General features: G+C 34.2%; 1 long non-coding RNA gene across 1 annotated transcript; it reads left to right on the top strand.

Annotated features, from left to right (window-relative positions):
• Nucleotides 1-28,325: 28,325 nt before the first annotated feature.
• On the top strand, nucleotides 28,326-58,692 carry LOC118352604 (uncharacterized). The gene is made up of 4 exons (XR_004809973.2): nucleotides 28,326-28,445; nucleotides 44,620-44,708; nucleotides 46,727-46,753; nucleotides 58,351-58,692. It is a non-coding gene; the product is annotated as an uncharacterized LOC118352604 (long non-coding RNA).
• Nucleotides 58,693-72,089: the final 13,397 nt, after the last annotated feature.

Raw genomic sequence — 72,089 nt, 5'->3', positions numbered from 1 at the left:
GTTATTGATAATTGGGAAACTGGTTGTTAAAGTCTAAAATCTTAGACTTTACTAAGACCCAAAGAAACAAGTAAAGTGTCCCTAGTGACTTAAAGAAACAAACGAAACAAAAAAGATTAAAAAAAAAAAAAAAAGAAAGAAACAAAAAAGATTTTGTATTCAATTACCTGCTTTGAATAATCCAAGGTCATAAAATGTTTCAAATGTCCTGTGGTCCCAATGGGCTTATAGAAATTAAAATGTTTGTTTCAAAAATAAATACATAAAATAAAATAAAATAAAATAAAATGTTTGTTTCAAACATTGTAACATTTTCAGTGAAAACAAAATGTATTTTTTCCTGTAATTTGGTATTGAATTTTATAAACAGGAGGCAAATCTTTCCAATATTCTGTAATTTATGATGTAGAATTCATGTGGCATGATCAAGAGCTAGAACTTAACTGAACATATATTATTTCTAAGTTAATATGACTGAAAATCAGTATGTCTGGATTCTGTTACACAGAAGAACCAGGAAAAAATAATTGCTTCCATTAGAACAGTCCAAAATCTTTTTATAGACTATAATCAGGGATATGATTTACTTTTGAAGTGCCACTGTGGGACAAGGAACATTGATAAAAATTCTACTCATCGGGATCCCTGGGTGGCGCAGCGGTTTGGCGCCTGCCTTTGGCCCAGGGCGCGATCCTGGAGACCCGGGATCGAATCCCACGTCGGGCTCCCGGTGCATGGAGCCTGCTTCTCCCTCTGCCTGTTGTGTCTCTGCCTCTCTCTCTCTCTCTGTATGACTATCATAAATAAATTTAAAAAAAAAAAAAAAAAATTCTACTCATCACAATGGATGATGTTACTGACCCATCATCAATATATGCTACTGTCATTTTATTCATTGAATTATCCACACTCTTTCTACAGCTTTTCTTCATAACAAAAGCACTAGCTTTTGCAGATAAGGAAAGTGGGAGCACATACCTATGCCTGTCCCTGACACAGCTGCGTGCACACTTCAAATATCTTGTGTAATTAGTAAGTTCAAGTTTTCAATATCAAGACAAGCAAGAGAATATACAGACCCTCAATGAAATAAGAATAGAAATGTAAAAATATTATAGTAGATAGGTAGAAATTCTATTTGTAGCTAAATCAATTTCCGAAGTTTGATTAGAGCCATTAAGAAATAATAGTATTGGGACACCTGAGTGGCTCAGCAGTTGAGCATCTGCCTTTGGCTCAGGGTGTGATCTCGGAGTCTTGAGGATAGAGTCCCACATCAGGTTTCTTCATGGAGCCTGCTTCTCCCTCTATGTCTCTGCCTCTCTCTCTCTCTTTCTCTCTCTCTGTCGCTCATGAACAAATAAATAAATAAAATATTTTTAAAAAAGAAATTTTAGTACTGTTACTAACTGATAAAAAGCAGGGGAATTTTTTTTTTTTTTTTTGGAAAGCAGGCATAGATAGTGAGTAACTAATAAGAAATAAGATTATTTGTTTAAGATGTAAGTGACTTCATGTGTGCAACTTTCAAAGGTTTGGGGAATTTTTTGTAATTTGAAAAAAATCTTTTTTTTTTTTTTTTTTTTTTTTTTTTTTATTTTTTTTTTTTGAAAAAATCTTAATATCATTTGGGGCTTTTTGTGCATTTAGGTAGGGGAAATTGAAATCATTTTCACTTGAAATACCAACTTTGCAAAGGTGCTAATTTCTATGGCAAGGTCTTGAAAACTCATGCAATGTCAACAAGAATTTACCAAGTACATATCATTTGTCATGCACAATGTTAAGTATTGGACTCCAAAATTAAAACATATTTTTCCTTGTCTGTTAGGAACTTATAATATGATTAGGAAGTGGATGAGTTGTCACATCATTACAATATAATGTGAAAAGAATTATAAAATCATAGGTTTCAGTGGAAGCATATGGGTAGGGTTTAGAGTTATGGGAAGTTTGGGGTAGGATATGACAGAGTTCATAGTGTTCAAAGATGCCAGCATCAGCAATGACACCACTTGTGTGTATCTGATGAGACCAAAAAGAATATGTGCTTGACTCTCTTTGCATTACAGCCTACCTCAAGCTTGTACTTCAAGAAAGCCAACCTATACCTGATTGTAAAATTTCCTACTGGCTTGTAATTCCCTGGAAATCCATATAAAACAACATTGTCTGAAGGTAGACCTAACTGTATCTTTATAACATTTATTCTTCCCACCTTATCCCGTTGTTCTTATTCATCTTACATATTGATGTCACAGATTATCGTACTCTTATTTCTTGTCCAAACATGTCCAATCTAATATATTTATACAGGAATTAATGCAGTGTGGTTTATCCAAGTCATTGTAGTCTCTGAGTAAGCAAATACAGTTATAGGATACAGTTGCATTCGTGATAGGAAAAGTAGCTTTTTACAATGGAAAAATCATGCAAATAGTGATTCCATATTAGTGTTATCCTTTGGAGAAATAACATCTCCAATTTTTACTTTACAGTTATTTCCTTATTTTTTTAGATTTTTATTTATTTATGATAGTCACAGAGAGAGAGAGAGAGAGAGAGAGAGAGAGAGGCAGAGACATAGGCAGAGGGAGAAGCAGGCTCCATGCACCGGGAGCCCGATGTGGGATTCGATCCCGGGTCTCCAGGATCGCGCCCTGGGCCAAAGGCAGGCGCTAAACCGCTGCGCCACCCAGGGACCCCACTTATTTCCTTATTTTTAAATGCATTGACTACAGGAAAAAGTTATTAGAATACTGTTAATATTATTTAAATAAAGTGAAGTAAACCATGAAGAAACTGTAATTCACCTCTCCTTATTAGTATATAAGCATAAAGCATAGCATTGTTTTCTTAAGCAACTTTATTAAAATATACTTCACTTGGCAGAAAAAACTCACTTGTTTTAATGGCACAATTCAATGACTTTTAGTAAAATTATGAAATTGTGGAAGTAACACCATAATCTAATTTTACATCATTTAAATCACCCCCAAAAGATCTCATACCCATTTTAAGTCACATCCTGTTCCTACTTGTTACTTTTTACCCTTAAAAAATTATAACAAAATGTTATAGGTGATTTTCCACTTACAGACTTTGTTCTAAAATTCTATTTGTATTCACATATTTGAAACTGGAAATAAAAATACTCATGTTTATTGGGAACTGTAGTCTTTAGAGTATAGTCTAAGCAACAGTAATAATAGATTTCAAAGTAAAACATCTTAATGAGTGACAAAGTTTTTATTTCTCTTAGGGTAAAGGGTAAGGGGTCTAACCTGCTAGAGGAGATCTGTTATCTTCCATCTCTGAGTTCACGGGGAGGGAGGTGTGGGAGGGGCCCCGTGAGGAGCTGGGCTAAGGCTGTGGGGCGAGAGCCTCCAGGACAGGAAAGCCCAGCCCCGGAGAAGCAGGAACTTTTAAAAACCCAACCGGATTCCTCCCGGACGGAAAGGCGCTCAGCAGGGAATCGGGCAGAACCGCAGGAGGGCAGTGGAGCCTCCAGTCTCCCGGGGTCACTAATAGGGAAGGGCGCCCCGGGGAGAGCGCGGTAAAGGGCTGGAGCGCACCCGTGGGGCCTGGGGAGAAGCCGGTGGGTCGGCGGGGGCTCTGGGGGGCAGGGGGGGCTGCGCCCTGCCTCCTTCGGGAGCTGCGGCCCCGGGAACGCGATTCCAGCAGCGCAAGCCCCGGAGCCCAGGGCGCCGGGGGACACAGCTCAGGATCCTACACTCACCCGGGGACAGGCGGAGGCAAGGAGGCACAAGACAGTGAGGACGCTCCTGCCGCCGCCGGCCCCTGCCCTGGGAGCATCCAGGCCAGTGTGGACTGGGAGCTGCGGTAGTTACTGGGGAGCTGACTCCAGGGCTGGAGAGCTGGCCGCCGCCAGTGGTCGTGTTCCTCCTTGTGTCACCCTGTGCCTTGGACGGACTGGGGCTGCCAGGGAACAGGGGCCTCACAGGATAAACAGCTCCCACTGAGCCCTGCACCTGGCGGGGGGGGGGGGGGAGGGGGCGGGGCAGTGCCCCCAGGTGCACACACCTGAGAATCAGCACAGCAGCCCCTCCTCCAAAAGACCAGCTGGAAGGACAGGGGAAGAGCAAGTTCTTGACGGAGCAGTGCTGGAAAGCTCCAAGGGAGGTCGAGGATTTACAGTATATAGAAACAGAGGATACCCCGCCTTTTTTTTTTTTCTTCCTGTTTCCAGTACAACTCGTTTTTATATCAGACCGTAAATTTCCTTTTTTTTTCTCTTTTCCCACCTTAACTACAATATTTTACCACCTCTTCATTTTTAAGTTTTTTTCTTTTCGACTTTCATACTTCTACAATTATAGGTCTTAGATATATTCTCCACTTGTAGATTCCCTTCAACATACTTAATTTTGGGAGATATACCACATATGTTTTTTGGATTTTGTGTTTTTTTTGTTTTCTCTGCCTCATTTTGTTCTACAATGGCAGAAGTTAACACCTTCTAAAACATGACCAGCATGCACCCAGAACCAAGTGGCATACCATGCTGGTTCATTCTGTGAGATTCCTCATTCCCATTCTGAACCCCTCTTATATTGCATTTATGTTTTGGTGGTCAATGCTGGGGCTCTCTACAAGTATTTCTAGTTTATATTAATTTGGCACTGAGCTATCTTCTAACATACAGAACTTAATATACTCAGAAACAAGAGGATCACCCTCTAGAACCCCTCAGGTAGACTACATTCTCACTCCACTACAACTTCGTCACCACCACCATCTCCCAGTCCCCCCCCTTTTTTATTATCCTTTTTTTTTTCTTTTTTTCTGTTTCTTTTCTTCCTTTTCTCTTCTTTTTTAGGATTCCAGGCCTTTTATTTTTTACTATTTTGTTTTAAATTTATTTTTCACTTTAGTGGTCCTTTTATTTCGTTCTGATCTTTGTTTTCAATTTCTGGTCTCTGACCTCAGCAGAATCATCTAGGGTGAAATTTATATAGATCCTGTTTGATAATCTTGATGCAGGCTGCTCATACAGCCACTCTGCACTGAGGAAAATGACTAAAAAGAAGAACTCACCACAAAAGAAAGAATTAGTAACAGTACTCTCTGCCACAGAGTTACAAAATTTGGATTACAATTCAATGTCAGAAATCCAATTCAGAAGCACAATTATAAAGCTACTGGTGGCTCTGGAAAAGAAGCATAAAGGATTTAAGAGACTTCATGACTGTAGAAATTAGGTCTAATCAGGCCGAAATTATAAATCAATTAAATGAATTGCAATCCTAACTGGAGGTCCTAACGATGAGGATCAATGAGGTAGAAGAAAGAATGAGTGACATAGAAGATAAGTTGATGGCAAGGAAGGAAGTTGAGGAAAAAAGAGAAAAACAGTAAAGACCATGAGGAAAGGTTAAGGAAAATTAATGACAGCCTCAGAAGGAAAAATCTACATATCATTGGGGTTCCAGAGGGCGCCAAGAGAGACAGAGGACCAGAAAGCATATTTGAACAAATCATAGCTGAGAACTTCCTTAATTTGGGGAGGAAAACAGACATTCAGATCCAGGAGATAGAGAGGCCTTCCCCTAAAATCAATAAAAACCATTCAACACCTTGACATGTAATAGTGAGACTGGCAAACTCTACAGATAAAGAGAAAATCCTTAAAGCAGCAAGAGACAAGTTAGATCCTAACTTATATAGGGAGAAATATTAGATTAACAGCAGACCTCTCAAAAGAGACCTGGCAGGTCAGAAAGGGCTGGCAAGATGTATTCAGGGTCCTAAATGAGAAGAACATGCAGCCAAGAATACTTTATCCAGCAAGGCTCTTATTCAGAATAGGAGATATAAAGAGCTTCCAAGATAGGCAGAAACTGAAAGAATATGTGACCATCAAACCAGCTCTGCAAGAAATATTAAGGGAGACTCTGTAAAAGAAAGAGGAAGCCCAAAGTAATAATCCACAAAAATAGGGACTGAATAGGTAACTGAACGTGAATGGGCTTAACGATCCCATCAAAAGACACAGTTTCAGAGTAGATATAAAAGAAGACCCATCTATTTGCTGTCTACGAGAGACTCATTTTAGACCTAAGACACCTACAGCCTGAAAATGAAGGGGTGTAGAACCATTTACCATTCAAGTGGTCCTCAAAAGAAAGGAGGGTTAGCAATTCTCAGTATCAGATAAATTATCCCAAAGACTGAAGTAAGAGATGAAGAGGAACACTATACCATACTTTAAGTGTCTATCCAACAAGAGGACCTAACAATCATTAATATTTATGCCCCTAATATTGGAGCTGCTAAGTATATCAATCAATTAATAACCAAAGTAAAGACATACTTAGATAATAATACGCTAATACTGGGAGACTTCAACACGGCACTTTCTGCAAATGACAGATTTTCTAAACACAACATCTTCAAAGGAACAAGAGCTTTAAATGATACACTGGACCAGATGGATTTCACAGATATTTACAGAACTTTACATCCAAACGCAACTGAATACACATTCTTCTCAAGTGCACATGGAACTTTCTCCAGAATAGACCACATACTGGGTCACAAATCAGGTCTCATCCGATACCAAAAGATTATGATTGTCCCCTGCATATTTTAAGACCATAATGCTTTGAAACTTGAACTCAATCAAAAGAAGAAATTTGGAAGAAACTCAAATATGTGGAGGTTAAAGAGCATCCTGCTAAAAGATGAAAGGGTCAACTGGGAAATTAGAGAATAATTAAAAAGATTCAAGAAAACTAATGAGAATGAATATACAACCATTCAAAATCTTTGGGATACAGCAGAAGCAGTCCTAAGAGGAAAATACATCACAATACAAGCATCCCTCAAATATTGTAAAAAACTCAAATACACAAGCTAACCTTGCACCTAAAGGAACTAAAGAAAGATCAGCAAATAAAACCTACACCCAGCAGAAGGAGAGAGTTAGTAAAGATTTGAGCAGAACTCAATGAAATAGAGGCCAGAAGAACTGTAGAAGAAATCAACAAAACCACGAGTTGGTTCTTTGAAAGAATTAATAAGATAGATAAACAATTAATCAGCCTTATTAAAAACAAAAGAGAAAATACTCTAATTAATAAAATCACGAATGAAAAAGGAGAGATCACACCAATACCAAGGAAATAAAAATGATTTTAAAAACTTATTATGAGCAGCTATATGCCAATAAATTAGACAATCTAGAAGAAATGTATGCATTTCTGGAAAACCACAAACTACCAAAACTGGAACAGGAAGAAATAGAATACTTGAACAGGCCAATAACCAGGGGGAAATTGAAGCAGTCATCAAAAACCTCCCAAGACACAAAAGTCCAGGGCCAGATGGCTTTCTGGGGGAATTCTATCAAACGTTTAAAGAAGAAACAATACCTATTCTACTAAAGCTGTTCAGAAAGGTAGAAAGGGATAGGACTATGTCCAAACTCGTTTTATGAGGCCAGCATCACCTTAATTCCAAAACCAGACAAAGACCCCACCAAAAGGAGAATTATAGACCAATATCCCTGATGAATACAGATGCAAAAATCCTCAACGTAAGACTAGCCAATAGGATCCAACAGTACATTAAGAAGATTGTTCACAATGACCAAGTGGGATTTATCCCCAGGATGCTAGGCTGGTTCAACACTCATAAAACAATCAACATGATAGATCATATCAACAAGAGAAAAAACAAAAACCATATGATCCTCTCAATAGATGCAGAGAAAACATTTGACATAATACAGCATTCATTCCTGATCAAAACTCTTGAGAGTGTAGGGATAGAGGGAACATTCCTCAGCATCTTAAAAGCCATCTACGAAAAGCCCACAGCAAATATCATTCTCAATGGGGAAACACTGGGAGCCTTTCCCCTAATATCAGGGGGACGACAGGGATGTCCACTCTCACCACTGCTATTTAACATAGTACTAGAAGTCCTAGACTCAGCAATCAGGCAAGAAAAAGAAATAAAAGGCATTAAAATTGGCAAAGAAGAAGTCAAACTACCCTCTTTGCAGATGACATGATACTGTACATAGAAAACCCAAAAGACTCCACCCCAAGATTGCTAGAACTCATACAGCAATTCAGCAGTGTGGCAGGATACAAAATCAATGCCCAGAAATCAGTGGCATTTCTATACACTAACAATGAGACTGAAGAAAGAGAAATTAAGGAGTCAATCTCATTTACAATTGCACCCAAAAGCATAAGATATCTAGGAATAAACCTAACCAAAGAGGTAAAGGATCTATACCCTAAAAACTACAGAACACTTCTGAAAGAAATTGAGGAAGACACAAAGAGATGGAAAAATATTCCATGCTCATGGATTGGAAGAATTAATATTGTGAAAATGTCAATGCTACCCAGGGCAATTTGCACATTTAATGCAATCCCTATCAAAATACCATGGACTTCCTTCAGAGAGTTGGAACAAATAATCTTTAGATTTGTGTGGAATCAGAAAACACCCTGAATAGCCAGGGGAATATTGAAAAATAAAACCAGAGCAAGGTGGCATCACAATGCCTGATTTCAATTTGTACTACAAAGCTGTGATCACCAAGACAGTAGTGGTACTGGCACAAAAACAGACACATGATCAATGGAACAGAACAGAGAACCCAGAAATGGGCCCTCAACTCTATGATCAAACTAATATTTGACAAAGGATGAAGGACTATCCACTGGAAAAAAGACAGTCTCTTCAATAAATGGTGCTGGGAAAATTGGACAGCCACGTGCAGAAGAATGAAACTAGACCATTCATTCCCTTACTCCATACACAAAGATAAACTCAAAATGGATGAAAGATCTAAATGTGAGACAAGAATCCATCAAAATCCTAGAGGAGAACACAGGCAACACCCTTTTTGACCCTGGCCACAGCAACATCTTGCAAAATACATCTATGAAAGCAAGGGAAACAAAAGCAAAAATGAATTATTGGGACTTAATCAAGGTAAAAAGCTTCTGCACAGCAAAAGTAACAGTCAACAAAACTAAAAGACAACCTACAGAATGAGAGAAGATATAGGCAAATGATGTATCAGATAAAGGGCTAGTATCCAAGATCTATAAAGAACTTATTAAACTCAACAGCAAAGAAACAAACAATCCAATCATGAAATGGGCAAAAGACATGAACAGATATTTCACAGAAGAAGACATAGACATGGCCAACGAGCACATGAGAAAATGCTCCACATCACTTGCATCAGGGAAATACAAGTCAAAACCACAAGTGAGAGAACACCTCACACCAGTAAGAATGGGGAAAATTAACAAGACAGGAAACAACAAATGTTGGAGAGATGTGGAGAAAGGGGAGCCCTCCTGCACTCTTGGTGGGAATGTGAACTGATGCAGCCACTCTGGAAAACTGTGTGGAGGTTCCTCAAAGAGTTAAAAAAGACCTACGACCCAGCAATTGCACTGTTGGGAATTTACCCCAAGGATACAGATTCAATGAAACGCAGGGACACCTGCACCCTGATGTTTCTGGCAGCAATGTCCACAATAGCCAAACTGTGGAAGGAGCCTCGGTGTCCATCGGAAGATGAATGGATAAAGAAGATGTGGTCTATGTATACAATGGAATATTTCTCAGCCATTAGAAACAACAAATCCCCACCATTTGCTTCAACATGGATGGAACTGGAGGGTATTATGCTGAGTGATTAAGTCAATTGGAGAAGGACAAACATTATATGGTGTCATTCATTTGGGGAATATAAATAATAGTGAAAGGAAATAAAGGGAAGGGAGAGAAAATGAGTGGGAAATATCAGAGAAGGAGACAGAACATGAGAGACTCCTAACTCTGGGAAACGAACAAGAGGTAATGTAAAGGGAGGTGGGGCAGGGGGTTGGGGTGACTAGGTGTTGGGCACTGAGGGGGGCACTTGGCGGGATGAGCACTGGGTGATATGCTATATGTTGGCAAATCGAACTCCAGTAAAAAATATTCAAAAAAAAAAAGGAATGCAGAAGTGGTCAAGGTGTCCACCTAAAAGCAGAAGTCTCTGTTCTTAGAGATGGGAAGGTATAATATAATGCATAACTAGTCATTTCTTCCACAGCATCTTGCATCTTTAATCACAGATTTTAAAATACAAAGACTAGCTTTTAAAAGTGTATCTTTGTCTCCTCCATAGTAGTCCCTCTCAAGTGCTTAATAAAAATTATTTTAGTTAAATTTAAAAACTAATGGAAGATGTTTATGCACATGTTCTTCATTCAAGATATGAATGGAAGCATGCCTAAATTCTGTTTAATTTACCTGTGAATAGCAAAAACTTAGAAGCTTGACAAAGTAAATCCATGAGAATAAAAAAAAAAAAAAATAAAGTAGAAGAGAAATTGGCTCCAAAATAAATAAATAAATAAATAAAATCTCCATACCGATTATCAGATAGGAATATCTGCTCAGGAAGTTGGACATTTTAGAGATGATGAGAATTAAAAGTAAATCCTCACAATTTGCATCAGCAGCAATTGTTCTAAATCAGTTATATAATTTGTTATAATCATTGCCTATGCTAGTAAAGATTGTTAGTTCCAAGCACTTTGGAAAAGAAAATAATTTTATTCTAATTTTCAGAAGTAAGATGAAAATGGAAATAATGCTATAAATCCTATAACTCAAACTCTTCACTTTAAAAATCAATCTTTACTAAAAGATACAGTATGACATGCCTAAAGATATATTTACAGTTCTTTCACTCAACTAGTATTCACTAAACATTTATTAAGGGACAGATAGTATTCTCAATTCTAGGACTGCCGGTGTGAATACAATAGACCAAGTCTCTATTCTTGAGGTATATGTATTTAAAACGGAGGCAGGGGATCCCTGGGTGGCGCAGCGGTTTGGCGCCTGCCTTTGGCCCAGGGCGCGATCCTGGAGACGCGGGATCGAATCCCACGTCGGGCTCCCAGTGCATGGAGCCTGCTTCCCTCTCTGCCTCTCTCTCTCCCTCTGTGACTATCATATATAAATAAAAACTAAAAAAAAAAAAAAAAATTTTTTTAAATAAATAAAACAGAGGCAGAAAATAACCAAATAATAATTCAAAGGAGAGTAATAAAAATAAATCAACTTGATTATATATTATTTAGAGGTCATAATTAAGGTACAGTGGTATGATGGTTGCCTTCTTCAGGTGATCCAAAAATTTTGAGGAGATGGTATTTATTTTATTTATTTTATTTTATTTTATTTTATTTTATTTTATTTTATTTTTATTTTTAAAGATTCTATTTATTTATTCATGAGAGACCCACAAGGAGAGGCAGAGACACAGGCAGAGGGAGAAGCAGGTTCCCTGCTGAGCTCCCTGATGCAGGACTGGATCCCAGGACCCCAGGATCACGACCTGAGCCAAAGGCAGGTGCTCAACCACTGAGCCACCCAGGTACCCCAAGGAAATGGTATTTTAATCTAAGACTTAGTTATGGGAAATTCAGGCAGAAGAGCTAATGCAGAGGTTCTGAGGCCAAAAAAGTCTAATATACTCAAGGAAGAGATAGGTCAGTGTGGACGAAGTAGAAATTCAGGAGAAAGAACAAAATTAGATGATATAAAAAGTCTAGGGCTTTGTAAGGCAAGGAATTGTTTCTTTCATTCTACATGCAGAAGGTAGTCTTTATGGTTTTAGCAAGACAGTGAAATGATCTAATTTTTATAAGATCATTTTGCTTTCTATGGTGAATAACTCAAGGTGGGGGTAGTGAAAGAAATCAGAGATAATGGTGCAGTGTTCAGGATGAGAAATAATATTGACTTGGGAATATGTAGTAGTTTTCCCAACAACTACATTGGAGGAAAAAATATGGTCAGGTATGAAATATATTTTGGAGAGTAAAGTGAACAAAGTTTGAAAATTGGTTTGAGCTACTGGGACAAGACTTAAGGAGAAAAATCATCAAGAATAAGTTTTTAGTATGATCATTAAAAAACTGAAGATTTGTTTTTGTTTGTTTTTATAGAGTCCTTAGCATGGGAAGAGTAAATTTTCAAATTGAGGATTAAAAGTTATTATGAGCCAAGTAAAATTTGAAATGTATTTTAGATATCTACATAATGGTATCAGAACAGGGCTTGGTGTTCAAGTTTGGGGATAGAAGGAGCAATCAAGTCTGAAAGTAGAGATTTAGAAAAAATTGATATGTAGATGTCATCAAAGCCCCAGAGACTGATGAAGTCCTTGGGAGCAAACATACAGTGAAGATTCTTTTTCCTTTTTTAAAAAGATTTTATTTATTTATTCATGAGAGACATAGAGAGAGAGAGGGAGAGACAGGCAGAAGGAGAAGCAGGCTCCATGCAAGGAGCCCGATGTGCGACTGGATCCCGGGACTCCAAGATCATGCCCTGGGCCAAAGGCAGGAGCCAAACCGCTGAGCCACCAGGGGTCACGAAGATTCTTTTTCAAATACCACTAGTCCATATCATGTTTTATAGCCACAATTATTATAGCTATAAATGGTGCCTTAATAATATTATTAATAAATACGCATAATTATAATGTGTGTACTATTTCAATAAATGTGTACATCAAGTAATTTAAATTGCACATTATTTACAAGATTATGTAATCTTAAAAAGAAAATTGCCTGTCTTCTATCTTCACTTTGTATTAGTCTTAGGCCCATTCACAAATATTTTGATTTTTCTTTATCTTGCTGGGACACATGATAAAAACATCCTCCACCTTTGAAGTTAGGAGTGACAAATTATTTGCTTTGACCAATGAAATCTGAGTGTAACTTGAATCACTTCAAGCAGAATCTATAAACAGCAGAGTGTGATTTGTCAAATACCCTTCTCTGCAACACTGAAAAAGGATGAATATAACACTCAAAAGTGAAAAACTAAAAGCTTTTCCTCTATGATCAATATCCTACTTGACTGTCCACCCTACTTCTTTTAAACAGAGTACTACAAGTTTTAGCCAGAGCAATTCAGCAAGAAAAAGAAATGCAAAGCAGGTAAATGAGAGAGAAAAAAATAAGATTGTCCCTCCCTATTTACAGATGTCATCATTTTATATATAGAAAGTGCTAGTGTTCTATAAGAACAAACACAAACTATTAAACCAAATAAGTGAATTCAGTAAAATTGCAGGATAGAATATCAACATGTAAATATCAGTTGTGTTTCTCTGTTTTTCTATTAGCAATAAAAATAAAGAAAAATTAGGAAAACAATCCCATTTATAAGAATGCCAAAAAAATTACTTAGAAATAAATTTCATGAAACAGGTGAAAGACATAAAGCCTACAAAACATTAATGGAAGACATTTAAAAATAAATAATTGGAAAGTTATCCCGTATTCATAGACTGCAAAACTTAATATTTCTAAAATGCTCATAATACCCAAAGCAATCAATAGATTCAATGCAATCTCTATCTAAAAGATGTGATATATATATGTATATATGAGTATATATATGAATTCATATATATATATATATGAATATTCAGTCACGAAAAAGAATGAAATCTTGCCATTTTCAACAACATGTATAGAGCCAGAGAGTATAATGCTAAGCGAAATAAGTCAGAGAAAGACAAATACCATGTGATTTCACTCTTATGAGGAATTTAAGAAACAAAATGGATGAACAAATAAGAAAAAAAGAGATACAAACCAAGAAACAGACTCTTAACCATAAAGAATAAACTGGTGGTTACCAGAAAGTAGGTGAGTGGAGGGATGGGTGAAATAGATGATGGGAGTAAAGAGTATACTTAACATGATGAGCACTGAAAATTGTTGAATCACTATATTGTACAGCTAAAACCAATATAACACTATATGTTAGCTATACTGGAATTAAAATTAAAGACTTAAATGCAACGAATGATTAAACATAATGCGAATGTTAGAGTATGAAGTCTTAGAAATATTTTTCGACTTGCAAAGAAAAAACATAAGAAATGTGAACTTTTTTTTCATTTTTGGCTGAGAAAAAATATGAAACATGCTATTCCCATACATTGGGAAAAGAATAAAAGATACATTTTTAAAAAGAAAAAATCTCAATGGCATTTTTCTACTTCTGATACAGATGTAGAGAGAACAATTTTACAATTCATTGGAACCACAGAAGACTGCAAAGAGCCAAGTTAATCCAAAGAAAGAAGAATAAAGCTGAAGACACCACAATTCTTGATTTAAAAAATTTATTGCAAGCTATAGTAATCAAAACAGTATGTTAGTAACATAATGACAGTCATATAGACCAAAGGAATACCAAAGATAGCCCAGAAATAAACCTACACAAATATGATCAATTCACCTTTATCAAAGGTGTGAAAATACACAACAGAGAAAGACTAGTCTCTTCAACAACTAGTGTTGAGTAAAATGGAATCTACATGCAAAAGAATGAAATTGGAGCTTTATTTTAGACCTTACACAAACATGATGCCAAAATGAATTAAAGATTTGAACACCTAAAACTTAACACCTAAATGCATGAAAATTAAAGGACTGAAATTATAAAACTCCTAAAAGAAAATGTAGAAGAAAAGTTTCATGACATTGGTTTTGGCAATGATTTGCAGGTTTGACATCAAAAACACAGGCAATAAAAATAAAAATAATTAAGTGGGACTACATCAAACTAAAAAGCTTCTGCAAAGCAAACAGAACTTCCAATGGCATGAAAAAAGCAACCTACAGAATGGGACAAAATATTTACAAATCATATATCTCATAAAGGGTTAATCAACAAAATATATAACGAACTCCTACAACTCGATAGCAAAACAAAATAATAATTTGATTTAAAAATGAACTGTGAATTTAGATTTTTTTTCTCAAAAGAAAACAAAAAGCCAACAGATATATGAAAAAAATGCTTAATGTAACTAATCACCAGGGAAATTTAAATCAAAACAGTAAGATATTACTTCATACCTATCAGGATAATTATTATCAAGAACACAAAATACAAATGTTGATGAGAATGAGAAGCTGGAACCCTTGTTCACTGTTGGTGAAAATGCAAAATGGTACAGCCTCTCTGGAAAATGGTATGGAGGTGCCTTAAAAAAAAGTAAAAATAGAATTTACCATATAATCCAACAATCCCACTTCTGGATATTTATCTAAGAGAATTGAAAATCAGGATCTCAAAGAGATATTAGCACTGAGATACCTGCCATTCACTGCGAGTTCCCTTTATGAGGTTAAATATTCTAGTTTATGGTTTAAAAACCTCTTTCTTAAACCCTAAGAAGTATAGTATTTTACTCCACACACTTGTACCCCCTCTTGCCTCTGAGGACATCTAGTTCCTATGGATAATCCCCTTAGACAGAGTCAAAGACAAGTATTTCAGACCAAATATTTTTCTCTTGCCTGACCACATCTGGTCCTAGTGAAACATTCAGACAGCTTCTGCCTTAATGTTTTGGGAAAGCACAGGTTAATCCTTCTGCTGTCAGAGTAGCTAAACAACCAGTTTCTCATGCTTCAGATTTTCTTGAGTATGAGTCAGACGCTATCCACTGTGTCTACCAAACTGCAGGGGTTGCATTAAGATAAGTAGTCTCCTTAAAGTTTCAATTCAACTGTAGAGTGAGAAGCACCACTGTCCCTCTTGTACAGAAAGCATCCTCCAAAGAAAGCTCTATCTAATCAAAATGCTGCCAGTTTTATTCCCTCGTTGTGAGTGAGGAAGCTGAGTTAGACATCCACTTCTCTAAACCTCCTTTTGCACAATTGTCTTTCACCTCTCTTTGGAATGTTGACATCAATCATTCTGTGGCCCCAGTAGAATATCAGGCTAAAATAAACTGGTTTTAACATATGATAACATGTACTTCATTCTTCACTTTTTGTTATCCATTTTTTTCTTTGTTCAGATGACTACTTTGATCAGATTCTGTTTGAATCCCTAAAAAAAAAAAAAAAAAAAAAAAAATTCATGAACTTTACATTAAGAAAAATTATTGGTGTTTTTAAATTGATTTGTGCATCATTACAAGATAAATTAAAAACAATTTTAAATTTCACTTTATTCTTTTGGCTTGCAGGCCTCAAAACAATGTGGAATTAACCAGGGTTTTATTATGCCTAATTTTGCGGATAAATGGCATAATCAGCTTTCCTTTTAAATGCAAATCAAATAATCACAGATTAAGAATTTTATAGTCAGAAAAGATCTTAGAGAGACTCTACACTAACCAATTCATTTTATCTTTGATTTAAGGAAAAAGACCTACAGTTTTTAAATTACTTGCCTAACATTATAAAACTGATTAATATTAGAATCTAAATTTACTTAACAAAACTTTTCCCATTATATCATAGTGTTTGGTATTCGTACAGAGTTACAAGTGATTCTCGGTAATGAAAAAGTGTTAAATATTTTAATATCAGCTTTCTTAAGAGGACCATTTAAAAGTAAATAATATTCAATTACATTGAAAATATCAGCAATTAGACTCACTGCAAAACAACTCTTATCTCAATTTAGGGATGTTCTGTAGGGTGGATTTCCCTTTCCTTAATTAATGCCCTTCACATTTATTTGGCAGGATAAAATTCCTCTCACTTCCCCAAGTTATGTTTCTTTTCCCCCAGTTTAGTAAATATATTAGTGTTATTAGAGTTGGTGAATTTTGAAAGGTGTCTAGATGGGAATTTCCATCATGATTCTCCTGGCCTCTCTGATGCTTAGACCTATACATTCACTCTGGGGCAAGAGAGGAGAAATGAGAAAACGCAGGATCAGGTCTGCCACTGTGTTTCCATTAACCTGAGTGGTCCCTTCACAACCTCGGAAGTGCAGAGAGTGAATGATGGCCCAAGTGGGGCAGGACAGATCGATTCCGTAATTTTTACTCACTGTTTCTCCGCAGCCCTAACTGGCTATTGATTGGATGAGCTGGAGATGGGTAGTGCCTCTGGGACCTGAGAACGACTGAGAGAGAATTCCCTCCCTCCACGCAGCAAAACCTCCAGGCTCTCAGAGTCATTCACTTTCCAGAGGAGAGTAAAACAAAACTTAACAATGAAGTCATCTGAAGAGAAATAAATTTCATTCTCCAAAAGGAAAAGTGAACTTACCTTAGCGCTTATTCAGCTTTCAGATTCCAATTACATATTTATGCCAAAGAGAATAAACACTTGATAGAGGTTCATAAAGTTGCAAAGTGGGTAAGTGTTTTTAAGATAATTTCATCTAAAAGCTGAAGGTGACAGTTAATAATACATCTGCCCCGATGCTTGGAGTAATTTGGAATAAACTTGGTTTTCTAATTCCCCAGTCCAGCAATCTCTATTGTTAGAAAAGTTTTCTCTCTCCTAGCTGAGCCACAGAGAGACAATCTCAGTTCTTGCTTTGGATCTTGTTTAACTACCTTATGTTACCTATAACTAATGTAGCCACCTATTCCCAGTGTGAAGATGTATCCAACTTCATGGATGCCAGAGAAGAGAAATGAAGAGAACCTAGGATTATTAACATTGCTAGACCAATGTACCAAGTCTTAAGCTTACCCTACCTGTGGAATTTCTGCTTTCCAAGATTAGAAATGTGCATGAGGTTTAAGACATTTTAAGTCAAGATTACTTCTCTTTTCAGTTTACATAGTACTAATTTTAAAAATTCTTCTTCTCAACTTTATTCTTTCCTCTTTTCCTCCAGTAGAATAGCCATTGTAGACCACTGTAAGCTACACCTGTTTGAGAAATTTAAACTAGTTATGAACCTAGCATATCAGTTAATGTCTACTGGTGGAATAAAGGGTATCTCTGATGATGCAGACACATACGAAACTCTTCAGGGATGAGACTCTTTAGAGATGGAAAGCCTAGAGAGATTTGTTTAATGGCATTACAAGTTTGCAACAGAGAAAGATATGAAGGTCACTAGGTTTTAATAAGTTTTTCTAGGTCAGTGGCTCTCAACCACAGGTGATTTTGCCCCCTGGGAACTTGTCCAATCAGGGAGCATCTGTCCATATTTGGATACATTTTTGATTTGCAGAACTTGAGAGAGGTGCTGTTGGTATCTAGTGAGTAGAGAACAAGGGTCCTGCTAAATATCCTACAATGCACAAGACTGCCCCATGCAGCACATTATACTGTCAAATGTTAATAATTCTTAGATTAAGAATCTGCTGCTCATATGGATTTCAAAATCCTATCATTTTCAAAGAGTATCTTGTATTCTACCCAACAAATTATTAATTCAGACAGAAAGAATGGCTTGGCCAAAGGGACTTTTTGTTTTGGTTTGGTTTGGTTTGGTGGGATCTTTTAATGTTTGATTTTACTATAGTATAATGTAGCTCATAACACTATTAGAAGCCTATAACAGAGGTCACTGAAATATTGAAGGTCATGATCACAACTCAGGGATGGTGGTTTGCCTATTGGAAATTTAATTTATTAACAATGCATCTGTTCTTTGTTTTTTATATGGTAAATGGGAATATTACCTTCCTTGCTTCTCTTGCAAATTTATGCATCATGCTACTCTTTCTGCCCAAATGTCTGTGAGCACATAGGGTGTAGCAATTAATTTTTGGCTGATGACTTCCCACTTCTATTTTTACCCAGATGCCCTGACAAGTGACATTCTAACTAGTGGAGTTTCTAGTCCACTAGACTAGACGGCGATGGGCATCTTTATTTCAATGTACTGAGACTATGAAGTGTGTGTTATTTCAGCCTAGTCTAGGTTTATCATGAGAAATGCAGTTAGTTAAATTTTAAAATGGGCATTTTGAGTTGAAAATGCAACCCAGTGAAATTAACTATGAAGTTGGAAAGTTAATTTAAATTGATACCTCAACAATTTCATTAATAGGAATAAGAAAACTGTCTATTTTATCCCATTATACACCAAGTAATTTGTCTGCTTTCATTTCCCAGATAGTTATTGATCACCAACCATACAATTGATAAAATGCTAGATACTAGCAATTGAGATTTTGTCTGCTTGATCAGACTAAGCATCTACTCCATTGGTTAGTATATAGTATGCTTCAATGAATATTTGCTGAATAAATAAGTGAATACAAGATTTAACAATCTAAATTCAGGGAATTATGAACTTTGGGGGCTGAAGGATCCTTTCATCCCAATCAGAATTATCTCCATCATCTTGATGGCAGAAGAGAGTGTGTACTTTGGAGTAGAGCAGTGTTAATAAATAGAGACTATTTCTTCAACATCTCTATTTGAGAGAAGCCCCAAGACAGTCACTCCTCAAAATGGGTGTGCCTCTCCATTAATTTGGGGATATTTGCCCTCTCACATCTGAAAGTTTCTGAACTGATGGATGAATGAGTACCTAATCCTGCTGGGGCTGGATTGAAATGTAGGAGGTGTAGGAGTGAAATGATAGATTTGAGAGAGGGTAAGTCAATGCTGCAGCTCTCCTTTGGAGCTACAATGGTAAGCAAGTGCTTCAATAGGTAGCTGTCCTTTGCATGCTAACCACCCCTAAAACATCATTTGCTAAATTTGGAAAAAACTCATCTCAATAGCAGTGCGTGTTTGTGTGTGTGTGTTTGTGTATGCGCATGCACATAGGGGTGTTGATTAAAACCCATCTGCTATCTCTTGACAGGAAATTAGATGGATGCATCCTATTTCCCTTAAGCCTCTGTTAAGTATATCAGATGTGCACCATGAGGATACTCACCCACAAAGTGTAGTTATATTTAGTCAATGCTACAAAGAGTAACAATGACATGGTAGGGAGAGAAGAGGAAGTTTTTTTTAATCATTTAATTAAATATTAAAGTACATTTAAAACAGATATATCTGGGTCTTAAGAACTGGAAGTTTGTTCTTCTAACAGTTGAAACTATTGGCAAGTTACAGAAGTGAACAGAGTTTTCATCAGAAGGTGCTCATGACCAAAGGAGAAGGGGGGAGGTGTTGAGTTGGTGTCAGTTACTGGAAAACGAAAACCGTATTATGTCTCACTCCAGTAAGATGAGAATCCTAAATAAATCCCTCTCAAAGGAAAAGATAGTCCTTGCCGATGAGATGCTTACATCTAGCAGAGTGAAAAAGACAAGAGTGTCAGCATGATATGAAAGCAAGGCTACGGGGATGCATAAGCCACAGGGGAGCTCAGAGTACTTACATGTAGACTGTGGGACGGGTACAGTAAGATTTTCTGAGAAGACAGCATGGTGAGAACTAAAGTTTTAAGGATGAGTAAGAGTTAGCCAGGCAAAAAATGTGGGGAGGTTCATTCAGGGCAGTTAAACAGCATGACTTAAAGCGCAGAGCTGTGAAACAGCATGTTGTATGAGGAAAACAGCAAGTCATTTGATTCCAAGTGTATAAAGTGAGAGGCAGGACATGGCAGGAGAGAAGGTAAGAGAGTTAGATAGGTCATGAGAGATATACAGTGCAGAATAGTAAAATGTGAGGATTTTATAGGCAATAAGATTCTACCGAAAGGTTCTAAAGCGGGCAGGTCACATGATCAGATCATTTTTGAGATAGAATATTAATGGTAATTTCTTGGAGAATGGCTTGGAAGTAAGAGATAGTGCAGGCAAAGGCAGAAGCAGGCACTCATTGTTTGTTGTGGAGTTTTTAAAAAGATTTTATTTATTTATTCATGAGAGACACAGAAGAGAGGCAGAGACACAGGAGGAGGGAGAGACAGGCTCCTCATGGAGAGCTCGATGCTGGACTTGAACACTGGACTCCAGGATCACACCCTGAGCTAAAGGCAGATATTCAACCACTGAGCCACCCAGGCGTTCCCCAGGCACTCACTTAATAGATAAATTTATTAGGAAATTTCCTGGAAATTGAGGTAAGGAAAAGAAAGAATTTGAAATTGTATCCCACATACTGTATTGTTGTTTGTTTGTTTTTTTATTGTATTTGGACAACTGTTCTATCAGAGATAGAGTATACAGAGACAAGGACTTTATAATAGGGAAAGAGATATTCCAGGTTTGAGATATCCAGCAGACAGTCGGATCTATAACTCTGAACTATAAATATTGGCACTAGAAATACACAAATGGGAGCCATAAATATTGGTTGGTAATTAAAACTATGAAAGTGGAAAAAAAGTCTTCTGGGATGTATATGGAGCGAGAATGACCATAGGTCAATGTTGAGAGATGCTTAAGAGAAGACCCATAGAAGATAGAGAAAGGCAAGTCAAAAAGAGAGAAAAAGGTTTTCTTTATACAAATAAAAGAATGGTGATACTACCACCCTTCTTGTAGATCAAGAAAGATTTTTTTTTTTTTTAAAGAAGCCTTATGATTAGAAAGTCATTGGTTACTTTGACAAATAGCTTCAGTGGTCTGATAGAGACAGTGTATTTGAAGAAACATGCTGGTAAAGGGAGAAAAAGAATGATTCTCTAGCAAAGTTGAGCACCTGCATTATAGTAAAGAAGATGAGAAGAAGATTAATTCAGGATTGCAATTTTGTCAGCTAGGTGTCTGTAAAGGTTAAAGTGCAAAAGACTGAAGTTCAAGTAGTGCTTGCCTCTCAGAAGTGAACAAATTTTAGTTTCACTTCAATGTATGGCATCAGCTGTGATAAGTTACATATTTTCATGCCCATTTTATAACAACAATAAAAAACACATTTGGAGAGGTTGAACTATTTGTCTAAGTTGAAACAACTAGTAGGCATTAGAGCTGTGATTTGATTCTCAGTCTGACTCCAGAGCCTCTGTATTTTTACCACATTATTCTCCACAATCTGGCTTTGCAAATACTGAAATCAAGGAATGCACCTTTCTTATACAGGTTTGTACTGTTTTAATTTGCAAAAGAATCAATACAGTTCTCACAACTGGTTGTTCAAATTACTTTATTTTATTTTGTATATAATTGTTTATATTCATGCTTGGTTCCTTTGAATCTGTGTCTTTGATTTGGGAACAGCCTTAGAGATGTTAGTGTCAATTTTATTCTGGGGAGACGCAGCTTAAAAACATTTTGTTCATGACACTGCGCTAAACACACCAATGAGGTTTATATTGCTTTCAGAATTACATGTGATTATAAGATAGTAAGATGTTAAAAGCAAGTCATTTTAATTCAAATTATGCAATATAGAGATATTTTATTTATATTTTGCCAAAAATCCTGTTTAACTGAGTTCCCAAATGGTTTTCTTGTAGAATACATACTGGATCTTTAAAAATTACAGACATCCATTAATGAGTCAATCCAACTTTCTAGATAATTAGAATGCCCCTCAGCTTAATAATGTAGGGATGGATCAGAATTCCTTTACTCATGAAGGTGTGGAAACTAGCTTTCCTCAATGTCAATATTAATATCAATACTCAAGTTCACATTCAGTTTAACTAATTTTTAAAAAGACAATCCTTTTGCCTGACATATAATTACTTGGATCATAGTTTCCCAAATTTGTTAGCGCATTTACATTTTTGTAATTGAATTTCAAAATTTCTTTAAAACCTAGGAGCTAAATATATTTTTCTTTTATTACAAGGTTAAATTTGGTTTTCTTCCTGACATTCTACTATGTCCTGGGTGATTTTTATAACATTTACTTCATATTGAAATGTCTGTTTTTAGTTAATTTTGGTGTTGAGATCCCAGTAAAAGTAGCCTATCAGAAAAAATGTTCTGAAACCAAACTGTTAATATTATTTGTTTGCAGAGGATTTTCAGCCAAAACACACTCTCTAATTTAAATAAACTCCTTTATTTTATAAATTAAATTGTTTATAAAAAGAAAATGCAAAAACATGGTTAAACCTTTAAGTATTAGGTCATTAAAAATCCATTCTTGCCTTCCTGCCCATAACTACATCTTTTTTCAGACCTGTCACCCATTTCATTTAAGCACTTAGCTCTCTTCTAATGAATGAATTGGCATTTCATATTACCTTATTATCCTATAAAACAAAATGCATACTCAATAACATTAACGGTAATTTCTCATAAAGACACATTATCGATCCGGGTGCTACCTGTAAGCATTGAAAATTGCAGCCTGCTCACAGAGCCTTTCACATCTGGGCCTGAAGAATTAAAGAAAAATTAAATTTGACAGCAGTAAATTCACAGGCACAATCTAGGCCCCAATTTATATGCAAAATGAAATGCTTTATGAAAATTTCTTCTATTTTCTCACGGAGATTTGGGGAAAAGATTTCACTAGATGCTTCTTTCTTTAATATCCCTCTACTTAAATATTATACTGCAGTCACTGCAGACTCTCTTTGATGTATAAATAATCAAGTTAAATTATGTGCAGCAAGGAGACTAGTGCTCTGCCATTCTTATTTTACAAAGTAATTTCTACCCTAGAGGGTCAAATTTCCCTGACAAATTCTTAATTACTATGTTGCAACAGAAGCAGAATCTATTTGTGCATAAATCCTGGGCATTCCCATGTGGCAAGTAACTAATATTACCAACCATTTCACTTGGCCTGTTCACTGAACTCCATAATTAGATAATACTTTTGATGATGGTACATTTGAAGTCTTAATCCATTTAATTTTTTATGAGATTTTTTTTATTTTAATAGGGATATGTTAGTGACCACTACCTATTTAAAAATCATTAAAATTCTGTCCACAGCAGTAATAAAGATTAAAGATTACTAATATGGCATTCATAACCTTGCTGGTTTTCCAGAAATCCAGGGCTTAAGGTAAATGTTAAAGGTCATTTAATATGTTTGTCACTAATTATAATCCTGGGTAATAGGTTCCTTTTCTAATTATCATGGTATAAAAGTTCTATTGTTTGGGTCTATGCTTCTGATTTTTATATTTAGCTTTTTTGGGGATGAGTAATCCAGGAATTAAGCTCCTGAACATTGATGAAAGTAGGTAATGCTTGATGATTAACTGGATAAAAGCTTATATTTGAATGCTGTATGATATCTTGCCTTGAAGTTACTTACAAAAGATGCAGCATCCTTTTTCTAGCACGAGGTTCAGAGAAAAGGTCACTGTAAGATTAATGCACCCATATTTTAATATCAAACTATGACAAAATTGATAACAGCCTTTTGGTACTTCTGCCAAAACATTAGGAAGAGAGCTTGAACAACCTGAAACAAGAAGAAGACATTCTTTAAAAAGTGAACTAGATTTTGTCTGCCTTTAACCTAATAATAAAAGTGCAGAATTATCCAATTCACGTGACAATAAATTATTTACTTCTCATTTAAGCACACACACATGCACCTGCATACATATGGACCCCAAAAGCTAGAGTAGCTGCCTGAAACATTGTCACTAGCCACTCTCTCAAGTAATATTCTAGGATCAAGATGAGCCAAAACCACAGTGGACTAGCTAAAACCCATCAGATTTTTGGCCATTACTTTTTATGAAACCCAGATTGTCTTGACTTTTTCCATTTATTAGTACATTTACTTGAGCATATCTGGTTTGAAATTATTACATAGGCTCTATTTACATAATGTGTGCATTTTGAGTTCTTGCATTACTATGTATTCTTCTCTCTTTTTGGATCTCTTCAGTCTTATTCATATGTTCTCAGTCTTTGCATTTGTTATTGCAGGAAATATTTAGACAATTCACTAATATATTAGATGTTTCTTAGGTGATTAGAACTTGTAAAAAAACTTAGGAATATTTTACATGACCTCTATCAGTAGATATATTTGATTAATTAATTTGTAGTTATTTATTTAGCACTTGCTGTGTACTGGATGCATAAAGATTTCTACGATCATGAAACTTATTTTATTTATGTGAGACACACAATAAACAGACTATACATATATAAATATTATATAAATATAATAATTTATAATTTATTAATAAATAAATTATAATGATTTATAATTTGTTTATAAAAGCAATATTTATATATTTATATAAAATATATTTTATATTAAATATTTCACATATTTTATAATATATATTTATAAATATTATGATATGTCAAAAGGTTAAAAGTACTAGAAGAAAAAGTAAAACATAAGTCAAAGATAGGGACTGATTATTAGTGATGATTAGGAAAAAAGATACTATTTTACTTTGAATATTAGAAGGTCATTGAGAAAGTAACAGTTGACCAGAGACTGATGGAAGTGACTCAGGTATATCAGATATCCTGGGAAGAATAAAAAAACAAGCCCAAGTGCTCTGAGGCAGGAGCACACCTGGTTTGTTTGAAAAACAGCCTGGAAATGACTGTGTTTCGAAGGAAATGAATAAAGTAAGATTAAAAGATTTCTTTTAAAAAGTGTTAGAGTCAGGTAATAGGATCTTTAGGCTCTAGTAGAAACTTAGACTTTTTCTTCTGTTTGAGATGAAAGCCATTTGAGTATTTTAAATAAGAAGCGACATAAGTCTACTTCAGTTTAAAACTGAGAACCCTGGCTTCTGGATTGAAAATCTGCTAATAGAAATACAGAACAGAAGCAGGAAGACTAGTTAAGGAACTTCAGAAATACATTCAATCAAAAGGTGATAGCGGATTGGATCAGAGGATTCTTCTGGATATGGAGAGTCAAATTATGTATGCTTTGAAATTAGAGCAAAGGAACATGGTTAACTGATGATGAGATATGGGCTGTGAGAAAGGAAATAGTCAATAATGACTCTAATATTGGTCTTTAGTAAAGTGGCTTTCATTTGTAACCCCGACAAAAGTCATTCCAGTATATCGTGGAATCGGATGCCTAAATGAAATGCATTTAAGGGAAGATTGGAAAAAAAGAATCAGAGATATGAAATACAAACCACTCTTTATAAGAATTGTGCTGTTAAACATGAGCAGAAGAATGGGGGTGGCAGCTAGAGGAACATAGACGTATAGGAGGCTTCCTTTTTAACCTGGAAGATATTATAGCAGATGTATATGGCTTGTGCTTACTGGAGTGATCCAGGAGAGTTAAAACTCATGGTCACTTGAAGTAAATGGTTATGAATTTAAACTTAGACCGTGAACCACGTCCAGGCTCAGAGGGTCTGTTACAAGTCAGGTGCAAGTACACTTTAACTATGATTAGAGTTTGGCGAGAGGAAGGTGACAAAGTGAAGAGGGTACAAGAAAGTTGTCAGTGTTCACACACAGAAGATATAATATGGGGATGTAGAATTTAGACTGGGTTAGGAGGGTGGGAAGAGTAGGAAGATGCATATACATAGAATCATAATTATCTGTGATGATATTCCCTTATAGTTGAGGGAATAGAAGATAAGAATGCATAGTTTCGTGATTCTTGTAGCAGGAGGGTTTTCTTAGAAGCAGGCCAGTAATAAGACTGGGGTAATTATGGAAATGCATCCAACTGAAGGTGGAAGCACAGTGGTTAACATCAAAAGGAGAGGAAAATGGAGAACAACTGTTAAGTATCAGAACAGGCTACCCAAAGAGGCAAAGACTATGTGTATTGTGTTTTTTTCCAATTAAGATTACAACATTAATGCAAAGACAAACTAGAGTTGATGTCACAGGTCGGGTTTTACATAGGGCTGACTCTGCATGTGTGATGTGTGTAGTGGGTACAGGGCCCCATTTTTTAGAATGACCTTGTACTTAGTGTAATTCTCCACTATTACAGTCTTGAGACTTAAAACAATTTTTGTACAAGGATTTTTTGTGGTATCCTGCAGAGGGCAAGGTCAACTCCCAAACCCAAAATTGATTCAGATATTGAAACTGATGATGCCACACATGCACCAAGAGGCTATGAAAAGTTTTATTACTCACATAATTATGTTTTTTTCAGGAGAGCAGGATAGGTTTCCAAGCTGGTGCAAAATGGCTTAGATGAATGAGGGGCAAATGGCACTGGTTTTTATTGTGATTAAGAGACAGATTTTTTGGGGGCGCCTGGGTGGCTCAGTTGGTTAAGTGTCTGCCTTTGGCTCAGGCCATGACTCCAGAGTCCTGGAATTGAGCCCCACATTGTGCTCCCTGCTCAGTGGGGGTCTGCCTCTCCCTTTCTCTGAGCCCCTCCCCCTGCTTTTGCTCTCTCTTTCATTCTTTCTCAAACAAATAAAGAAAATTTTAAATTAAAAAAAAAAGGAGATATACTGGCATGAGAATCTTCACAGCATAGCGGAGTTTGATTGACTTGCACTTTCCCATCTGGTGCCTTAGGAGGGAGTACAAGCTTTCTTATAGGCTTGAAAGACATCAGCGATCAATTATAAATAATGCAGCCAGACTCTATTAAAAGAGGTCTTCAGGATTTTATTTTGCACTGATCCCACAAATTATGTAACCAGTCTTGGTTTCATATAAGCAGATTTTGAGACAAAAGATGGTTTTTTAGGGATTCACTATTGTGAAGGGAAGGGGGAAAAAGCAAGATGGAACAGGAGGGATCAGATTGCCACCTATGCCCAACAAAGGTGTTCCCCATCAACATTCCCTTGTATGAGGCAAATAGCCATGCTTTTATTTCATCATGTGCTCATTTATAGATGTGGAATGGGACAGTCTTCAGAGTTAGGGGGTCTAATCCTTCTCTAAAGAGGGATCCGGTCAGGTTCATCCCCACCTACCAGAGTTGGGAATCTTTTCAGTATCTCTGTAGTTGTCATAGGTTTTGAATACGAAAATATTTGATTATTTTTCATAAATTGAATATAAATCAGTCTGAAATAAAGACCTTAGAGGTATTCATATTAATAGGTCACTAGATAGGGTATAGGATTGCTGTCAACAAAGTAGCATTCAGACCTCACCTCCATCATTTGTTAAACATATAACTTATCAGATATGGAAAGGTCAGCTTCTTTCAGTGTTAGCTTGTTTTAATGCAAATAATAATAATACAAATCCATGTTGTTTTGAGGAACAAAAAATGTGAAATAACTGTTGAAGAATAAAGGTTTTATGTAAATGTTAGTTGTTATTTTCATTTAGACCTTCATAGTATAAACCTTGTGACATCTCTAGGCTGCTCAAAATTGTATTCTTTGGCAATGGAAGAAGCTTATAATTTGAGTTAATTCAGCAAATTGCATTCTATTTTGCCCTTTCTGTTAATAATTTTTTTAAGAGCAAGTTATATAGTTATGCTAAAACTTCTATGCTTATTGTTGAAAAAGAAACAGGCCCCAAATGGAGTCCCCTGTGCTAATTCCACCAATTTGAGACTTAATATCTAACTTAATTGCAGCTTCAACCTCTCCCCAGAGAAGAATTTTAACCAGTCAATCTGGAGTTACCTGGTCAGCACTAGTGAGGTAATCTGCATGATAGACTCCTGCACTTCCCTAATGGAAGGTGACTTTGCCACAAACAATCTACCCTTTGTATTAACTTCCTCGCCCCACCCCCTCCTGCCAATAAATCTTCCATTTTGTACAGCTCCTTAGTGCTCCTTTGTATCTACTAGGTGAGATGCTGCCTCATTCATGAATCACTGAATAAAGCCAATAACATCTTTAAAATTTACTCAGTTGGGTTTTGTTTTTTAACACCACCAGTAAGTATATCTTAGTATATCTACTTTATTTAATAAACTAAACTGAGATCATCCACAGATGATAATCAATAGTAAAAATAATAGAAATTTAAATTGATCACAGTGTATTTCTTACTCATTTTAGTGTCTTAACAAAGGTTACTGGTGTCTTATATAAGATATGAAGATTTTGTTTTTCTCAAATTGAATTGAAAGAATACTTCTGTTTAACTTCTGTTTCTTCTTCTTATACTGTCATTTATGGGCTTTTGAAGAGCTTTTTGAAGTTAAATCCATGTGTATTTGACATTCTCCACAGCTCTGAATTTCTTTAACTATAAATACAAATATAAAGAAAGTTTGAATCATCACCCAGGTCACCAATGATAAAATATGATTCCAATTTAGTCAGGGCTCTACCTCATGTATATATAGACAAGTCTTCAGTTCATACTTAAAACACTTATTTTAAGTGAATAGAAAATGAAATAAACAAATCTTGAGTTTGAAAGATAAAACTCTGTAGTTTGCCCCTAATTCTCCTGTAAACTGAGTTGTGTAATCCCATAATGTTTCTGGAATTTTATAAAGAAAGACCCATTGCATCATAATATTGTCTTTGTTTCTTTCAGGTTCTCATTTTTAAAAATCAAAGTCTAAAGATAGGGTTGAGTGTTTAAAATTAAAATGTTTCATCACTTCAAATTCTGTGACTGTTCCTTTTCTTATACTGTTTAGTGTCTTGCAGGCAAACCTGTCCCAATTACACACAAACAGATTTGTCATTCCTGGTCTCTGAAATAGCTTGATATATATTTGGAGATAGAAAGTGTATATATTTGTATTTATGTGGGATTGGAGATGCTAAGTAGAACTGTGCTCACACTCTGGATAGGGATCTTTAATAGGAAAATAGTCATTTTAGAACCTGATCCATGAACCTGTTTCTCCATTACATATTTGTTTATTTTAGAACTTATTTAAGAAAACAAAGGAGATATTTAGCTCCCTGACATTTTGAAATAAGCTCTTATGTGGGTATCCAACACCACAATGCAGGAATTTTTGTAAATGTCTAGGGAAAAAAAAAGAAAGAAATTACTGTTCTCAATTACTCCTTCTTTTCTCCTCTCTGTTACACTGTGCTAGGTATAGATATCCTATATTATCCCTGACTAAGAATTGTAAAATGTTATACTATTAAAGTGGTAGAATTTGTGCCCTTCCTGAGAGTACATCCTATTGACAAAGCCCTGCACCAAACATGGATCTTTAAATGGAGGAAATATTTGATATTTTTATATGACCTTCCTAAAAGTCTATACCTTGATAAAGGGAGACAGAAAGAGATAATGGGAACCATCAAGAATATAGGCAGAAAGGTAGCTTAAAAAGTATATTTGTTTTTGATTCATTTGATACTCAAAGAAAAGTTGGCCTTATTATCAATGTTCTTAACTTGATACTTACTCTGCCCCTTCATAGCTGTTAAAAAGATTAAAAGTCATGATCACAGCACTTGAAAAGAACAATGCAAATTCATTTTGGCTAATTTGATATCTTAAAATAGACTATCATAAAAATCACTCCAGAAAGATGAGAATCTATTTTTAAATGCTTCCAGAAAAAAAAAGCAGTCTATCTTCTTTAGTTTATCTGTCCTGACCAAGAAGAAAAAGACTGCCTAATTCTAAATCTAATTTTTAATTCTGCTATTTAATCTCATACTTTTATGCTGGATCTTAGTGAAAATGTGAACTTACTACTCTCAAACTCTTATTTTCTTTCAGTTTCTGCATCCCCTTTTCTGGTTTTGATTACTCAAATCATGGTCCCTGCACAGTTGACATAGAATCACCTCACATGTTGTTTAGAATGCAGATTCCTACAGACCAGAATATTTGGAAGTATAACAGAGAACCTACCTTTTAATATTTTTTTTCAAATAGTTAATGATCTAATATTTTTAATGCTCAGAACCATTTTGTACTGATTACTCGTGAATTTGCCCTAATGTTTTAATTATCATAATTATAATTTTACCATGAATTCTCATCAAATTACCTCCTTAAATTATTCATCATATTCTGATGATACCAACCAATAAAAACTTAGAATTTTGTCATAATTGTTCAAAATAGTCATTCCACCCCATTGGATCTATAAAGTCATTCAACAAATCCAACCTATATCTATTGAGCACTTTTTCTAGTGTTCTATATATTAAACATACAGCAATAAAACACATAAACAATAACTCATTCCCTTGTGCCACTTACTTTCTAGTAAGGAAGGGCACAGGCAATGAATGAATGAGTAAAACTAAGACGATAGTGCTAAGCAGAGTGACATTTGTGTGATATGCCCACTGGAGAGTTTTAAGCAAATAATGACCTGGTTTCATCAATTTTGAAAGTCTTTCTTCTCTCTGTAGAACATATTGCAGGAGCAAGGACACAAGTAGGGAAACCAGACAGAAATTACTGCAATAATATCAGGAAGAAATGATGATCGCTTGGACCAGGGTTACAGTGTGATTCTGGATATATTTTATAGATTCAGTAATATATTCTGATATTTGAATATGGGATATGAGAAATAAGTCATGTTTCCTCCAAGGTACTTTTGACCTCAATAACTGCAACTGGAGGGTTTGCATTGAGTCAAAGAACACTACAGGTAGAACCAGTTTGGAGAGATCAACAGATCGATTACCAACATGTCCAGTCTACGAATTCTATGAGACAATCAAGTGGAAAAATCAAGTATCCAGATAGAAAGAGGGGTCTCCTGGTCAAATGAAAAATTCAGACTGGATCATATAAAGGCATTTAAAAGCATCAGACCGGATTAAGTCAAGAACAGAAAGAAGAGAAGTAGCCCAAAGAAAGTCTCTGGAGAAATCCATTTCAAAGTTCTGGTACCAAAGCAATGAGTAGGGGCTCTCATGCCCTGTTTCAAATATTATTTACAGGTCAACTTAAGATATAGAATAAGAATTCCCCCATTAGATTTATCAACATGGAAGAATTGGTGATTTTGCTGTGAGCATTTTTAGTGAAGTAGAGGATGAGAAGTTATAGCCTGGTTAGAATGAATTTAATAGAAAATAAGAAGAAAATTTGTCTTTTGAGAATACATACTTGCCACAGTGCCTGGGTGGCTGAGTCTGTTAAACTAATGACTCTTGATTTTGCCTCAGGTCATGATCTCAGGGTCCTGGGATTGAGTCCCTTGCCTGACTCTGTGCTCAGCGTGGAGTCTGCTTGTCCCTCTCCCTCTGCTCTTCCCCTTGCTCATTTGCTCTCTCTCTCTCAAATAAATAAAAAACATTAAAAATATATATAAATATGTATACACACACACACACACACACTTGCCACGCTCAGTTTTGCACTTTCCATGTCATTCAATGAACAACCTATAATTTCTGCTTTTTCTCAACCCAGATCACTTCAATTGATAGATTAAATATAAATATACACTTACAAATATTTATTTTTTTATTGATGATTCACAGTCTACATTATCTGCCTCGTTGTTACTGGGAACTTTGATAAAATTAAATCTATCCTATATTTCCTAACATGATTTCTGAAAATTTTTTATACAGTTGGATGTACTCCTATTTGCAAGATATATAGTTTTATGTATATTTATATTTAATATTTATATAAAATATACTTATATATAATTGAATAAGTAATGTTTTTATATATAAGTAAGATGACATGTCAACAGATTTACGGCAACTTTATCTTATTTATTTTCTATTAACTCAGTTGAATTTTTCAACTTTTCTAACAACCAAATGCAACATGTACAAAACTAAGTACAACATTTTCTACCACAAACCACCTCTTGGCTTGTCTGACACTATTAATAGCAGCATTGTAACATTTCAAAAAACTTAATTTTCTGAGGACCGTTTAAGTTGAATAAAATAAACTAAACTCCATTTGTGGATGCTTAAAATATATAGGGAGAGCAATATATGTCAATAACATGAGCAAAATAATGACTTATGTCAACAGTTCAATAAGTTAATTCTATTTAAAAATGCAGTAATTTACCATCTTTAAAACTATTCCCATCCCAAGTGGTTAAAATACATTTTAAGAAACAAAGGTACCAACTCTTAGCTATCCAAAATCCTCAGTTCTACAGAATGAAACACTTTCAAGTATTATCTTTCCCAGACTGCAGATTAAAATTTGCTAGTAACTTAAATAATAAAATTTAATTCAAATATTCACAGACACGTTCACATTTATTATTTCAACTGTTTAATTTTCCTCTGTGTGCATGTATTAATTAATTAATGTGCTGGCCTTCCTGTGTGATGACTTGCTTAGAAAGGTAGAATTATTAATAAAGAATATTTCTCTTGCTTTAGCATATTTAGGGCAAAGACCAAATGCTTGAAATATTTAAACTTATTTTAGCTTATGACAAGCCTAAAAAGAGCAGGAAATGTGTCCCAGATACACTATATAAGATAAAAATTGAGAAAGCAGTGACACAAAACCTGGCCAAGAAATAAATAATGCACACACACAAAAATAATTTTTTAAAGTCCATTTCCTTTTAACACTGGGATAACTAAAGAGAAAAACATCCTCCTCCTCTCCTTCTCCCACCTCCTTTTCCTCTCTTCTTCTCCCTCCTCATAGTGGTAAGTTGAGTAGACTCAAAACTTCAGAATATATATAAAGGTCATATAACCATTTGAAGAAAGAAAGATTCTGTCTTAATTTAAGAGCTGCTACTGGGGGATCCCTGGGTGGCTCAGTGGTTTAGCACCTGCCTTCGGCCCAGGGTGTGGTCCTGGAGTCCCAGGATGGAGTCCCGCATTGGGCTTCCTGCATGGAGCCTGCTTCTCCCTCTGCCTGTGTCTCTGCCTCTCTCTCTCTCTCTGTCTCTCATGAATAAATAAATAATATATATATATTTAAAGACCTGCTACTGGAATCCAAAAGAATCACATTCCTTTAAAAAAATACATTAGCAAAATACTTTGGGGAAAAAGCATACTTTAGTAGTCTATAATGAACTACTGATTTCTACTTATCATCCTCATGAATTGCAGTAATCCTTATTTGAAAAAGTGGTTGGGGAAACTATATCTTCTATTGTCAACATCTTAATTCTGTAAGAACATTCTTCTCCATACAGATATGAACTAGGTCGGTTATGCCTTAGACATGATAGACAGAGTAAGTCAGATATAATGTTATAGTATAATACGAATATGTTATTATACCAACCCCATTGTAAAATAAAATTCTGAATATGTGTTTAATGGAAGAAGGAATCCAAAAGGCAAAAGTGCTTAGGGCTTAGGTATTCATAATGTGACCATGGACTCTGAATTGAATCATTCAAACCATGTCCCATGCTTATTCTATTACCAGATGGAGAGAAATTTCCTCCTCCTTTTTGCTAAAAGTAAAGCTAAGCCCCTTCACCTTTGAGTTTCTAAGAGAAACTTAGAAACAAAAGGAAACAAAAGGTAGGAAGAGGTTTTGAAATCATACTATTTATATTTCTTCTTATTTAAAAAAATTTCATTCTACTTCTGAAAGGTTCTTTGGTCAATAGACACAGATCTACTACCTTGAAAACTGCAGAAACAGACAAATGTATCCCCTCTGCAGAGGACAGTATACAGCTCAGAAGCAAGGTGGAATATGCAAAGATCACATGCTTTGGATTCATATGTTATATCTCAGCTCTGGTGATTTTTTTTAAAGATTTTATTTATTTATTCATGAGAGACAGAGAGAGACAGAGAGAGAGAGAGAGAGAGAGAGAGAGAGAGAGAGAGGCAGAGACACAGGCAGAGGGAGAAGCAGGCTCCATGCAGGGAGCCGGATGCGGTACTTGATCCTGGGATTCCAGGACCACGCCCTGGGCCGAAGGCTGACGCTAAACTGAGTCACCCAGGGATCCCTAGCCCTGGTGATTTTAAGTGTATAAGTTTTGGTAATTTTCATAACATCTCTATTCCATCTTTTCCCAGTATGTTAAAAGAAAAGTGTCATGTGCTGTAACAGGATTTTTATGTATGTAACTGGCAATGCCTAGCTCAAAGAGGCATTTTCTTCAATATCTGTATAGCAGCAAATGTCTCCACTCTTCACCAAACTGCTCAGAACAAGAGCTCTTGGGGTTCCTGGGTAACCCATTCGGCCATGATCCCAGGGTCCTGAGATAGAGTCCCACATCAGGCTCCCTGCTTATCAGGGAGTCTGCTTCTCCCTATGCCCCTCCCCCTGCTCATGCTCTCACACTCTCTCTCTCCCAAATAAATATTTATTTATTTATCTCCCAAATAAACAATATATTTCTTCTGGACCATATTATTAGACTTCAAATAGCTCTTTGTTAACTCTTTATTCTATAATATGTATGCTACTTAGATGCTGAGTTATTTTTTTAAATATAAATCAAATCAAAATATCACCAATGCTTCCAAAAGAGTACACATCATTTGTAAGATATGGCCTTCAAAATATTCCATGATATGGCCTTTATCTCTCTGACTTCAGGTCTTAACTTTCTAGCTGAAATGGGTCTTTTAGACTTCCATTTAAATTTATGTGAACTGTCTAGATATTTTCACACTTTTTCTGTAAACCTAAAACTTTTCTAAAATAAAAAGTTAAATAATTATATATTTTTAAAGATTTTATTTATTTATTCACGAGAGACACAGAGAGAGAGAGAGGTAGAGACAGGCTGAGGAAGAAGCAGGCTCTCCACAAGGAGCCTGGTGTGGGACTCGATCACAAATCCTGGGATCACGCCCTGGGCCAAAGGCAGATGCTCAACCACTGAGCCACCCAGGCCTCCCCGGTTCACATATATTTTAATTTTTTTTAATTTTTATTTATTTATGATAGTCACAGAGACAGAGAGAGAGAGGCAGAGACACAGGCAGAGGGAGAAGCAGGCTCCATGCACCGGGAGCCCGACGTGGGATTCGATCCCGAGTCTCCAGGATCGCGCCCTGGGCCAAAGGCAGGCGCCAAACCGCTGCGCCACCCAGGGAACCCGGTTCACATATATTTTATACCCATTTCCTCTATCACTCGCATTTAACATCAGTGTGGAATATTTGTCATAATTAATGAGCCAATATTGATAACATTATTATTAAGTTCTATAATAAGATGTTCTCAGTTTTCACTTAATGTACTTTTTTACTCTAGGGTATCATCCGGATATGATACAACTAAATGCTACATTACATTTAGTTGTTACATCCCTTTATGTATCTCCTGATGTGATAATTTCTCAGACTTACATGACCATGATGGGTTTAAGGATTATTGGTAAGGTATATTGAAGGATGTCCCTCAGTTGGAATTTTTCTGATACTTTTGTCATGACTAAACTGAAGTCATGAAATTTAACAGAAAGACCACAGAGGGATCTTTTTACAAAAAAAGATAAACATGTAAAACCAAACTGATTTTCTGATAATACTTATGACCAATGCTTTGTATCTTGAAACAGCAATATTATTATTTTCATCAACATGTTCAGCGACTGTGTGTGCATATGGGAAAAAAAAGCAAAGCAAAACACAGATAGCATGTGATTCTTATCTCACAATTCATCAACGGTACATGATACCAACACAATTAACCACTATTGATGCTACTATTCATGACTTTACTAAGATCATTTTTGTCAGTTCTCCCCACTGCAATCTTACGCTCCCCCTACTTCCATAATGCGTTCTTGGAAAGGAAGTCATAATATGCATCCCACACTGAAGAGATACAGAATTATGCTCTGCTTCCTTGAGTATGGAATATCTACATAAATTACTTGGGATTCTTTCTAATGGGATATTTGCCTATTCTCATTAATACATTCATAATAGTATAGATTTATGGATATTTAAATTTGAGGTTTTAATTCAAAACCATTTTATCATGTTGCTCATATAGTTCCATCTTTAATGACTCTCCCTTTGACACACCTCATCATTTTATGTTCTTTTGTTTTTTGGGGGAAGTTGTTAGCATTTGTTTGCCTTCTGGCCCCATAAGATGCTCCAGTACTCATTTTTTGTATTCCCTGCACCACTCATAGAATCAACAATTTCTCCATGAAGCCCTTAATACTCTTATTGGAGGATGGAGTATGGTTTTGGGAACCAAGATCTGGGTACTAGGTATGCTCATTGTTACCAAGGTGTCATTATTTCTATGCCTTCTCTACTGGCAGAACAATGCAATCCATGGACATGTTAACTCATGTTTGCACATGTATCAGTACCTATTTCTCTTTGTATCTGAATATAAATATTAAAATAAATGAGTTGATACTATGTATTCAACTCTAGTGCTCTTGGATGTTTCCAATCTTCTTCCCTTGCTTTTCTGTAACCTGCCATCATAGCAGTGAAACTGAGATCAACCATACACCTGTCATTAACTTAATTGTACAGTGTACATGTAAAATGTGTCCAGAATTGTTAATCCATATCCCCATGAAAAACAACTTTGCCAGCTAAGGTGCTATATCCAGTTCATTTTGCCTTTAGTTCTACAGACCCTACTCATTTCCAAAGTGACTTAGGTCAGCACCCTTTTATCTCAACACTTTCACAGAGGTTATTTCATATGTTCTTTAGATATTTTATCACAGTCCACATTGCATCCTGACATCCAACTCCTAAATGATTTCTTAAATTTGCATACATTAAGATCCACTGCTTGTGCTGTAAAGTCATGTGGGTTTTGATTAATGCATTGTGCTATATCTATACTATTATATTCACATACAGAATACTTTCACCATCCTAAATTTCCAGTGTTTACCTATTCAATCCATCTTCTCCCCAAATTCCTGTTTCCCATCTCTGCATTCTTGTCTCTGCTAGAATTTCATTTTTGTTTATTTTGTCTTGATAGTTCATTTCTTTTTATTGCTAAACAGTGTGTCATTGTACGACTGTACCTCAGTTTATTCATTTACAGATTTATGCATTTATTTATTGAAGGATAGCTTGATTGTTTCTACTTAGGGGCCATTATGAACAAAGGCTCTATAAACATTCACATACAGGTTTTGGCTGGAAATACGTTTTCTTTTTTTTTTTTTTTTTTTTATTATTTATTTATGATAGTCACAGAGAGAGAAAGAGAGGCAGAGACACAGGCAGAGAGAAGCAGGCTCCATGCACCGGGAGCCCGACGTGGGAATCGATCCTCGGTCTCCAGGATCGCGCCCTAGGCCAAAGGCAGGCGCCAAACCGCTGCGCCACCCAGGGATCCCTGGAAATACGTTTTCAATTCGATTGAGTAACCTATACTCAGTGAGCACTGGATCATACGATAAGACTTGGTTTAGTTTTGCAAGAAATGGCCAAGTAGCCTGCTAAAGTAGCTATATCATTTTTCATTCCCACCAGCTATGAAATTCATACCATAAATAAATGTTCCTATTAATCCACATCTCCAAAGTATTTGGTATGTCAGTGTTTGAGATTTTAGCTGTTGTCATAGATGTGTTATAATATTTCATCTTGTATTAATTTACATTTTCCTGATAACAAATGTTACACATCTTGTCACATGCTTATTTAATATCTTTATATCTTCCTTGGTGAGATGTCTATTTGTATTTTTTGCCCATTTTTAATTGCTGTTTTTTATTGTTGAGTTTTGAAACTTTTTTGCATATTTAGATTCTAGTTCTTTGTTGGATATGTGTTTAGCAAAGATATTCTCTTAGCCTGTAGCTTGGATTCGTGTGGGGGGAGGGGGTTGATATTTCAACAGCATTCTTCACATTTTAAGAGTCATTTTAGGGCAGCCCCGGTGGCTCAGCAGATTGGCGCTGACTTCAACCCAGGGCAGGATCCTGGAGCCCAGGATGGAGTCCCACGTGGGGCTCCCTGTGTGAAGCCTGTTTCTCCCTCTGCCTGTGTCTCTACCTCTCTGTCTCTAATGAATAAATGAATAAAATCTGCAAAAAAAAAAAAAGTCATTTTATTTTTTAAGTCCAACTGCACTATTTTTTTTTTTTTTTTTTTTTTTTTATTCAAGAATTGTGCTTGGAGTGCCTGGGTGGCTCAGTCAGTTAAGTATGTGCCTTCAGCTCAGGTCATGATCCCAGAATCCTGGGATCAAGACCTGCATCAGGCTCCCTACCCATGAGAGAGCCTGCTTCTCCCTCTCTGTCTGTCTTTCTTTCCCCCACTCTTCCCATCTCTGCTCATGTTCATGCACTCTCTCTCAAGTAAATAAATAAAATCTTAAAAAAAATAATTGTCACTTTTTGTATTGTATCAAAAACAACATGAAAGCCAAAGTCATCTTAATATTTTCCTATGCCTTCTAAAAGTTTTATAATTTTGCATTTTATATTTCTATGATATATTTTGTGAAATTTGTAGAAGATGGGGGTGCCTGGATGGTTCAGTTGGTTGAGCTCTGCCATCAACTCAGGTCATGACCTGCAATCCCAGACTGAGCCCCACATAAGGCTTCTTGCTCAGCGAGGAGTTTGCTCCTCTCTCTCTCTGTCTCTCTCAATCTCTCTCTCTCTGTTCCTCTGCTGCTCCCCACTTCTCATTCTCTTTCTCTCTTCTCAAATAAATAAATAAATCTATAAAAAATAGTATAAGATGTAAGGTCTGTGCCTAGGTTCACAGTTGTTGTATATTGATATCTAATTTTTCCAGCACCATTTTTGAAAAGACTAGACGTCCTCCACTGAATTGCCTTAGCAGCCTTATAAAAAAATAGTTTAAAAAATTAGTTTATAATATTTGTTTTCATTTATCTAGGCTCTCTATTCTGTTCCATTGATCTTTGTGTTCACTCTTATGCCAACGCGGAGTCTCTTGTTTATGGTAGCTTTATAGTAAATTTTAAAAACAGATTATGTGAGCCCTCTTACTGGGTTCTTCATCTATAATATTTTGTTGGCTATTCTAAATTCTTTGCCTTTCCATATAAATTTTAAAATTAGTGTTTTGATATTAAAAAATAATTTATTGGGAGCTTAATTGGGATTGCATTGAAATTATAGATAAAGTCAGGAGGAATTGACATCTTAATATTGATAGTGCCAATCTATAAAAATGTAATACCTTTTCATTTATTTAGATCTTCTTGGATTTCTTTTATCAGAGTTTTGTTTTGTTATGTTTGAGTTTCAGCATAAAATTCCTATTTATATTTTTTTTAGATTTACATCTAAGTAGTTATTCTGTGGGGCTCGGGAACTAGGGCTATTATTACTATAAATGCTATTTTTTTTTTTTTTGTATTTCAAATCCCACATATCCACTGTTTTTTTTTTTCTTTTTTCCAATATAAAAACAAAGCAACCTTGAATTCCTCCTGTGAAACAACCTTGTTAACAACACCATTGTCCAAATGTTTTTGATTGTGCACTTCTATCAGGAAGAACTTTTGACCTGTACTTTTGATATCTATGTATCTGTTTACTTGTAAAGTTTTTACAATTTTGTTCTACTAATACATTCTTTATTATATAAAACATGCAAAAAATAGATAATTGAAAAGTGTGAAAAAAATCAATTGACCTTAGATGTGAGGGTTTATTTCTAAGTTCTCAAGTTTTATTCTATTGGTCTATATGTCCATTCTTATGCTAATACCACAGCAACTTAACCTGGCTATGCAATTTCTTATCTTTCCCAAGAGTTTATTAATTTTAGTAGGTTCTTTTGTTTTTCTAATATATACATCTGGGATTGTAAATTCCCTTTAAGCACTGCTGCAAGGAGCTTTTTCTGCAGATATTTTAATAAATATATTTTCATTTTAAATTAATTGAAAATTTTTGAAAAAAATTTCTCTTGAGGGTTCTTTTTCACATGGGTATTTCAGAAGTGCGTTGCTAATTTCCCAATATTTGGGAATTATCATGATTGTTTTTCAGCTAACTGATTTGTAGTTTAATTCTATTGTGATCTAAGAAATTTTATATATTTATAAAAATACATATAATATATATATATATATATATATATATATATAGTCCTAGAATATAATGTCCTAGAATAAGATTTATCTTGGTTAATATTTTTTATCTTAGTTAATATTTTACATTAGCCTGAAAGGATTGCATATTCTACTATTGTTAAATGTAGTATTCTATAAATGTTAATTAGATAAAGTTGATTGATAGAGCTGTTAAGGACATCTATATTCTTACTGATTTCTGTCTGATTTATCAATTACTAACAAAGAGTTGAAGTTCCCAATAATGATAGTGGATTTGATGATTTCTCTTTTATTTTTTATCAGTTTTGCCTCATAATTTTGACACTCTTTTGTTAAGATGCATTCACATTTAAGATTATTATGTCTTCTTGGAAAATTAACCCTTTCATCATTAGGTAGTGAGTCCCTTTATTTCCAAGAATGTTCCTTGTTCTGAAGTCTGAAATTAGTATAGCTACTCTGGCTTTCTTTGATTAGTATTATTGTGGTATAACTTTCTTTATCCCTTTACTTTTAACCTGGGTCTTTATATTTCAAGTGGGTTTTTTGAGCCTAACATATTTTTTTTAGCTAATCTGACAATATCTTCATTTTCATTGGTGTATTTAGATCATTCATGTTAATAATGATTAACTTGTCTGAATACATATTTAACATGTTTTTTATTGGTTTCTAATCATTTATTTGTTCTTTGATTCTTTTTTCCATTCATTTTCAGCCTTCTTTGGCTTTGGTTCAACATTTTATATCATTCAATCTTCTACTATAAGAGATACAGAGTATTTCTTCGTACATTATACTTCTTTGTAAAATGTTTTTACTTTTTCGCAAAATGTTTTTAGTGTATGCTTGAATAGTATACAGATTAAAATATAGAACATCACTGCATTAATTTAAATAATTGTGTATTCTTTATGTTAAAATTGAACTTAAGGTCATGGATTCCAAAAACACAATTCTGCAAGACTAGCAAGATAAACCAGGAATTTGAAGACATGGAAATAGACTATGAACTCAAAATTTGATGCCAAGTTATGTGGTAAATTTAGTTTAGACAGCATGAGAAGTATTTTTTTCCCTTATTGATTCACCTACCCTTTCCTTTCTTTAGCCCCCAATATTAACTTTCTTGACCTAAACTGAATGTCTGTAATTCTTAAATCTTTACAAAATAATTGTAATGAGGAGACTTGATGTATATTTGGTACATGAGTGGGCTGGTAAAATGCAGCATCCTCATTTTTTAAAACTTCAGTGTTTTTACTGATAAAACATAATGAGTTATAAAAAGGACACAGGACATATGCTCTTATGTCTCAGAATTGTATTGGTAACATTTTTTAAAATTTGAGCTCTGAGGAGAATTTAAATATGTCTGTTTAGATTTATGCCTATATTCTGAGTGAGCACAGACACACACAAAAGTATAACAAAACAAAAAACAAATCTCCTTGAATAATGCTCACTCTACATATGTATGTATGTTTGTGCAAATGTGTGTGTTTTGTGGAGTAGAAGTATGTGTAAAGAAATAGGGTTGGCCTTGATGAGAAAGAAATTGGATATATAATTGACTCTTTTGGCTTTTTTTTTTTGTGTATATTTTTTAATTGGAGTTCAATTTGCCAACATATACCTATAACACCCAGTGCTCATCCCGTCAAGTGTCCCTCTCAGTGCCCATCACTCAGTCACTCTTAAACAACACAAAGGTTTGGGCACCAACTCCCTGTACAGTTGAAAATCTGGGAATAGCTTTTGACTCTTCCCAGAACTTAACTGCTCTCGACTGGGAGACTTACCCACAATGTAAACAACTGATTAACACATATTCTGTATGTCATATGTATTATATATTGTATTCTTACAGTAAAGTAGTTAAAGAGAAACTGTTAGTAAGAAAATCATAAGGAATAGAAAATACATTTATAGTATTGTGCTGTATTTACTGAAAAACAAATCCACATATAAGTGGATCCATGCAACTCAAACCCATGTTGTTCGCAGGCCAACTTTATAGAATTCAAAAATACCAAGGTTATGTTAATCACAATTTCCTCCTTCATAATCATCCCTCAACCCCAAATATCACAAACCCATAGGACTTTTACTCTGGATTCTAAATGTACTTAAGAGTATTACCCCCAATGAAATAGGATTGCTCTCTAGCCCCAGCTTCCAAATAGATAAGATGGACTAGGGGCAGTTTACATTTCAGTTATGAAGGTTACTTTTCTATGATTCCTAGGGGTGCTTTATATAAGTCTATAATATGGAAAATATTTCATCTAAATACATATTGATCCTCAAGCTAAACTTTGGGTTTAAATATACTTCTACATACCTTTTATGTGAAAATATTATCAAGTAAAAGGTATGGAAAAATGAGGTGGAAAGTATATTGATTGAAATATATTAAAAAAAGAGAAATATATTTTACAAACTTCAAAAAATACATCCTAGATTTTAATTGCATATCTTCTGATTTAATTGACTACATCATTTTTAAGAATTAAATAACATTTTTGGTTAAATCATTAAGAGAGACAGATCATTAGAAGAAAATCAGAAAATATTTGAAGGTATAAAAACTGAAAGTACTTTTATAAATATAGAGTATTTTTATATGTATAATTTGTATGTATTGGTGAATCTATATATACATATGTACCATATATTCACATATATATTCATGTATGTGTATATGCATGAATATATTAATATACTTATACATTATATACATATATTATGAAATATTTATATATACATATGCTATGAAATAGATATTACAAAAACTGAATCATATTGTTTTCCACTGGTTTCTTCACTGATATTATGAATACTTTTCTATGACTATAACTATAGGCTCTACATCATGATTTCTAAGGGCTACATGGTATTTTGCTAAGTGAACATGCTGTTTCTTTATACATAATCTCCTGTTGTTGGGCATTTAGCTTTTAGACAATTGTATCTTATTAAAAAAAAACCCTCTGTGGTAAATATTTTAGTAATTGTATATTCTGTAGCCGTATAATTATTTCTGTAGCATAGACTATAAGATAATTTTTGGATCTCATGGTATGTTCATTTTTAATATTTAAAGACTGTACTCAATATTTTTCAATTTTAATTGCATTCAATTTATTGTGCAAATATACATTTGTTAAAAATTGTTGTATGTGTTTAAATTTTTATTTAAATTCTAGAAAAATTGTTGGATTTAAAATTTTTTCAATTTGAATAGAATCTCAACCTAATTTGAACATAAATGTCTATTTTATGGAAAATAATAAAATATAGAGTTCTGGTTTTTAAAAATATGCAAATATTCAAAATCCCAAAAAGCATATATAAAATATATTTGACCTTATATCAAGTTATAAATAGTGACATTCCATAGGGCCTTTCAACACTGCATATGCAACAATAGTGTCACTTTGGGTTGTGGTTGTCGAATCGTTCTCTACACTCACTAGCTCAGTGGTTTTCCATCTCACAGCCTGGCAGCAAAGCCTATCAATCTTGGATTCTCAATAAAGTTATAGATTGCTAACTCCCATAGGTCTTCTGGATTATTCTTAAACCCAAAAATATTAAGTCTGGATATGCCAATCTATAATATTTACACATGTTTTGTTTCTCTTTAACTTACTATACTTCAAATGGCCAGATATATTCTTGTTCTCATTAAATCATCATTTAAGTATTAAAAAAATTACTATTTCAAATTCAGAATAATATTTTTTAGTAGATATAAATGCAAAGGTGCTCAAATTGCTAAGAAAAAAGTTACATTTGAGATAAAGACTTGAAGAATCTTGCAGTACCTGGAAATATGGAATATTAAAAATTTATTATAAAAAAACTTTTCTGACATCAAGGACTTTTAATAAGTAATAACATCTTTCCTAATTGAATTCCTTTCTAAAACTTCACCATCTTGAAACATAAAAAACAGGACTACATTTTATAAAGGTTACATTTGTTTTCACATCTGGAAAAGAATTAAATCAATAGGCATATTTGGAAGAACAAAAATTGGATAGAATATTCCACTGGGTGAAGAAAAAGGAGATACCGCAAGGTAAAAGTAGATGTTAACAGACTAATGATCATTTTTTAATAACAGAGGGACCTTTCTGTGAAAAAAAAAAAAACCAATATATTTTTTTCATTGCTGTCTTCTCTTTCAGCTAACCTTTGAATGAGAGAAACTTCTGCTGATGTCAAATGACCACAAGGATATTAACAACTGGACTTGGAGCCTGTCGGCCGCTGTTGGGTATGTCTCCTTTACCAAGCTGGCTTTCTTCACTACTGCCACTGACCTTGCAAACAGCTCCGACAAAGGTCGGAATGGATTCATTGATCAGCTAGACCAAGCATATGACAGTCTGTGCCTTAATTGAATCCCAAAAGGGGGCAGACTGGGTTTTTATTACAGAGGCCAGCCGATAGCACTCATTAAAAGCTCCACAGACTGTGTGGTTTACTAATTAGTTTATTATACAGACACCTTGACGATGGGCAAAGTTGTCATTTTGCCCTTTATCGCACAGGGGATGTTGTTAAAAGTTTAATCAGCTAACACTGACCAAGTTAGCTTGGCAGGCTGTGGATGGTCATTACTGAGGTCACCCCTGCTGTAGCAATTCTGACAGGGTCACAGCATGAACTTACAATAAAGAGAGTGTTACATAAGGTAAGAGCACACCTGAAAGGGACCCCAGAAAAGAGATGTGCTCTGCGGGGAGTAGGAAACAGATGGGCTGTTAGGACAAGTGAATCCTTTTAAAGTTTATCTTTGCCTGCCCTGTTTAACATATGCTTTCTGAAAAGATGGGGGCATACAACAATCACTTTGATATGTTCATCAGAATAAGATTGGTAACAGGTTTTTTTGACCAAATATAGGGGTACCTGACTAAAAATTATTTCCCTGTGTTTTATTTAAGATTTACATAGTTCCAGGCAAGCAAGGGAAATATTTTATACTGTTTAAACTTGCCCTACTTGTACCAGAAAACATTTAAAAAGCCCTATTATAGACTATTATTATCATTATTATTATTAATCTGAAAATCATTTTGAGTACTGCCCAATTGTATAAGAAGATTCTCAAATTTAACACGTTTGTCTCATTTCTTCAGAGGTTCTAATTTTTCAAATGGGTTAATTTCTAAAACGTTTAACATTTAAGGAAATTTTCTTTTCATGTCTAAGCAGTTTTATACAGTGAGTGAAGTATGCATGAATCCACTTTATGCATTTGCTAAAGACTCCATAGACGAATATATTATATGTCTGGTTAAAAACTTATTGATAAATTCAAAATATAGGCAATGTATGAATAAATGTATAAAATGTCCAGTTTTGACTGCCATAATGATCCTATTCTGTGTTCTCAGTAGACTTGGTCATGAAGTCAGTCAAATTCAATTGTTAAGTTAACCCCTGTAATATTTTCAAACCACAATTTTGGCTTTCTGTATATAACCTTAGTGGGATAGTACTTTATAAAGTCGCTATTTATGCATTTTAATATTGAATTTCGGTCCTATAGATGATCTACACTGATGCAGATAACCAGTTTAGAAAGTAGTATTTGCATGTTCTTTGCCTTGTCCGAGGATAGTCAAATCTAGAGAACTATGTGAACCTGAATCTTATACCCAATTTATACAATACACAAATTGTGCTGATCCAGACCTGAGCCTTTAAAATTGAAGCTTTTGCCAGCATATAATCATATTTTTTCAGCATCAGTAATCATATCTGCAACATTATCTGAAGGCTTTGTGATAGTAAATCCATATTGGCAAAACAAGATAAGAATGTGTTCAAACTACACATTTATTTTTGATACAACAAACTTTTATTTTGACTATGTCATGAGAAATAATGGGCAACACTGAAAGACATCTACCCTGGAGATTAAAATATAATTTAATAGATGTGGGATCACATTGAAGGAGGCTTTATGAAGAGAAATGAAGAAATATTCAGTATTGCATTCAAACTGCAGAAGGAATTTTAGTAAGCATTGCATATTCTCCAAATTGGAATTGATCCAGGAATCTAGGTCTAGCATTCAGGCTAACTATAGGGTTTGTAAAAAGGAGGCATCTTCAGGGGTTCACGTTTCTTGATAGTCCTGAGGAAGCTTCCCACAGAGACAGATTGCTTTGTCAAGCCCACACAGGCAAATGCTTCATCATTAACTCACTTTGGAACAAAAAATAAACTGTTTTAACAGTGGAATTAAATGAATACTGCTATTGTGTATGTTTTCCCCCACAGGTCATGAAAGAAACTGAAAAACTTTTGGTAAGAAATCTGAAACCTCATCTTTTCAAGAATCTCAATAGTAGCATGTTAGATTCAAATACTTCTAAGACTTTGTGCTATATGAAAGTTTGATAAATTTAACTATTAAAGATAAAAGCTTTTGTACATCATAAGAAAACTTAAAGATTGTGAAAAGTCACATTAGGGACCATAAAAAGATATTTGCAGTACACAAAAACTTATGAAGACTCAGTATCAATAATATATAAAAAATGCCTATAAGTCATCCGGGTAAGGAAAGATACAAGTGGAAGAATAAACAGAAGACAGTGAAAATACATTTGATAGAAACAGGAAGACATGAGACCAAATAAATACATACACACATATGTATACATATATATGTTATTGTATCTGTATGTTCATTTACAGCTACCCACACACTATATGTAAAATTGTATGTTTGTGTGTGTGTGTGTGTATATATATATGTACATATATACATATATATATATACACACACAACATGTATAAAATATGTTCAGACTTATTTGTAATCAGGAAAATACAAATGAAGATAATAATGACATGCAGCATTTTATGTACATTTTGATTGGCAAAAATTTAAATTCTGATAATACCAAAGGTAAAAGACCATATAGGTAAATATAGGAATGCCTGAGTGGCTCAGTGGTTGAGTGTCTACCTTTGGCTCACGTCGTGATACCAGGATCCAGGATCGAGTCCCACATCAGGCTCCCGTGGAGAGCCTACTTCTCCCTCTGCCTATGTCTCTGCCTCTCTCTCTCTCTCTGTTTCTCATAAATAAATAAATAAATCTTTAAAAAATATATAGGTAAGGACAATCTTATATATTAATAATACTTTTGAAAATGGCTTGACATTACATAGAATTGAACATTCACATTCAATTCAACCCAGTAATCATGCTCTTAGATACAAATCCCATGGAACTTATGGCATGAGTGCTTTAGGAGATGTGCAGAAGTTGTTCACATCCTAAATTGGTACATCCATGGGCATTTACTTATTAAATTATCAATCAATTAATCAATACACAGATACACAAATAAGACTACATATAGCTAATGTTGGAGATGTGAGAGGAAATAATTTTGTTTGACATGTATATCTGTAGAACAATAAAAAATGAAGAAAGAAGACCAAGAATGAAGAAAATATGCACAAGCCCACAATGAAGAAGAAATTTTGAATGAGATCATGAAGAGACAGTTGTTGGAGTTTCCTGGATGGAGATAAAGAGGGTTGAACTTGGTAACCTAGGCAGTTGGTTTTTACTTCCATTCAGAGACAGATGATAAGTCCTTGGGCCCAGTTGAGACAAGGATTTAGAATGAATACTGCTGTATAAATCTATTACTGTCAAAGTGCTATGCCATCTGTGAAAGGATGAACCGATAGCTCAAAGAGATGTTAAAGAGAAGTCTAAGCCAGAATTCTGGGTGAGAAAAGAAAATGTTTTTCCTGAAAAGCTTAACCACAATCTTGATTCTCAAGACAGTTTAGAGTCTTCATTATCTGCATATTCTGGAAATCCTTATGTCAAAAATAAACCTTATTTAAAAAGGAATAAATATTTCATCACGATTGAAAGACTTTTGACACTGCACAGCATATAAAGTGATTAAAGTCACAACTTGAGCCTAGGTAATAGGATAACTTTTTAAAATATGTAACTATGGGGGCAACTGGGCAGCTTTGTCAGGTAAGCATCTGCCTTTGGCTCAGGTCATGATCCCAGAGTCCTCCAGCATTGGGCTCCTTGCTAAGTGGGGAGCCTGCTTCTCCCTCTCCCTCTGTCACTAATCCCTGATTGTGCTCTTGCTCTCTCTTGCTCTGTCAAATAAATAAATAAATCTTTAAAAAATAATAAATAAATTTGTAGCTATGATTGAAACAAAAAGAAACATTTAAAAATTTATACAAACTTTAACTGAAAGACAAGATAAAACAAAATCAACATGGAGAGACAAAAAATAGCTAAAACTATTGAAATTAATAATATCAAAACTATGATTACTTAAAAATTTAAATATCAATATATATTAAAATGCAGTATAAAAATGAACTGATATAGCTAAAGAAAAAATTAGTAAATTGGAATATAAGAGTGAATAGTTTAAATAGACCATAAAATAAGGGATATAGAAATGACATCAAGAAATATTAGTAGAAAAAAGAGGTCCATCAGACACTAAATTGTAGTTCCAAAAAATTAAAATGAGATCATGCATTATTTTAAATAATAATAGATGCCGAAGGATCAATTATTAAACTCAAAATATAAACAGAATTCTAGAAAGAAAAGAGATCAAATATTTTGTTTATTCAGATGTTCTTAATTTTTTGATGTTTATAGTAATGAAACACATTTTAAAAACAAAAACTTTTGAGTTTTCTAACCCTCACAAGCAGACCTAACATGTCATATTTTCTTTGTCTAATGTTTATCTGCCACATGGAATGCTCATAAGAGCTGACATTTTTGTGTCTTGTTCACTTTTGTCCATTTTTTACTTAAAATAACATAATACAAAGTAGACAATAGATATTTCAATAATGAATGAAAGAAGGCAAACTAATATTGAATAAAGGGAAATATAGAAGTAAGCTGAGAACTGTATGCCTAACTAAATTATCATCTTAGGGAAAGCAAAATAATGCTATTTTCAGCTAAATAGAGATTGAATCTTACTCATTTTTTTCAGAAAATTTTTGTTGAATACATTTTTGGAAGAAATAAATTATGTAATAGAAACAATGTGAGCAACTAGTTGGTTAACTTAAAAAACATTTAGGTAAATCTACATCATAGATTATATAAAGTAATATTTATAATTGGTTTTCAAAAACAAAGTAGAACTGAATTAGTAGCACTGATATACATCAGGAAGTAATGATGAGGGATGAAAAAAGTTCTAAACTTCTTGCCTTTTTCAGGATAATTTTAAAGATTGTGCCTCATGTTAGACATTATTAAGTAAATGAACATATCACACAGTTAAGTATAATTGATAAAATAACAGAATTAAAATGTATAGTTTCTACACAAAAAGGAGGGACACCTACATGGCTCAGGTGGTTAAGAATCTGTCTTCGGCTCAGGCTCAGGTCATGATCTTGGGGTCCTGGGATGGAGCCCTGCATCAGGCTCTCTGCTTAGCAGAAAGTCTGCTTCTCACTCTCCTTCTGTCCTTACCTCCTGTTTGTGCTCTCTCTCTCTCAAATAAATAAATAAAATACTTTTTAAAAGACAAAAAGGAGGGGAAGATGGTAAGTAAAATGTAATCATTCCAACAGAAAACAACAAAAGAAGAAATAAAACAATGCAAAGTAGAAAGCACCTAATAAGCCACTTAAAACAAGTCCACTCACACTAGTCATCAATCTAAATAAAAATAAACTAAATTTATAATTCAAAAATAAAACAAATAAACTAGTGAACTAAGAAAATCCAAATCGTAGTTCCCCAAAAGAAACATCAAAAACAATCAGAAACTAATTGAACTTGTAGGAATTTCACAACAATCAAAGGTTTATAGAGAACTAATAAATGCTCAGTCAAGAAAATGCCACATTCCAATGGCAGGCAATCTCACCGAGTGTGTAACTCATTTTCTGCAATGGATGGAGCTTTAAAGGAGTAGAGTTTTTGCATGTAATCTGGCCAATCTAACTTAAAATAATTATTAAAGGAAGCTCTTCAAGTAGGAGAAAGATGATACCAGATGAATATTTGGATCTACAAAATGAATGAAAAAAACACTAAAAATGTTGATATTGAGTAAATATAGTATACAATAATTGTCTTGTAGAGTCAGATGTTGATGTCTAAGAAGAGTGATAATGACATCTGATTAGAAGGACTAATGGTTAGTGGAGATGTTGGGACCTCAGTGGAATTATCAGAGCATTCATATAGTTGGGTGATCTAGCATGGGCAGCCAGAACTTGGGTGAATGTTAGAATGTTCACAGTTGATGGACATTAATGTAGTTGCATCAGTGTATCCCTGCACAGGTGTCTAAGTCTGAACAGGATAAAGATATCATCCATTCTATACAAAATAGTCTGCCAAAAAATATTGGAGCCCAAGTGTGATTGGGATGAGAATCACACAGGATGGGAATCAGTGTGGGAAATCCAAGCCAAGAAGTGAGGGCTCCTACATAGAAATGCTATCTGATGTGTGTTGAAGGGCTGATTAGAATGAAAAGGATGTATTGAAACATTCTTTTCTACATAATTTACAAAATGCTTTTAATAATATCTCATTTAATCCTCCTAACAACCTAAGGTAGGCAGAAATTCCTAGTCTGAGATATGAAAATTAAAGGTTAGCAAGTCAATTTGATTTATCCTTCTATTAATTTAACCTGCTGAGAGTTTTCTCTTTTTTTAATATGACCTCATAGCATTTGTCACAAGTGTATTTATACAAAAATTGAATAAAATCAGTTTAGTCCAATACATCTTAAAACACTTGGGTTCATTTATTTTGAATGAATTGTCTAACAAAAGGATTTAAAGTTTAGAAAGATGAGACTAATAATTTGGAATCCCAATTAAATGTGAGTGGAAAGATCACATCCTAATACCTTAGAAGAAATCTAAAAGAAAGTTATAAAATGATGATAAAGAGAGAATTGGGTATCAAGAAAGAGGAAATGCTCAGTGCTATAAAATATTCCCTCTAAAAATTCAATAGAAGAGAAAAGTGAACTACAAATGTATATATGATTTAAGATGATGCAAGGAAGACAGGTGATGTTCATATAGCAGTATCCATATGGAGTATATACACAAGTTTGGTTTATATTCACTTTATAAAGAAATAATTTGTGTTCAGTTACCTGCACTCACTTAAAGTATATATTTCAAGGTGTTTTGACAAATGTATATAACATCTGCGCATCAAGGATATTGAAATTAATAAATAAAATGAGAGCCCATTACTCTTGACAATCAAAACTTGGTGAAAGCCTCTGAGAAATAAATCAGTGAAGTTTGAGAATAAGTTAGGCTATAACCCCAAGAGTGTCTTGTAGAACTCTTCTTAGTAGTGCATACTTGTGATATATAGCTTAATAGAAAGAGTCCTCAAAATGATATCTGTTGTATTTTTGCAAAGCTTCTTAATTTCAATCTTGCATGAATTAAAAATTTTTGATACATGTCAGTGATCAAATAAATTCAATTTATTTAGAAATATCATGAATACTGATCTTTTGGTCTACTAAATTTTGGGAGCACAATTTTTCTTTACATCCTAAAACCTGCCTTAAAGATAAGTCCATGTAACTATCAGCTATGGACATAGAAGGAACACTTAATTAAATCAGGGAATCTATGTATTAATTTACAAAAGTAAAACACTACTATTTCTTCTATCTCCAGTAGGAGAGAAAAAAATTGTCCTTATCCTTCTTAGGATCCCTGACTGGGTCTGAAAATTAAACTGAAAGAGACAGATTAATAAAAGAAAAGCACACAAATTTTATTAAATGTGTACATGTACATGGGAACCTTCATAAGAGAATGAAGACTAGAGGAAGGACCAGAGTAGGAAGCTTTTACACTTTTTAAACAAAGAAAAATACATTTGTGAGGGATTGGCAAGACAAAGGGATTTAGACTACAGGACATAAATGGTGGAAAACTAGGAAAATAAGGTTTAATTTAATGAGATTTGTTTGTACAGAGGGAAAGGGAGGGTACCTTTTACATAGTAATGTTAGGACTACTTTCAGGGAAAAAAGCAAGGGGATAGAGATCAGATAGTGTGACCTTTCTGATTCTGCCAATTTAAGAAATTCCTTCATCTTAAAATATTTAAGACACTAAGTTGCTATGTTTGGGAGTAGCATGTCCTGAAGTGGCTCAGAGAACACAAGAAAACAGTTTACTTACTAGATTAGCAGTTTATTATAAAAAGATTAAATTTAAGAACAGCCAGGGGGAAGAAATGCAGAAGGCAAGGTGTAAGGGAAGGAAGGGAAATGTGCAGAGCTCCCAAGCCATCTTCAGGCATGCCAGCACCTTCATACCTTCACCAGACTGGAAGCTCTCAGAACCCTATACTTTAGGATTTTTTTATGGAACTCTAATTATATGATCACAGTTTATTAAATGATCGGCCATTGATTAATTCAACCTCTAGCCCCCATCTCCTCCCCACTGGTTAGGGGGTAAGACTTAAAATTCCAACTCTCTAATCACATGATTGATTTTTCTGATAACCAGCCTCTATATTCCATTGGTTATCTAGGGACTCCCCAAAAACCATCCCATTAACATAAACTCAGGTGTGGTTGAAAGGGGCTTGCTAAGAAAAACAAAGGCACTCCTTTCACTTTTACAGTTCTGGAGCTATTTCAGGAATGGAGGACAAAAGACCAAACATTGTAATAAAAGATGCTCCTATCACTCTTGTTATTGAGGAAATGATAAGAGTTTTCAGAGCTCTGTGCTAGGAGCAGTGACAAAGACCAAATATATACATTTTTATCATAAATATCAATATCATATAACCCCTGTTTTTCTCAATATTTTTAAAAGATTTATTTATTTATTCATGAGAGGCACAGAGAGGGAAAGAGGCTGAGACATAGGCAGAGGAAGAAGCAGGATCCATGCAGAGAGCCCGATGCAGGACTCAATCCCTGATCCCAGGATCACAACATGAGCCTGAAGGCAGACGCTCAACTCTTGAGCCACCCAGGCGCCCCCTGCTTTTCTAACTTCTCAATTTCTACTTCTCAATATGTTAAGTAGGTACCAAGTTAATTCCACTTTTTCTATATTTTTATTATAACAGTGAGATAAACATAGATTTGAGTATTTTGATTAATATTTATCTCTAACTATACTATACATGTTAAATATTATAAAATATTTATTGTAATAGTGTATTATTATAATAGTGTGATTAATAAGAAAAATATATTTGGTATTTCACTCTACTCCTAGCACAGCGCTCTTAAAACCCTTGAGATCTCCTAATTGATGGAAAGGACAAAGGTATCGTTCATTATGTTATTGAAGTGACCCAAAAATCACCTAAAGAAGGGAGACTGGTGGCCAGTGGAGTCACCATGTAATTAGAGGGTTAGAACTTTCACTCCCACCTTCCCCCAACACAAACACCTCTGAGAAGGGAAAAGGTGCTAGAAATTAAGTTCAACTCCTTAAGGCCAATAATTTAATTAATCATGCCAATGTAATGAAGCCTCCAGAATAACCGAAAAGGACAGGGTTCAAAAAGCATCTGGGTTGGTGAATATATGGAGATTTGGGGAGAGTGTGCACTCAGACAACATGGAAGCTCCTTGATATTTCCCCATGGCTTGTCTGAAGCTTCTCTTCCATCCTGCTGTTCCTGAGTTATATATCTTTGTAATAAACTGATAATCTGGCAAGTAGAATGTTTCTCTGAGTTTTGTTAAACCCAAGGAAGGGGTTGTTGAAAACTCCATCCATAGTTGTTCAATTAGAGGCCCAGATGTCAACTGAAATGTTGGGGGTATAGATGTGTGGAGGGGTAGAATTGAGACCTTAACCCGGGGATTTGGTGCTATCTCCAGGTAGATAGTATCAGAATAGGTGAACAATAGGATACTTAGCTGATGTCAGAGTACTTGTTGGTGAGGGGAAACAACCCGGGTGCACACATTAGAATTGGGGATGCAGAATCTTTTAGTTATATATGTCTATGCTTATAAGTATTTATTATATTATAAATAGATATACAATACATTCTATTATATATTTTATTTTCATAAATTATATTTAAGTCAGTTTACATATAAAATTAATATTTATTTTATAATATTTTCATGCTTATGAATTTGTATAGTATGTCATTTATATTTTATAATGTATCTGCACAGTAGGTCTTTTATAATGTTCTAATCAAATAATATGTATATATCAGCAAATATATATATTTGAGGTTCCACCATTTCTTATAATAGATTTTGTGTATTACAGCTTTATTCTTCCCTTTGTGCCACCCATTTTAAGCATAAAAAAGTAGTTATCATTTAACTCATTACTTTATAGCATTGAATTAACTATAATTAGTTCATTAATAGCTTTATATAACAGACAATTCAAGTAAAACTGTTCTTTAAGGGAAAAAGCTCTGAAATTGAGTATTACAAGAAATATTAGCAAAGATAAATATTTTATTTTAACTGAGAAGTTAATCAGTTTTTACTGAAGTGCTACTAAATAAGTGAATCTTAAAAAAATAGAGAATGATAAAATTGAAAAAATAGGCAAAAATTAATTGGAGAAACATTGCACATAAGTACAAAAATACAGAAAATTTTCTGACTTGAAAATATTAGACAAAATATTTGCTTCAAATATCTTCTCTTCAAATTCTAAGAGTGTCTCCTAATACATTATTGATAGTAACATGGGAGGTGGGTAGAGAAAATAAAGCAAGATTCTGTAGTTTATCAACATCCATAAAAGAAATCTAGTTAGAAATTGTGATTGAAGCAATGTAATGCCTAATAATAATCTCAACAAAAAGCAAAAAGTACACAAATTGAACACATGTCTATGACCTTTAGGATCCTGGATAGTATGTATTAGCACAATGGCAAAGGTGGAAACAACCTGCCACACCCAAGAAAGACAGTTAATATTGATGATAACTGTTATAAAAATAGGAGCAAAAAATTTCTTCAAGGGAATCAAAATACATCCCAGTCATTGCACAAAGAAATACAAATAACAATAAATGAAGTTGAGGTACCACTTTATAAGTTATCAAAAAAATGAAAATGAAATAAAATTTTGCTCAAATATTTTAAAAATTTACAAAATCTAATATTCATAAAAATGGTGAAATTCTTACTCTAATTGATTACTAGTTTGAGTATAGAACTAAAAGATCTCTTTTGAAGGCATTTTGTCAATATTTATTAAAGGTATTAAATTTGAGTGGATTTTTAACTGATTAACTTTTCATTTAATTAAATTTTTAAAGAGATCAATTTGACAAATGAACAACTATGTATGTAAAAGATATTTATGGTGTTGTTTATCATACCAAAAATTGAAATTATCTTAATATTTAGGTAGTATTAACTAAAATGTCAAAGATATTCATTAATTAAGTACTTTCTGGTATACCCGTAATATGGATTATGATGTAGCCACTGGGTGAAAAAAAATAATTAAGAAAAATGTATAGCTTAGATGTTGTTTGCATAATATCTTAAATGGAAAAACGATGCAAGCATGAATTATATAATTTTCTAAAACCTTGAATTGCTTTTTTAAGTCTTCCTCAGAAGCATTTTGTTTAACACATAAGTAAACACTTTAAACCTCACATATATGAATGTGAGGAAATGGTACCATCGAATGTTTCATATAGAACATTTTGATACTCAACTAACCACATTTACAACAAATTTTTTATTCTAGGGTCTATATTTCATTAAAGTTACAGGTCAATGAACACTTTGAAAGCCTCTTTCATTTATATAAAATAAATATGATTATGGATCACCTGAGTTAATGCTAAAATGAGTGGTTTTTTTGATAAGGCATACAAGGGAGATCACTTCTGCTGAATTTATAAATCCTTTTATTTTAGGCACCTGCCACTTTGTCTATGCCCTCTGTGTCTACAGAGACAATGAGGGAGGTGTCCTGCAAATATCTTACTGAACTGTGATGTTTTGACATCTAACAATCTAATTTGAGTTGGCCCTGTAGGTATTTACATGAGAATATTTACAGTCAAAACCAACTACTGCAGGAAATGGTCTGGATGACTCAGTAGGTGGGCATTCGTCCATCTGGCTTAGAAATAAAACCATCCCCTGAGCTGGCCTTTATGAACACAAAGTCTAGCTAACTATAGTACTTCTACAGTTATAAAAGAAATATTAATGGTATAACTTTTTATTGTGCCTATTTACAAATAATTTAAAGCTTCAAAAACTATATAGAGCTGAAATACAGTACTATAGAAAATAAAAGTAGGGCAGCCTAGGTGGCTCAGTGGTTTAGCACCTGCCGTCAGCCCAGGGCATGATTCTGAAGATCCGGGATCGAGTCCCACCTTGGGCTCCCTGCATGGAGCCTGCTTCTCCCTCTACCCTCTCTCTCTCTCTCTCTCTGTGTCTCTCATGAGTAAATGATTAAAATCTTTTTAAAAAATAAAAGTAAAGTAAACTAATTTTCATCTTTATTGATATATGTTTAATGATTAAATCGGCATGTTTTTTAAATTCATTACTTTCAACCAAGTTAGTCCTAACTTTATTTTGTTATATTAATATTTATTTTTCGTGTTTTAAAAGAAATAATTTCTTCTTCTGTGCTTTAGCTGTGCCTTTTATTGTCACACTTATTATCACACATTGTTGACATTAGAGTTTAACCTTCTTAAAGATAGGGATTGTCTTTTTCACAGGTCTGAGGTAGTGTCAGTCACCATATGTTTCCAGACTCATGGCTTTCATTATGTGTGTATGGAATCAAATACATCTGGTAATGAATATAAATACTGAAAGTCATATGAAGCATCAGTCAATGATTCAATATAAAAACAAGAGATTAACCATAAAAAGATACCCTTATTCTTACAAAGATATGCTACTTCAATGAAATTTGGAATATTACTCTTTGGAAGTTAAGAGTTTCAATTACTTTGGAATTATACACAAGTAATAAAAGCCAAAGAGGTAAAAGTTCTTTATATGTGGTTTCATTTGCAGTGATCTTTGAAAGTGACAGAGATAACTTAGTTCTACCTTATCAAAATAAAAATGTTAAATGGGACTGAAACCAACAAAGAACAAGTTTTTCCAAGACTTTTATTTTTTTAACGATTTGTTATTTTTAAAACAGAGTAATTCAGAATCACAAATGTCCAGATACATTATAAGAATCACATTTATAAACTAGTTTTATTGTTAATTAACTTTATAAGAAACTGTAAAATATTCATTTGCCATATAATCCAATAATCACACTTTGGGATGTTAACCTTGGAGAAATGAAACCTTATGTTTACTCAAAAACCTGTACATAAATATTCATAGCAATTTGTTTGTAGTAGCCAAAACTGGAAATGATCAAACACCTTCTGATGGGCAAATGGATAAATAAACTACGGTATATCCATACAATGAAATAGTACTCAGTAAAAAGTAAATAGTACTCAGTACTATTTCATTGTATGGATATACTGTAGTAAAAAGGGGAGCAGACTATTTGATACAAACATCAACTTGTATGAATCTGACAACTGTGTTAAAAATGCCAATCTGAAAGTATTATGTACCGTATAACTTTATTTATTTGATATTTTCAAAATGAATTTTTTTTTTCCAAAATGAGAATATTATAGTGATAGCAGATCAGTGCCAGGGACTAGGATCAGAAGAGTGTGACTTCACGGGGATAATATCAGAGAATATGTTTCTGGTGATGGGAAAATTCTACACTCTGATTTCTGTGGTAGTTATATAAACCTATTATAGTGTGATAAAGTTTCGTGGGACCATACATTAACAGAGAGAGTATATAAAAATTGTGAAATATGGCTCCACTTCTCATGGCAGGGTCTGAGGAAGAAGGCAGCAGGCACCATGTCTGGCCACAAAGGCTGCAAAAAGCCCTGAAGCAGCCCAAGAAGTAGGCCAAGGAGATGGATGAGGAAGGGGCATTCAAGCTGAAACATAAAGAAGAGCAGAAAAATACTTGAGCAGCTAAAAGTGAAGACTGTGGGGAAGGGCCCCCTGGGCCTAGGTGGAATTAAGAAACTGGCCAAAAGATGCTGTTTCTCCTGCCTGATGCAATGGTGAATCTTAATTCCATTTCTGTTTAAACATCTGGATTCCCTGCCATAACATCTGTTACCACTTATTGCTAGAATAAAGTGTTGTCTTGGATCCTATTGAACGTTTAAGGATAAACTTTAGTAAAGTAAATAAATAAATACATAAATAAATAAATAAATAAATAAATAAATAAATACAAATTTTGAAATATGAATAAGACCTCTTGTTTCATTAGTAACAGACTCAATATCTGGCTTTGATAATGTTCTTTGATTTTATAAGATGCTGACCATTGGGAGAAGCTGGGTGAAGTAGACTCAGGAACTCACTGTACTATGGCAAATTCTTGACACTAGAGAAACCATTTCAAAACAAATGGTATTTAAATGTACAAAAAAATTAAATATCTAAAAGAATATATAACCATGATTTTATTATGATATCTAAAATATGTAGAAATGATTCCTTAATATCATCAATTATTGAGTCAATGTTCAAATTTCCCCAAATGTCTCCTATTATTTTTACAGTTGGTTTACCATAATTGGGAATGAAATACCATCCACACATTTGGTTGACATTTCTCTTAATTTCCTTTTGATTTTACATTCTCTTTTCTTTTTTCTTATACTTACAATTTATCAGTTGAATAAACCAGGGGGTTAGTCTTATAGCATATCCTACTGACACTCTTGTTGAACGTATTCTTTTTTCTTATTTTAATCCCAGTATAGAATGATAAGGGCATTCTTGTGGTGCTATTAAATATATCTTCTGTCTATATTTCCTGTAATCTGGTTAGAGTTGGAGTTTTGATCAGCGTCAGTTTTTGACAAGATTTCCTAAGTGTTTATGTATTAGGATTCACATATTTATAGTTTCTTTTGGGGGGAATGTTAGTAACTATTCATAATCATTGCCCAGATGCATTTCTTTAATGATTATGCAATAGTGATATTTAAGTGCTCTCATTTCTCCTGCATGCATTAGCTGGAGTACCTTAATACAGAGAAATTTCCTATAATCTACTATTTGCTTCCACTGAGGTGTATTTCAATAGGAAAATAATAGTGTTTGTTATTTCCTTCTTTCTGCTAACCTTAAAAAAAGTTTGTTCTTTTTCTAGTTCCTTGAAATGTAAAGTTAGGTCATTTATTTGAGATCTTTTTTGTCTCTTATTGTGGGCATTTATCACTATAAACTTCCCTCTTAGGCCGCTTACACTGCATCCTATAAGTTTTGGCATATCATGCTTCCATTTTCATATATTTCATGATATTTTATTTCCCTTTTGATTTCTTCTCTGACTCATTGGTTGTTGAGTAGTGTATTGTCTCATTTCCACATATTTGTGGATTTTTCAGTTTTCCTCCTGTTATTGATTTCTACTTTCACATACCATTGTGCTCAGAAAAGACACTTGGTATGATTTCAATCTTTTTAAATTTTCTAAGACTTGTTTCATGACCTAACATATGATCTATTCTGGATAATGTCCCATGTGCACTTGAAAAGAAGGTATATTCTGATGCTGTTAGATGAACTATTCTGTATATGTCTGTTAGGTCCATTTGGTCTAAAGTATAGTTCAAATCCAATGTTTCTGATTAATTTTCTGTCTGGATGATCTATATCCATTGTTGAAAGTGGTGTTGAAGTCACCTCCTATTATTGTTTTGTTATCTATTTCTCCCTTTAGTTCTGTTAGTATTTGCTTAATATATTTGAGTGCTCTGATTTTGGGGTGCAGAATAAGAAAGACTTCAATTTTTTTCTATACATCCTTTAAAGCTGACCAAAAAGAGTTTTACTACTTGAGTATCATTAAAAATATATTAGTTTTAACATACCTGAAACATGTGAACTCATTTTAGTTATCATTGTTATTGATGGCTAAATTTTCCAAACTTTGACTAATTATAATCTCACCGGGTTAACTTTAATTCTCTTTACCACATCCCAAATTGTCTTGGAAATAGTTTTTGTCCCTATAACAAATTGTGAACTCATTTTATATTTATCCTCTGCCAGATATGGTATCAACTATTTTTCCATTCTCCTATTTTTGATAGTGAGTAATGACATTTAGAGACCACAATCTGGGCACCTGAGTTACTCATTGCTATTGTGTTTTTTAGAATCTGGATAGAAAATATGTAAGATGTTAAAAAATATTATATATCCTGAATTTATAGATCTGATATTTACAATTCAAATGTAAGACTCAAGATTTTTTTTTTAACAGAACTTTTTTGACTCTTTCAATTGCCTTTTTTTAATGCTGGAATTATTGCTTCTTAATTGCATTAACAATTTTTTCATATATATATGTGTTTATATATAAGTAAGAATAACATTCCAATGCTATTACTAATAGTTTGAAGATTAAAGGTAGTTTAAATAGTTTGGTAGTTTATTTTGTTCATAAGCCATATCTTGCAAGGAATAAATGGTCACTTAACTGTTTTAGAGTCACTTGAAATAATTTTTCTTTGTATGATATACCACCAGCTGGAAACATAGCGGGCTCATTTGTTTTGTCATGCTTTAGATTTTAAGGCTTTTATAAATTTAGATTTGTTTTATAGGTATCTTAACATCTCTATAGCAACAAAGTCAAATCTATAAATTAAGGCATATTTGGAGAAGTCTAGATTGTGCCCCTGTCCCCTCCATTTTGCTCCTTTTGTCTCACACAGGAAACATCCTTTTTTTCTTTTAGTTTAGCCATCTATTTTTCTAGAGTAACCAAACACACATATATTTATAGTTCTGCCTCTTAGATTGCACATTTACAACACAGTATATGCTTTCTCGCATCTTTCTTTTTTCTTATTTTCCCTGAAGATACCTCCATGTCATTATGCAGAAAAATATTCTTTATTCTGTCTTGTAGCTTCAATTTACTTCATTGTTGGATATACCATCATTACTGAATCTCCTATAAATGGATATTTGAGTTGTTCCCAGGTTTTTGTTTTTGTTGTGAATACTATAAAAGTTGTAGTTATCAAAATTTGTGTGCAGACATTTCTTTCCCAAATTTTTGGTAATATATTTTTGGGATAGAATTCTAGACATGGAGTTTTGAATAGAAGAAAAAGTCACTGGATTCATCAGTGGTTTAGTTGGTTATGCATCCAACTGTTGATTTCAGCTCAGGTCTTGATCTCCAGATCAGGATCATAACATTATGCCCTGAATCAGACTCTGTACTCAGACTGGTGTCTACTTGAGACTCTTTCTTTCCTTCTCCCTTTGCCTCTTCACCCACCTCTAAAATAAACAAATTAACACATAAAATCTTTAAAAGAAAAGAAAAAGAAAAATTCACATATAATTTTGCTAAATACTGCTAATTTTTCTCAACAGGGTTATATAATTGTATATTCCTACTTTTCATCTTAAATTTCCCCATTTTTATAAAAGCTTTGTGTTGTTTAAAAAATGAGAATTTTGCCAATCTGAGAGTTGAGAAATTTTTTTTCATTTAATTTAATTTTATTATGTGTGAGGAGATGCCTCTTCATATACCTGAAGCCAGATAATGAGGAAGAGGAAGGAGATGAAGAGAAGGAGCAGAAGAAGGAGGAGGGGGAGGATGTTGCCTGTGGTAGTCTGTTTATGTCTCTTGCCCATTTTGCTATAGGATTGTCACCAATAATTGTCAATGTTTGGGGATGCCTGGGTGGCTCAGTGGTTGAACGTTTGCCTTTGGCTCAGGATGTGATCCCAGGGTCTTGGGATCAAGTCCTGCATCAGGTTCCCCCTGCCTAGGTCTCTGCCTCTCTTTCTGTGTCTTTGTACACTCTATAATTTGGAATATTTAACTTTTGTTTTTAACATAAACTGTAAATATTTCCCTAATGGGATATTGGTCTTTTTTTTTTTTTTTTTTTGCTTATAGTGCTTTTCCTAAGCAAATTTTTTACACAGTCACATTTATCAATCATCCCCATTATTGCTTCTAGATTTTTAGTCTTGGGTTGTTTATTTACCCTGATTCTTTATAAAGTTCCATGTTTTTAAAACCTAAATCTCTGATCATTTGAAGGTTTCTTTCATCAACAGCATGTGCAACAAATTTAATTTGATCTTTTTTACATTTGTCTAGCATAGTTCTCCAACATCAGTTCTTTAGAAGCCCACTTCTCCCCATAGATTTAAGATATTTAAAAATCTTATACTAAACCTCCACATGAACTTGAATACTTCTGCATTTTCTATTTTGTTCCAGTAGTCTTTCTATCCAGGAACTGATACCATACTGTCATCATGAGTTGGCATAGACCCCTCTTTACTCTTCTAATTGAGATTTTTTTTTTTGGCTATTTTTAGACCAAAGGAGATTCTTTTTCTTCCAAATGAATTTCATAATCACATATCTCGCTCTAAAAAGAAGTTGTAATATTTTACTGAATGCCATTAAGTATCACTTATGGGGAATTGCAATTTTAGTTGTTTTCTTCAGTTACTTAATTGTTTCTATCCTTTGACCGAGCAATTTATCTATGTATTCTAGAGTACTACTCACACATGTTCACAAACAGGTATGTACAAGAATATTCATTACAAGAGTAACTGTAACAGATTAAATAGAAACAACTTAAAAGGAAGAATCATTAAATAAGTATTGGTACATCAATAGATTATTATGCAGGCATTAATGTAATTATGAGGATTTTATGAACTTATAAAGAGAACTATATAACATATGTACCATATATGTTAAAATTCATAAATGTATAGGTTCCATTTATATAAAAAAATTTTAAAAATTTACATCTATAACAGAGATTATGAAAAATGATTACATTATTGGTGATATTTAAATATTTTAAGTTAAGGTAATTTACTTTTCTTGAGTCACATTTTCCTTCTCTATTTCATTATTTCCATTACTACTCCATCATATTATATATCCTTCTTATAAAAAAATAATGTTTTACTTCATACCCCTCTTTAGTCTCATTGTCTTCTTATAGTCTCTCATTGTCCCTTCCCATTTTCTGCAAAAATTTTTTTGAAGAGTTATGTCTAATAACTGTCTTTATTTTTAGTCTCCATTTCTCTTGAATCAGCAAATTGAGATTATTTCTCCAAAACTTTAGGACATCAATGATCTCTATGTTAGTACACAAAATGATCCATTATTATGCTCGATCTCTCAGCAGCCTTTAAAGTAACCAATCACTTCTCCCTTTAAATAGTTCCTGCATTTGGCTTCCAAACACTATACATTCCCATTTTTCTTTCCATCTCACTTTTTGTTCTTTCTTATTCTCTTTGGCTGAATTATCCTTCAATTTCCAATTTCCAGATGCTGTAATATCCTAAATTCTCTTCTGAGACCCATTCTTTTCTTTAACTACACTAGTTTCTAAGTGAACTAACATGGTGGCTTTTTTCTTTTGAATTACCATCCATATAATAATGACTTCTAAGATCTCTCTACGCCATGACTGAGCTAAATCTAGTAAACCACCACACTACTTAAGTTCTCTATTTGGCAGTATAAAGCCAACTGAAACTGAGTATATCCAAAACTGAACTTATGATTTTGCCCTACATTTGCTCTACTTAACCCTCATCTTATCAAACAGCTTATTATTCACCCAGTTACTCAGGCCATAAACTGAGATATAACTTACTACTAATTTTTTTCCTCACACCCCATACTTTGTCCAATAAAGAACTTCTTAGAAGTACTTTAGAAAAAATTTAGGGTTGATGTCAGCAAAATTGGCAGAGGAGGCATCTCCAGATGCTTATCTTGCCACACAAACATCAAAAACTCATACACAGATTCATCTGTAAATACTGGAAAAGTTTCTATATATTTGTTTCTTTTTTTCTTCCTTTCCACTTTTTTTTTTCCTTTCTGTCCTCTCTTCCCTTCTTCTTCTTCTCCCTTTCTCCCTCCTCCACCTCCTTAGCACTCAAGAAAACAAACAATTCCAGTCTACAGTAAGCAGCAAAAGCAAACCTTAACGAGGGTAAGGAATCAATTTTTGAGGGTTGCCATATTATAATATTCAAAATGTCCAGCATTCAACAAAATACTACAAAGCAAACAAAGAAATAAGAAAGTATTGACTATTCACAGAAGAAATTAACTTAAATTTCCCCCTGTATAAGCACGAACTTTTGACTTTCTAGACAATAGCTTTATTTTTTTTAAGATTTATTCATTTATTTTAGAGAGAGCGAGCCAGAGAGAGAGAGTAGGGAGAGGGACAAAGGGAAAAGAGAAAGAGAGAATCCTCAAGCAGACTCTTCACTGTGTACAGAGCCTAATGCGGAGCTTAATCCCAGGACCCTGAGATCATGACCTGAAATGAAAGCTAGAGTCAGCCACCTGACTGAGCCACCCAGGCACCTCTGCTATACAATAAGTTTAAACCAACTGTTTTAATTATGCTCAGACCTAAAGAAACCATGGCCAAAGTGCTAAAGAAAACCAGGAGATCAATATATGAACAAATGGAGAATATTAATAAAGGGAGAAATATTATATAAAGAAATCAAATAAAAACTCTGAAGCTGAAAAGTACAATGATGGGCATGAAAAACTCACTATAGTGTGCTAATAGCAGGTTTCAGAAGACAGAAGAATAATTGAGAATCTTCCAGTAAAGGAATTCTTGCAATCTAATACTTTCACTGGTGATCTACCATATATCTAAAGAAAGAATAACTACTCATCTTTCTCAGATTTTTAGAAAACAATAGAAGGTTAAACACTTCCTAACATATTTTATAAGGCCAGCATTGCTCTGATATCAAAGCCAAAGGTACAAAAAAGGGAAACTAAAGACCATTATCCCTAATGAATACAGATGTCAAAATCCTCAGAAACTACTAGCAAACTGAATTTGACAGTATATTAAAAGAATTATACACCATAAACCAGTGGTATTTATCAAATTTTCATGATACAAATCAACATGCATGATCAATTTGGTTTCTTCATATCTGCAATGAGCAATCCAAAAAGGAAATAGAGAAAGTAATTATATTTACAATATTTTAAAGAATTAAATACTTAGGAATAAATGCAACCAAAGGAATAAAAGACTTGTAGACTGAAAATGATAACACATTGCTGAAAGAAATTAAAGAAAAACTAAAAAAAAAAATAGAAAGACATTTTGTGTTCATGATTTGGAAGGCATATTTGTTAAGATGTACATACTACCCAAATTTACTTACAGATTCATTACAATATCTATCAAAATCCTAATGATATTATTTTGCAAAAATAGAAAAAATTGATTTTAAAATTCATATGGAATTTTGAAGGTTCCTAAATTACCAAAACAATATTGACAAAGAACAAAGTTGGGGGACTCATCTTCCTTATTGAAAAATTTACTACAAATCTACAGTAATCAAAACAGTGTAGTACTTGCATTAAGACAAACATACGAGCCAATCAAATAGAACAGAGCCCAATGACAAATCCTCACATATATAAACAAATGATTTCAACAGGGTTCTAAGACCACTTAATAATGGAAGTAGTAGTCAGTAGTCTCTTCACAAAATCATACTAGAATAGGTAGGAATCTGCATGCAAAAAAGCAAAGTTGTCCCCCTACCTTATACCATATGCAAAAACTAACTCAAAATGGATCAACAATCTAAATTAGATAACTAAAATCATGAGACCCTTAGAAAACATAGGAGGTAAATCATGACCTTTTATTTGACAGTGAACTCTTAGATATGACACCAAAATAATAAGTAACAAAAGAAAACAAAATAGATCAATTGAACTTCTCAAAATTAAGAATGGACATTATTAAAAAAGTGAAAAGACAGCTTATATAATGAGAGAAAACATTTGCAAATCATATATCTAATAATGGTCTAGTATCCATAGTATATAAAGAACTCTTATATCTGAACAACCAACAAGCAAACAACCCAATTAAAAATGGACCAAGGTTTGAATATACATTTATTCATGAATATATACAAATGGCCAAAAGTACATGAAGTGTTGCTCAACATCATAAGTAAGAAAATGTGAATCAAAGCCCTACATAAAGTGAGTAGCACTACACACCCACCAAGGTGGCTACAACCAAAACAAAACTACTCCAAAAAGTAGCAAATTTTGGCAAGGATGTGGAAAAATTGATGATGGCAGCCATGTGAAATGGCTCCACCATGAGGAAATATTTTGGGATTCCTCAGAGAATCAAATATACAATTATCATATGATCCGGATATTCCATTCCTAAGTATACATCAAAGAATTGAAGACAGGTAAACAAGTATATTTATGTATGTGTATGTTCATAGCAGCACTATTCATAATAACCAAAAGGTAGAAACAGTTAAGTGTCTATTAACAAATGGCCAGATAAACACATTGTGGTATATCTATACAATGAAAATATTACTTAACCATTAAAAGGAATGAAGTACTGATACACGCTACAACATGGATGAATTTCTAAATCATTATGCTAGATAAAAGTAGCCAAACAAAAAAGGTCACCTGTGGTATTATTTCACTTTTTGAAATATACGTATGAGGTATATAGATGCATCCATAGAGACAGAATGCAGACTAGACACTGCCAGGTCTGGGAGCGGGAGAGAATTGCGAGCTTCTGCTCAACCGGTACAGGGTTTCCTTTTGAGATGATGAAAATGTCTTGGGACTAAATAAAGGAGAAGTTTTATAATATTGTGAATGTACTAAATACCATCCAACTGTTCACTTTAAGGGAATATAAGTGAAGGGAGAAGAAATGTGTGGGAAATATCAGAAAGGGAGACAGAACATAAAGACTCCTAACTCTGGGAAATGATCTAGGGGTGGTGGAAGGGGAGGAGGGCGGGGGTGGGAGTGAATGGGTGACGGGCACTGAGGGAGGCACTTGACGGGATGAGCACTGGGTGTTATTCTGTATGTTGGTAAATTGAACACCAATAAAAAATAAATTTATTAAAATAAAATAAAAAAAGAAAATAGCAATGATAAAATGGTTAATTTTATGTTCTGTTAATTTTACCTCAATAAAATTAAAAAATAAGAATGGTAAAATGTACTTTTAATTATCTAGTTCTTATCAACTCCAAAATTATCAATCCAGGTGCTGTTTTACCTAGACTACTGCTGTCTCACCTAGACTTCCAATACCCCAGATGCTCTTTCTACTTTCACCCTTGCCTGACTGCAGTGCATTTACAGAGCTACAAGTCATCCTTTTAAAATACAAATCTGCTACAAAAAAAAAAAAAAATACAAATCTGCTTATGACATTCACCACCATTCCACCACAAACTTTTTCAATATGCATAAAATAAAATCTGAAGTCCAGGTATCATCTGTTATTTGTCCACCTCAATTTCTCTCTTGACAACCCAGTTTGCTCAGGTACATGATGCATGATCATGATTCTTTGAACATAATGAGTCAGCTCCTGCTCAGGACATCTGCATTAATGTTCTCTCTTACTGGTAGTCTCTTCCCCCAGATAGACACCTGCATGTGCTTTCACTGTATCTAGAACTCTATTCAGTTGTCATCTCTCTAAAAAGGCTATTAATTAGTATCCCCCATTGCTGTCTATTTTTTATTCTACTGTTTTCGTCATAGCGTTTACCTTATCCATCATTATGTGATGTATTTATTTTCCATTTATATCAATCCCCTCTAAGTTTTAAGGTCTTATATGTAAGGATTTTGTCTGGTGGTGGCTGCTGATTGTATATGTGTATCCTCAGTGCATAAAAGAGTGCCTAGCCCAGAGAATCTACTCAACAAATATTTGCAGTTGTTAAATTAATACATATATATAATATCAGTGAAAATGTTTTTAAGTTATAAAAAGTCTAGAAGGAAGAGCATTGTAATTTATGAAAGAAACCACAAACTAGACCCAGACTTCTTTTGGTTTTCAACTACTCTTTCTGAGTTTCAAATTTTTTAAATGGAAGTGAAAGTCTTACATTTTTCTTTTCAGTATTAAAGGTAAATGTTTTCTAGAAGATTTAATAGCTTTCATTATATATTAATAGTCAATCCTTTTTAGAGTAAGAAAACTGATTACATGACCCCTTCAGGTTATTTGAATCTATGTAATATTGAGTTTATTTCCTTTCATTGCTTAGCTTTTTTTAAAGAGGGCTTATGTTTATGAGGTCAAAAAGAATATAACTATAAAATAATAATAATCTGCATTTTTATCTTTAAGAATTTTAGGAAAAATTCAATATATATATCATAAAAAGAAAAAGACAAAAATAAATACAATTCATAAGAGTTAGCCTTTCTTGATTGTTCTTAAGAAGTCTCATCCAATGACACAGGGTGAGGCCCAACTGTTTTGGTCACGGAGATGTTGACTCAACTCCATGTTAGTTCTGTGGTAGAGTGAAATAAGGAGGTTGCCTAGGCTATAGAAATCTGTATGATCTATCAATTCTTGTGCATCCACGGGGTCATTTGGTTCAGCTGCTCCTCAACACTAAGGAAAAAAGAACTCAGTTGAAGAATCCTATAGAGGAAGAAAAATCGTGTGAAATTTTCCGCAATTGCCCATTTCACACCCAGCCATGGTGAGAGGAGCTGGATGGACTGTATAATCAGGTGTACTGCTCTCTGATAGAAACTTCCATAAAGAAGAAAAGTTACTGATGAAAGCCCGGGGATGTGTGTATGTGCACTGGTGAGCAGCAGAGGTTTCATCTCATTTTCAGTGACTGGAGAACGAAGGACAACAGGGGAGCAGGCCACAAACCTGAACTCCCTCTGCTCCTTTCCAGAAATTGAAGAAAGCATCAAAGGGAAAGAAAGTGACTGAATATCCTACAGAAAAGTATTGTATATTCTTGCTTTGGGTCACAGCCATGGTTTGCATTGTAAAGTAAAAGTTTTCTAATATAACATTTATGAATGCCTTGGTCCTCCGTTATACATTGAGAAGTTGTGAAAAAAATCTGTATGTATGTCAGGAGTAATTATAAGCTATAGATAAATTTATATTATCTTTTGAGATCTGAGGTGCCATGACCAAATCTTTAATTGCTACTTCTCAGCTTTATGCTTCCCCTTCACTACGTTTGAAAGTTGATCCCCTGGTAATTGTATGCAGTAAATGCATAAAAGCTATTCAAAGAAGTTACTTGCACTAGCTGAAACATACAGTGCTAAGAAATTTTTTCCTTAAAAAAGTATTATGTTAAGGGGCACCTGGGTAGCTCAGTCAGTTAAGTGTCTGCCTTCAGCTCAGCTCATGATCTCAAGGTCCTGGGATGGAGCCCCGTATGAGGCTCCCTGCTTAGTGGGGAGTTTGCTTCTCCCTTTCCCTCTGTCCTTCCCTCCTTCCCACTGTGCTCTCTCTTTCAAATGAATAAATAAAATCTTAAAAATATATGTTATTATTAGTAAATTAGCAGTTCTAACCCTTTCATGGTGTATGTTAAGTAAATATATTCCAGATAATAACTAGCATTAATTAAATTTTGGAGTTTACATAAACTAGCAAAAATTTTTAAGTTCCTTATTTGATAAAATATAATGAAACTTTTCTTTTCCTATTGCTCTAGATATATACAGCCTCTAGGATTCACTGAGGTTATTCTATGACAGCACAAGTTTGAATTTTCCTTTTTTTAAAGATTTTATTTACTTATTCATGAGAGACACACGGAGAGAGAGAGAGGCAGAGACACAGGCAGAGAGAGAAGTAGGCTCCATGCAAGGAGCCTGATGCAGAACTCGATCCCAGGACCCAGGGATCACGCCATGGGTCAAAGGCAGACACTCAACAACTGAGCCACCCAGGCATCTCACAAGTTTGAGTTTTCATTCAAAATTACTTTTCTAGCTTAAATATACACAGTATAAATTAAAAGATTCCAAATTATTTTGGCTGTTTTAATACAGTACCTGGGATTTTTTTTTTCCAGGAACATGCAACTACTAGAAACAATCTTCAGTGTTTTGGACATCTAACCTGCCCAATCTCCCATTCCATCCTATCCCCATCTCTGCTTTCACTGATTTCACTTCTAACATATTTTGCATCTATCACCTAAACATAGCTATGAACTTCATAGGTCAACTGTTTCTAGCTCAGTGCTCCAAATTTAGGTTTTGATCTTTACATTTTTCTGGGGTAAATATCAGTACGTATTTCTAGAGTATCCTGCGCCTTTGTTATAAGTAGAAGAGATTTATTTCTTTTCTTACTGTTATCCAGTGAGATGACAAGATGTGACCATTCCATTATGTTAGCATAAATGTTGCAGTCAAAAATATTTATATGGCAACAAAATCCTGTTTTGGCAAACAGTTAAAAAAAATCCAGAGAAAAATAATATCTCAGATTAGGGATACGATTAAGTTGGATTATTCTGACAGGATTGGCACTTCAGATTTTATTCAGATGACCCAGTACAAGCACAACAGAAGCACTCAACATTTCAGTTTCTGCATCCATGCTGCTCCTGACTAGCTAGTTTGGGCCAGAATCATTTAACCTAGAAGTATCATTTTCCCATACCTTTAAAATTGCAGTACATACACAGGTGTTTAGTCTAGTTTTCCAGCTAAACCAGAGGATAGGAAGAGAGTGCAGATGAGCTTGCTTCTAAAATTGCATTCTCTCCTGTGATCATTAAATGTTTTATTTTTAACATGCTAAAACGCTACAATACCACAAGGGAGTACTAACTCTAGAACTAACCTGTTACATCTAAGAAATCCTACAGATATGTACTTTGAGGCCTCTTGCAAGATTTTGTTTTCAGGGTTGTTCTCCAGGAGATACTCCGAAGTTTTATTGGTGGAAATCCAGAGACATTCCTTAACTTTTCAGGAAGGCTGTGAACTTCCTGTATTTAGAAATTTCAATTGTCAGGGCGCCTGAGTGGCTCAGTGGTTGAGCATCTGCCTTTGGCTCAGGTCGTGAACCCAGGGTCCTGTTATGGAGTCCTTCATTGGGCTCTCTGCAGGGATCCTGCTTCTCCTTCTGCCTATGTGTCTGCTTCTCTTTCTCTGTGCCTCTCATGAATACATAAATAAAATCTTTTAAAAATGAAATTTTGATTGTCATTATCGAATGTGTAAGGAAGATTTTCCTATGTCTAACTTTCAGTATCATAACCCAAGTCAGACTCGGAAAACATTGAGATGGTCCAGATTTAAAAAAAAAAAAAAAGAATAAAAATCAAGAATAGAAAATATGCTAATAATGACTGCTACTGGGAGAAATTGAAATACTCCTATTTTTAATGAAAAAGATCTGGTAGTAATGATCAACTGTCTCATTTTCACAGAGTGTAAGAATTAATTAAACTAAACTAGGAGGAATAATTTAGAATTTAAGACCGCAAAAGACATAAACAATTTATAGGATGGTTAAGACTAATTCGGACATGAAGTTAATCAACAATACATTTCATGAGCACAGCAGTTATTCTTATATTTTCAGTGAGTAGCATAATGACTGTAGCATCATAGTTATTTAAATATATCTGTTGCCTACAGAAATGAA

Source organism: Canis lupus, chromosome 27 (assembly GCF_003254725.2).
Source record: "Canis lupus dingo isolate Sandy chromosome 27, ASM325472v2, whole genome shotgun sequence".
Taxonomy (NCBI): Eukaryota; Metazoa; Chordata; class Mammalia; order Carnivora; family Canidae; genus Canis; species Canis lupus.
This window is presented reverse-complemented; position numbering and strand designations above follow the sequence as displayed.